The sequence below is a fragment of the Oncorhynchus kisutch genome, linkage group LG3 (genome assembly GCF_002021735.2).
Source record: "Oncorhynchus kisutch isolate 150728-3 linkage group LG3, Okis_V2, whole genome shotgun sequence".
NCBI classification, from domain to species: Eukaryota; Metazoa; Chordata; class Actinopteri; order Salmoniformes; family Salmonidae; genus Oncorhynchus; species Oncorhynchus kisutch.
In genome coordinates this window covers 39,297,113-39,368,489 of record NC_034176.2, presented here as the reverse complement: position 1 = coordinate 39,368,489, position 71,377 = coordinate 39,297,113, and the positions used below count along the sequence as shown (strand labels likewise).

Below are 71,377 nucleotides of genomic sequence, written 5' to 3'. Positions count from 1 at the left end.
TATAGGATTGAGGTCAGGGCTTTGTGATGGCCACGCCAATACCTGACTGATGTCTTGAGATGTTGCTTTAATATAACCACACAATTTCCCACCTCATGATGCCATGTATTTTGTGAAGTGCACCAGAGGACATTTCTCCAAAAAGTACGACCTTTGCCCCATGTGCAGTTGCAAACCGTAGTCTGTTTTTTTTATGGCGGTTTTGGAGCAGTGGCTTCTTCCTTGCTGAGCGGCCTTTCAGGTTTTGTCGATATATGACTCGTTTTTACTGTGGATATAGATACTTTTGTACCTGTTTCTTCCAGCATCTTCACAAGGTTGTTCTGGGATTGATTAGCACTTTTCGCACCTAAGTACGTTCATCTCTAGGAGACAGAACGTGTCTCCTTCCTGAGCGATATGACGGCTACGTGGTCCCATGGTGTTTATACTTGCATACTACTGTTTGTACAGTGGTACCTTCAGGCATTTGGAAATTTGTGGAGGTCTACAATTTATTTTCTGTGGTCTTGGCTGATTTCGTTTGATTTTCCCATAATGTCAAGCAAAGAGGCACTGAGTTTGAAGGTAGGCCTTGAAATACATCCACAGGTACACCTCCAATTGACTCAAATGATGTCAATTAGCCTATCAGAAGCTTTTAAAGCCATGACATAATTTTCTGGAATTTTCCAAGCTGTTTAAAGGCACAGTCAATTTAGTGTATGTAAACTTCTGACCCAAATTTGATACAGTGAATAATAAGTTAAATAATCTGTCTGTAAACACTTGTTGGATAAATTACTTGTTTCATGCACAAAGTAGATGTCCTATCCGACTTGCCAAAACTATAGTTTGTTAACAAGGAATTTGTGGAGTAGTTGGAAAACACGTTTTAATGACTCCAACCTAAGTGTATGTAAACATCCGACTTCAACTGTATGTACATATTCCATAAAGCAAATGCTCCAGCTACAATAGTCATTTACAACATTAACAATGTCTACACTGTATTTCTGATCAATTTGATGTTATTTTAATGAACAAAAAGGACATTTCTAAGTGACTAAAAACTTCTGAACGATAGTGTATCTATACTGAAAAAATATATAAACGCAACATGTAAAGTGTTGGTCCCATGTTTCATGAGCTGAAATAGAAGATCCCAGAAATGTTCCACACCCACAAAAAGCTTATTTCTCAAAATAAATTGTGCACAAATTTGTTTACATCCCTGTTAGTGAGCATTTCTCCTTTGCTAAGATAATGCATCCACCTGACAGGTGTGGCATATCAAGAAGCTGATTAAACAGCATGATAATTACACAGGTGCACCTTGTGCTTGGGGACAATAACATTTATGTACATTTCTCTACCATAAGTCGCCTCCAATGTCATTTTGGAGAATTTGGCAGTATGTCCAACCGGCCTCACAAACCGCATGCCACGTGTAACCACGCCAGCCCAGGACAGCCACATCCGCCTAATTCACCTGTGGGATCGTCTGAGGAGGACGGGGGTGCTGAGGAGTATTTCTGTCTTTAATAAAGATATTTTCTGGGGGAAAACGTATTCTGATTGGGTGGACCGGGCTCCCAAGTGGATGGCTGTGCCCCTGCCCCGTCATGTGAAATCCATAGATTAGGGCCTAATGAATTTATTTCAACTGACTGATTTCCTTCTATGAACTGTACCCTGTAAACTTTTTGACATTGTTGCATGTTGCATTTATTTTTTTGTTCAGTATATACACTACCAGTCAAAAGGTTTAGAACAACACGTTTTTTCTTTATTTTTACCATTTTCTACACTGTAGAATAATAGTGAAGACATCACAACTATGAAATAACACATATGGAATCATGTGTTAAACAAATCAAAATATATTTTATATTTGAGATTCTTAGAATAGCCAACCTTTGCCTTGATGACAACTTTGCACACTCTTGGCATTCTCTTAACCAGCTTCACCTGGAATGGTGGGCTTTTGCATAGATGGTGCTCCATCTATGGCGGGACAGAGGGCAGGCCTCTGGAGTTATGAATGTGTCTCCCTCTGCCAGATGGATGAATTGTACGATACACCGAGAGCAACTGGTGGCAAAAGAGCTGAGCACAGAACATGAAAATATACTGCAGCAGGTAACTTCGATTGTAAACTACATCAAACCACATCCACTGCATGCACGCCTGTTAGCAAAACTATGTGGAGATATGGGATCAGAGCATGACAATGTTCTATTTCATACCACAGCTAGTTGGTTATCGAGGGGCAGTGTTGTAAAAAATTGCAGGAGAAATACAAAAGCACTCTACAGATGAGTAGAATGCTTTCCCTCAGCTGTGCATGTTTCTAATAGCAAACAGCATCAGTCGGTAAGTTTCCCACATGAGTGATGGCTGCTCACCTCCAACGCTTGGAAGAGCACTTTGGGGCCTAGTTCCCAATCTGTTTGAATGAGGTCCTGCTCAGTTGACATGCCGGTAAGTGAAATCGAATAGCTGATCGAGCTGTCGTCTGACCGAATGCATTCACAGGTCACTAATGATTAATTTTGTCTTCTGACTCAATGGGAATAACCTACACTGCCTCTGAGCATTAATACCACGTTCAAAACAACTGTGGACGGCGTTCGACTTCAGTGCGTACAAGACAACTGGCAACTCAGGAAAAAAACGAGCTCAAAAATATTTTTGAATGGTAATCCAACTTGGGAACTCTGGGCCTTTTTCTAGAGATCAGAATTTCCGACATGAAGATCACTGACATTATGATTTGACCTCACCTTTTTCAGAGTTTCCAGTTGTTTTGAAAGCACGATTAAAGCTGGATTCAGCGCTTTTACCTGCAATAAATCCTAATAATTGCTCCCACAGTTGATTTCTTCAAACCAAGCTGCTTACCTATTGCAGATTCGGGTACAGGTAACGAGTGGAGGACAGAGGAGCCTCTTCAAGCCTCTTAAATAATAAGTTACAGGTCTGTGAGAGCCAGAAATCTTGCTTGTTTGTAGGTGACCAAATACTTATTTTCCACCATAATTTGCAAATAAATTCATAAGAAATCCAACCATGTGATTTTCTGGATTTTCTTTCCCTCATTTTGTCTGTCATAGTTGAAGTGTACCTATGATGAAAATTACAGGCCTCTCTCATCTTTTTAAGTGGGAGAACTTGCACAATTGGTGGCTGACTAAATACTTTTTTGCCCCACTGTATGGTTAAAAATATGTATTAAAGATTCTGCAATCAGAGGAGCAGAAAGCTGCAGCAACAAAGGATCAAGCAAATCAGTCCAAGTGGATTTTTGTTTTTACATCATTGCCCAAGGCGTTTAGCACATCACAAGCAGAAGGTTGTTGAAATGAAAATAAAGATTCACTATAAGTTGATGGAACTTCCATCGAGACAACTAGAGGTTGGGAGAGGGGCAGGCAGTCGACTGGCTGACCAGGATCAATTAAACCATAATTTATGAAAAATCCTACAGCGATAAAATGCTGATTAAAAGCATCCCTTACAGGTAACCATTTTTTCCTCAGTACATCAGAATGAATCAGCCTTATTGTGCCATTGGAACTGCAACGAAAGGTGTATATTTAGTGCCCTCTCCTGGCTATTTTGGCCATAGCAGTCTGTCATGAAACTCATAGAAGAAACAGAACCCCAAATGCTGCATCGTAATTCACTCGGAATGAAACAGAAGCAAATGGGGAGGGACTACCTGAACTTTTCCAGTAAGAAATACTTGTTTTTCTTTTCCATTGTGAAATGTTTTGCTACAGTGTGCACTGATGAATAGGACCCTGTTTCATTATGAATGATAGGAGGTCAGTTACAAATATGTGCTTCATCAGTAGATTCTATTCAGTCATTGCATTGTAACCATGGTTCTGGGATAAGTCCAAATTCTTATTAATGCTCAAGACAATTAAATCCCCCAAATCCATAGATTACTTATCAACAGGTTAGGGTAAGATTGAACCTTGGTGTGAACATAAAGCTACCCAGCTAACAATTTCTAGGGTGAGAAAACGTTTTTGTAATGTTAACCGTAATGTTCCCCCAATGTTTGAGTGTCCAGTTTTCCGTTAGTTATGGGAACATTCTATCCTTGTTAGCAAAAGTCTTTTGAGAAACTTTTATCATCTGTTTGTGTTAAAGTCGGGTATGTTAATGACAAGCAGAACTTATCTAGAACATGGTTACAATGTTCTCAGAATATACAACCTTAATGTTTTACAAGAACATTTCTGTGTCCAGTTTGAGGGTTATGAGAATATTATATCAACATCCCACCAAACATACACAGAACATGGTTGTTCTGTGTCTTCTCAGAATCTTCTCAGAATCTTCTCAGAATCTTCTCAGAATGTAAGATTATTTTTATTTCACCTTTATTTAACCAGGTAGGCTAGTTGAGAACAAGTTCTCATTTGCAACTGCGACCTGGCAAAGATAAAGCATAGCAGTGTGAACAGACAACACAGAGTTATACATGGAGTAAACAATTAACAAGTCAATAACACAGTAGAAAAAAAAGGGGGAGTCTATATACAATGTGTGCAAAAGGCATGAGGAGGTAGGCGAATGATTACAATTTTGCAGATTAACACTGGAGTGATAAATGATCAGATGGTCATGTACAGGTAGAGATATTGGTGTGCAAAAGAGCAGAAAAGTAAATAAATAAAAACAGTATGGGGATGAGCTAGGTAAAAATGGGTGGGCTATTTACCGATAGACTATGTACAGCTGCAGCGATCGGTTAGCTGCTCAGATAGCAGATGTTTGAAGTTGGTGAGGGAGATAAAAGTCTCCAACTGCAGCGATTTTTGCAGTTCGTTCCAATCACAGGCAGCAGAGAACTGGAACGAAAGGCAGCCAAATGAGGTGTTGGCTTTAGGGATGATCAGTGAGATACACCTGCTGGAGCGTGTGCTACGGATGGGTGTTGCCATCGTTTACCTAGCACGGACTTGTAGATGACCAGGAGCCAGTGGGTCTGGCGACGAATATGTAGCGAGGGCCAGACGACTAGAGCATACAAGTCGCAGTGGTGGGTGGTATAAGGTGCTTTAGTGACAAAACGGATGGCACTGTGATAAACTGCATCCAGTTTGCTGAGTAGAGTGTTGGAAGCAATTTTGTAGATGACATCGCCGAAGTCGAGGATCGGTAGGATAGTCAGTTTTACTAGGGTAAGTTTGGCGGCGTGAGTGAAGGAGGCTTTGTTGCGGAATAGAAAGCCGACTCTTGATTTGATTTTCGATTGGAGATGTTTGATATGAGTCTGGAAGGAGAGTTTACAGTCTAGCCAGACACCTAGGTACTTATAGATGTCCACATATTCAAGGTCGGAACCATCCAGGGTGGTGATGCTGGTCAGGCGTGCGGGTGCAGGCAGCGAACGGTTGAAAAGCATGCATTTGGTTTTACTAGCGTTTAAGAGCAGTTGGAGGCCACGGAAGGAGTGTTGTATGGCATTGAAGCTCGTTTGGAGGTTAGATAGCACAGTGTCCAAGGACGGGCCGGAAGTATATAGAATGGTGTTGTCTGCGTAGAGATGGATCAAGGAATCGCCCACAGCAAGAGCAACATCATTGATATATACAGAGAAAAGAGTCAGCCCGAGGATTGAACCCTGTGGCACCCTCATAGAGACTGCCAGAGGACCGGACAGCATGCCCTCCGATTTGACACACTGAACTCTGTCTGCAAAGTAATTGGTAAACCAGGCAAGGCAGTCATCCGGAAAACCGAGGCTACTGAGTCTGCCGATAAGGATATTAATGTTATAGACAAGTTTCATGGGAACGTTGCAGGAACATTTCTGTCAAACAGTTGTCAGGACGTGACCTGAAGCCACAAAGAAACGCTCAAATGTTTTCAAATAGAAATTACACATCACACCGTGTTGCTGTTGCCAAGCCAATCAAAGCCCTGAATGGTGAACCACTGATCCATTCACAGCTCTTTGTCTGTTGGCAAGGTTAGAGATACTCGCACTAGATGTCTTCACAGGTCCAACTTTCCCACCTCGACCCGATATGCATAATTATTTGTTTTAAATATTGAGACCCGTTCGGAACAGGCCCGAGGACAACTTGTCCCGTTCCATTTAGACCTGGTCGGATCCAGACCCGATCCAAAGTGAGGGAAGCAGCAGAAAATACATTTTTTAAGCTACTTTATTAAGCGGAGATGATAAAGTGCAGGAGGAGGTTGAGAGAGGTACCGCTCTAGCAGGCGGTGACACCGGGAGCAGGGAAGAGGCAGTAGGGAGCAGGGAAGAGGGACAGGGAAGAGGGAGGAGGAAGCAGGAAAGAGGGAGAGGGGAGCAGGGAAGAGGGAGAGATGAGAGATAGCCACCAACCAAGCAAACTCCTGCTATAGTAGATTAAGAGCTGCGATAGCTACGTTATTTATCATCAAATATGATGACGTCGTACCTGTCTTGACTGCATCAAACCGGGAGAAGCTAGTTAAGCTAGCTTAGCTAGCTAGGCTAATTGAGGCTGCAGTGCATGCGCTTTCGCTTCCTACAGTTACAATAACAACAACTCCATTCAGAATATTAAGTAGCAGCCTACCTATTGACTTTTGGTCGTTGTAGCCTATTCTTCTCTTTTAACATTTAATTCCGTCATTTTAATTCCATCTTCCATTGATTAGATATCTCTTAACTTTTGCCACACGTGGAGACTCTATGACTGTAGCCTATTGCCGCTTTGATGACTTACGATAGGCCAACAACAACAACAACAAGTTACACACGCCACGCTCCACTGTCATGAAAAGCAAGAGCAGCAGCTTAAATTATACAATGTGTCTCTCTCGCTCTATACTGCAGCAGTCGCGTTGGGATCTGTACGGGCACTTCCAGACAAGTCAGTTACAATCGCACATACCCGAGATAATCATATCAGAACCGGCCCAGACCACGGGACACAGGTGGATCCGTGAAGACCTATAGAGTAGGGTGACTCCTCTAGCAGGTCTACCAAGTCTAGGCCATCAGCACCAAGGGCAAACACCTTAACCACTGCCCCAATAAGGAATATCTCTAGGGCATTTTCTTATTGAGCTAGTATAGTTAGGTCCTGTCCAGAATAAACCCTAATCCCTTCTCCTTTGGCACTTGTGTAGATTTGAAATAAACTTGATAGGTGTAAGCAATAAGGCGAATGCACTTTAAAGTAAATCTCAGCTCTGTTAAAAGTACACTCAAGAAAATATTTTATTGATCATTGTGATTCAGTAGTATCATTGAAACAGGTTAATATGCCACACCAACATGAGGCAACTATACGGAAAGCCCTTAAATTGCTGAAATATGCAAATAAAATCAATGATGAGAGAATAGTCCGATTAAATACCTGATACAGGACATTGACATGATGGCATAGCAGGAAGATCAGAGTGCTGTAGAACCAGGAGATGTGAATTCGAATAAAATTAGATTTGTCACATGCTCCAAATACAACAGGTGTAGACCTTCCTGTGAAATGCTTACTTACAAGCCTTTAACCAACAATGCAGTTCAAGAAATAGAGAATAGAAAATATTTACTGAATAAACTAAAGTAAGAATGGTCAAATAAAAAGCAACACAATAAAATTAACGAGGCTATATACAGGGGGTACCGGTACCGAGTCAATGTGTGGGAATACAGGTTAGTCAAGTAATTTTGTACATGTAGGTAGGGGTAAAGTGACTATGCATAGATAATAAACAGCGAGTAGCAGCAGTGTAAAAACAATGGGCGGGGGGGGGGGGGTCAAATAGTCCGGGGGTCATTTGATAAATTGTTCAGCAGACGTATGGCTTGGGGGTAGAAGCTAAGGAGCCTTTTGATCCTAGACTTGGCGCTCCGGTACCGCTTGCCAAGTGAGAACATGTTGAATAATATATATTTTTTTATAAATGAACCTGCTCAATGTAATCATGTGTGTCAAATATGTAAGTTGAAAACACTGTATGTGAGTATCCCTTGCCAACAGACAAAACTGGCTTGGCTTGGCAAGAGTAATGTGATGTCTAATACATGTTTTTGGGGACACAAATGTTCTCGCAACGTCCCATGAAACGTGTCTAGAACATTAATATCTTATCTCAGCAACAACGTGCTGTGTATGTTTGGTGGGACGTTAATGGAATATTGTCCTAACCCACAGAAAACTGGACACATGAATATTCTTGCAACATCTCATAAAACTTGTCTATATGTGAAATTATGAGAAGTTCTAGAACATGAATATGTTAAATTATGAGACATTCTATTTGAAATTAAAGGAATTTCTCGGAAATATTCCAAGCACATTCCTATAAAAACGTTAGTTGACTTATGAGACGTAAGGGACTGTTCTCTAAAGTTATGGGAATGTTTGTTGTTAACTGGGAAGGGTTAGGGCTAGCTGAATTATGGCTGTAAATACAATGTATTACTATTTTACAGCTAGGGCTAAGTCTTTTATCCTGCTTTCTGTCCTACTCTTGTAAGGTGCAGAAGCCAGGTTCTGGGAAGCTCTGGCTCAATTTAACTACTGCTAATAAAAACAAATAACAGACTCCTAACTTCCTTTTTCTGCTTGTGATGACCATAAACTGCCACTAGATGGTGACATAGAATGAAAATATATTACATGTTGGCGTGCTACATTCTTTGTTACACGTTACATTCTCTGGATAAATGTCAGCCAACCTAATATGCTCCTTGACACTGGTTTATCAATGAGACGCACAAGACATGCTGGACAATGTTGGGGTCCATGAGTGTGTGTGTGTGTGTGTACGTGTGTCCTTGTCTGCCTTCTTTTGCCTGTGTGTGTTATTCTGTCTGCCAGTCTGTCTCCCCTATATCTTGCTGTGTGTTAATAATGAGAGTGACAGACTGTTTTTTTTCTTACCCTCGCTAAATCTCTCTGTTTCTCTGTCTTGGACAGACTCCAACGGTAATATGCAGGACAAAGAAAGACTTTGGTAGATGTAAATCTGGCCCCATTTTTTAACATCTATCTGTCTCTCCCTCTCCATCCCTCATTTCCACCTCTTTTCCTCTATCTACTGTATAATTGACCCTCTCCAAATCTATTCCCCCTTTTCTCCCTTACCATAGGAAGATAATTCATCATGACAGTCCATCACTCCAGTCATCCATTGGTTAGCCAGTCAACCTGCTCTGACAAGCTGGCACAACATCAGCTATGGTAAGTGGGATGAAATGTTATCAGAGCTTCTTATCATTTATTATATGTTGCCCTGTTTATCTACATACGCATATGCGCGCACACACACACACAGCACTGTCTCCCAATTGGAAAATGATCCCCTACAAATAAGTATTTGAAATACTATATTCAAATACCTGGGTGAATGCCGCATTCACATGCTAGTCGGAAATAGGAAACTCTGAAATGTTTGACTTGCTAACTGGTTGAACGTGTATAACTACAGCCAGTTAGCAAGTTGAACATTTCTGAGTTTCTTAGTTCTGACTAGAGTGAGTGAGTGTATGTTAGTGTTTTCAAATACATGCCAATACTTTCCAAGTTTATTTCAGAATACAGTAGAGACAGAATCTAAAAGCGCATGGTTGTTTTGCAGGTATTGAATGTCTTATTGCCATTTTGCTGGAATATTCTCACAGTAGTATACATTTCCTGCACTGTAAAACCGGATAAGTTCTGGCTACTTAAACATTTTTAGGAAACTGATTACCTCAAAACAATTTAGTTAAGAAACTTAAATAGCTGGTGTGGAGTACAACATCATATGAGTAATACAAATGTAAAAAATTTGAGTAAGGTATACTTACATTTTTCATGTAAGTCAACTTACAATAGTTATTTTGATTTCTCTATACATAAAAACACTAAATAAATGTAGTCAATATGGGGAAGTGAGCACTACATCATCTTTTAAAGTCAGTCACTTTTATTTTCTCCCCAATTGGTAGTTAGTCTTGTCCCAACGCTGCAACTCCTGTACGAACTCGCTCGAGACAAAGGTCGAGAGACATGTGTCCCCCGAAACACGAACCTGCCAAGCCGCACTGCTTCTTGACACACTGCTCATTTAACCCAGCCGCACCAAGGTGTCAGAGAAAACACAGTACAACCGGGCGACAAACTCTCCCCTAACCCGGACGACGCTGGACCAATTGTGTGCCACCTCATGAGTCTCCTGGTCGTGGCCAGCTGCATCACAGCCTGGGATCAAACCTCATTCTGTAGTGACGCCTGTAGCACAGCAATGCAGTACCTTAGACCACTGCATCGCTCGGGAGGCCTAAAGTCAAAGTCAATTAATATGTATAAGTTGCAATACTTGAAATGTTTGAGTTTAGCAAAGCCTGCCTTACTTAGAAACTATAATCACGTCCGGATGAAATGCGTGCCCAAAGTAAACTGCCTTGTTACTCATGCCCAGAAGCTAGGATATGCATATAATTGGTAAGTGTTTTGGATAAAGTGGTTTGGATAGACACTCTAAAGTTTCTAAAACTGTTAAAATAATGTCTGTGAGTATAACAGAACTTATTTGGCAGGCGAAACCCCGAGGACAAACATCCAGGATTTTTGTTTTTGAGGTCACTGTGTTTTCAATTGGTTTTCTATGGGAAACTATATTTATGAGGCATCTGGTTGCAGTTCCTATGGCTTCCACTACATGTCAACAGTCTTTAGAAATTGGTTGATGTTTTTCTTTTGAGAAATGAAGAAGTAGGGTGGTTCAGTGTGAGTGTCAAGCCAAGTGGACTCTATTGTTTGTTGCGCGGGACCTGGAGCTCGCTCCACGTGGATTTTATCCGCTATTGAACACAGTATATTCCGTCTTAAATTTAATCGATTATTTACGTTTTAGGATACCTAAGGTTGGATTAGGAAAGTTGTTTGAAATGTTTGGACCAAGTTTACAGGTAATTTATTAGAACATTTGTAGTCATGTTGGGCAAGTTGGAACCGGTGTATTTCTGAATCAAACATTTTGGGGACATAAAGAAGGAATTTATCAAACAAAGGGACCTTTTGTGATGTTTCTGGGACATTTTGGAGTGCCAACAGAAGAAGATCTTCAAAGGTAAGGCATGAATTATATCGTTATTTCTGACTTTCGTGTCGCACCTCCCTGGAGTAAATATGTTTGTCATGCATTTGTATGATGGGGCGCTGTCCTCAGATAATCACATGGTTTGCTTTCGCCATAAAGCCTTTTTGAAATCTGACACGGCGGCTGGATTAACAAGAAGTTAAGCTTTATTTTGGTGTATTGCACTTGTGATTTTATGACAGTTAAATATATCTAATAATTTAATTAGAATTTTGCGCTCTGCAATTTCACCGGATGTTATCGAGATGTTCCGCTAGCAGTAACAGGTCAAATATAAATCAGTAAATACAAAACAGTTTGTTAACTACACTCAAAAAGCAAAAGTTCAGAAGCGTTCTGCCTTCCTGTGTTGGCTTTAGCTTAGAGCTCCGAGAGCGGTTGAAACATGAGACACACGTTTACGTAGTTGATTGGCCCAGTAAGACAACAGTGCCACCGGCCCCCTCTTCTCTCACTGTAAAACTTTTGAGGAAACCTGTTGCACTAAATAAATCTGAGTACAGTTACATAAAGTGAATTTGTAGTAATTATTCAAACCGATAGTCACTGTGACCCTGTAGGGGGTCCATATTTGAGTTATATCAGCTTGAAAATGTTAAATATAATTTCCTAGTGTGCCTTGCCTTTTCAAATGAATTATAGAGTTACCACCCATGACTGTATTTGTTAGTGACAGAGATATGGTTGTTGAATTCATTCACTTTCAGTCTTGTGGTCTTCAACAACTGAGTTCCTAGGCAAATGTTATGATAATAATTAAACTTTTTTGGACAATACATTACATATCTTATAAGACCTTCTTTTATATACCCTTATACAGTGGCCTGAAACTCATGGTTTACAGGCCACATCAGTCCTTCAAGTAGGGTTGCAGAGTGCTGAAAACTTTCCCATAATTCCCAGATTTGTAAAAAATCCGGGTTGAAGGATTTCCAGGAATCTTCCAACGGGGGAAATTTAGCTGCATTTTGTCCTGTACCTGCAAGTCACATTATGCTGTAATTTCTATTGGATTCCAGCCTGTTATGCTATCCAACAGTTAACATTTGTATTCACCCGCAACCTGATAATGACTGCCAGGGTTAGGAACAATGGGAGGAGACCGCCTAAGCCATTTAAACCGGAACAACCATTTCAAAAATTCAAACAAAATTATTGGATTAGTTTATAAAAATGTTATTTATCTTTGTGTAGTATAAGATTAATCAATCACTCAATGTACATTAAAAAACACAGATTCCAAAATATCGACCCACAGCAGAGCATGCTGGGAAAGGTTGGTGTGACTTCTCATTTTCAGTCAGTATCACATAAACATTGATTTTGAGTTCAACTTACTAGAAGTATGAGTTAAAAATGCCTTTTACAGTCCTCTTGTTTTAGAAATACATACATGTGAAAAGGTTATTTAAAAGGCATCATATCTTATTTACAGACATGCATACAGTACATGATGATAACATAGTGCATGTGTTGATCTCCTATGACCTATGTCCCCACTCTTTTCTTCACATACTCCAGTAGACTGTCCTGCATGGTCTCACTGTGGAGGATCTGCTGAGGAACAGCCTGTACCATCCAACCCTGCAGAGACAACACACAGCACACACCTGTTTCAATGACTGAAAACAAGGTAAATACTCCACCTTTCCATATGTCTAAATGTTCTGATGCGTTTTACCAGTACTGTGTGACAGATGCTGCCGTAGGTCTTGTCCCCGGCTTGGAGGTACTCCAGGGATGTCCTGACAAAGTCTTCCGCTGTCAGGGTCACCATGTTGGACTTCTGGTAGCCCGTCATTGGGGTGGACACCCCAAATGGAGCCACTGCCTGGACACAGAGACACAGGAGAGAAACAGAGTAAAGCAGACATATAGAGTAGACAGTGTTGAGGCCAGTTCCATTTCAATTCACGCAAGTGGGGAAGTGAATTTACCTTAAAATTCAAGAATAGTAAAATGCCATTTATTTCCCTTACGATTTTTCAATTCTTGATTTAGCTCACCTCCTGAATTCACATTCACATTGCTGTACAAACCAATGAATACAATTAGCATGTATTTATTCTACCCTTATTTTACCAGGTAAGTTGACTGAGAGAACATTCTGATTTACAGCAATGACCTGGGGAATAGTTACAGGTGAGACAGGGGGATGAATAAGCCAACATGCACAGTCAATACATGTACAAACGATTTGAGGGCCCTCCCCCTTTTATATGAATGTAAAATAGATCCATGCACCCTGATGCATCACTGCACCTGTATCATGACTCTTTTAGCTTTATATTCAGCCTGCAGACCTTGAGAGAACCTCTCCACAAACACCTGTACAAAGACAGCAAGGCAGAAACATTGAGATCACTTTTATTATACAAACGACTTATTCCAGAAGCATCGCGTACAACCGACTGATCATCCGGTGCTTAGAAAGAGATAGCAGGTCTGTACTAGCCTTTGACGCACAGTACATGGTGTACATGGGGGAGGGAACACTGGCCACACCAGAGGAGATGTTCACGATCACTCCCTTCCCTCTGCAGAGGAATTAGACAGTCAGGATTACTCAGGTTCTCCTCTCCTGACATTCATCAACATATGTTCATCCAGTAATTAACAGGATTTTTTAGATTAGACTAATTATAGTTTCAGTATAAATAAACTGGACTTTTGATTTAATTGACAATGTGAAGTCTCAAATATTGGCTTGAGGAAAACCTCTCCAAAAACACCTCTTCTCCATCCCTGGCAGGACTATTTGGCACATCTGTGGAACAAAGACAATTCGGTTAAAAACAAAGATACTTAATTAAAGGGATACTTTGGGATTTTGGCAATGAGTCAGAAGCAGGGCCGGCGCCCTGGACGGGCATGTGATTTCCATAGAGGGGAACGCTTTCTTTCTCACAGGGCCTCCTGTTTGGATGTAGACTGTCATTTTTGATTTGTTTCTTATAATATTAAGTGTTCAATAAATTGTATTCATGGAGTGCCTTTGTTACAACTATTAACTGTAAGTGTTGGTGTTGGAACCCGGTATCAGCTTCTTTTTATAACCACAAAGTGCAAATAAATACCCCAACCACCAAGTGCAAGGTCAGCAAGATGCATGGTCAAACGACGAAAACATCAGTAGCCTAAACATCATTACAAGTGCCAAGTGTGCTTGATAATAGTGAAAATCATCACATAAGCAATAATGACAATATGAATATGGGTTGATATGCAAGCAGTCAAAAAGTCAATTGGCAATCAGTTGATGATTTTATTATTTTGCTTGAGATGTCGGGCCTGCTCCCTCAGTGATTTTGTGCTGATAAAAGCCTGTGAAATTGTCACCTGCTTGTTCTATTGGGAGAAACTCCACAAATACAGGTGTGCCAAGCTTGTAACGTCATACCCAAGGCTGTAATTGCTGACAAAGGTGCTTCAACAAAGTACTGAGTAAAGGGTCTGAAAACTTATGCAACTTATTCAGTTTATTTTTAATACATTTGCAAAAATGTATGGTCCAGTTTTTGCTTTGTCATTATGGGGTATTATGTGTAGATTGATAAAGGGGAAAAAGCTATTTAATCCATGTTGGAATACAGCTGTAACAAAATGTGAAAAAAGTAAAGGGGTCTGAATACTTTCCGAATGTACTGTATCTGATGCGGACTGGCAAAAATGAGAATGTCATGCCATACTCTTTTAGTTCCGACAGCATCACATTTCCTGGGCTACACATACTGAGACGCGCTGTTTCGCTTGCTTGGATGGGTCTTTCTGTTGGCGGGTGTCTCGGTCAAATAAGTTATCAATATTAAAATATTTTATTTGGACGAGGCATGTTAGGGCGGGCCAGGCCCCCTAAGGTCTGCCCATAACGCCGGTCTTATGAACTTGTGGATACCATTTTTATGTCTCTGTGTTTAGTATGAAGGAAGTAGTTTAGCCGAGATATTGCTAACTAGCGTTAGCACAATGACTGGAAGTCTATGGTATCTGCTAGCAGTTACCATAGACTTCCAGTCATTGGACTAGCGTGGGATGCAGGCTTGCTTCTGAAGCTAAGCAGGGTTGGTCCTGGTCAGTCCATGGATGGGAGACCAGGTGGTGTTGGAGGGCCAGTAGGAGGCAACCTTTCCTCTGGTTTCAAAAAAATTCTGTGTAGGGTGCTATCTTTCGGATGGGATGTTAAAAGGGTATCCTGACTCTCTGTGGTCACAAAAAGATCCCATGGCACTTATAAGAGTAGTGGTGTTAATCCTAGTGTCCTGGCTAAATTTCCAATCTGGCTCTCATACCATCATGGTCACATAATCATCCCCAGCTTACAAATGGCTCATTCATCCTCTCCCCTGTAATTATTCCCCAGGTTGTTGCTGTAAATGAGAATGTGTTAGTTAGTAATTGTGCTAGCACTAGTCAGCAACTTCCTTCAAAAGACATATCCATGAGTTCATCTGGGGAAGTAGATAACGGGCCTCATTGCCAAAATCCCAAAGTATCCCTTTAAGCATAAACTCCACTGATGGGCTTCAATATCTACCCACCTTGACCAAGGCTTTCACATTGCAGTTGATCACTTTTGTAATTCTCTGGAAAACAAAAAAAAACAAATGTGAAGTGTGTTCCTCCTTCCTTGTCATCAACAGGTAACATTTGTATTTTTATTTAACTAGGCAAGTCAGTTAAGAACAAATTCCTATTTACAATGACGGCCTACCAAAAAGCAAAAGGCCTCCCCCGGGGACAGAGGCTGGGATTCAAAGTAAATTAAATTAAATAAAAATATTGGGCAAAACACACATCACATGAGAGATAACACAGAACTACATAGAGACAACTAAGACAACAGCAGAGCAAGGCAGCAACACATGGCAACACAGCATGGTAGCAACACAACATGGTAGCAACACAAAACACGGTACAAACATTATTGGGCACAGACAACAGCACAAAGGGCAAGAAGGTAGAGATAACAATAGATGACGCAAAGCAGCCACAACTGTCAGTACGAGTGTCCATGATTGAGTCTATGAAGAGATTGAGATAAAACTGTCCAGCTTGAGTGTTTGTTGCAGCTCATTCCAGTCGCTAGCTGCAGCGAACTGAAAAGACGAGCGACCCAGGGACCTTTAACAGAATGTGACTGGCAGAACAGGTGTTGTATGTGGAGGATGAGGGCTGCAGTAGATATCTCAGATAGAGGGGAGTGAGGCCTAAGAGGGTTTTATAAATAAGCATCAACTAGTGGGTCGTGTGACGGGTATACGGAGATGACCAGTTTACAGAGGAGTATAGAGTGCAGTGATATGTCCTATAAGGAGCATTGGTGGCAAATCTCATGGCCGAATGATAAAGAACATCTAGCTGCTCAAGAGCACCCTTACCTGCCGATTTATAAATTACGTCTCCGTAATCTAGCATGGGTAGGATGGTCATCTGAATCAGGGTTAGTTTGTCAACTGGGGTGAAAGAGGAGCGATTACAATAGAGGAAACCAAGTCTAGATTTAACTTCAGTCTGCAGCTTTGATATGTGCTGACAATGTACCGTCTAGCCATACTCCCAAGAACTTGTATGAGTTAACTACCTCAAGCTCTAAGCCCTCAGAGGTAGTAATCACACCTGTAATCATGACCTTTGCTTTGGAGTTGTCCAGAACAAGGTTAAGGGCAGAGAAAGCTTGTTGGACACTAAGAAAGCGTTGTTGTAGAGCATTTAACACAACATCCAGGGAGGGGCCAGCTGAGTATAAGACTGTAGCTAAATGGATGAGAGCTTCCTACTGCCTGAGCTATGTTGTTGATGTAAATTGAGAAGAGCGTGGGGCCTAGGATCGAGCCTTGGGTTACTCCCTTGGTGACAGGCAGTGGCTGAGACAGAAGATTTTCTGACTTTATACACTGCACTCTTTGAGAAAGGTAGTTAGCAAACCAGGCCAAGGCCAGAAGAATGGAATGATCTACCATATCAAAAGCTTTGGCCGCACAACATTGCTTAGAATCAAGGGCAATGGTGACATCATTGAGGACCTTGAAGGTTGCAGTGACACATCCATAACCTGGGCGGAAACCAGATTTCATACCAGAGAGAATACTATAGATATCAAGAAAGCCAGTCAGTTGATTATTGACCAGTTTTTCCAACACTTTTGATAAACAGGGCAAAATAGAAATAGGCCTATAACAGTTAGGATCAGCTTGATCACCCCCATAAATAAAGCACAAACTGTGGCTGCCTTCCAAGCAATGGGAACCTCTCCAGAGAGGAGAGACAGGCTTGGCGGTGATAGAACGCGTCTTAACCATCTGACCCAGATGTTTTTTGGGGGTCAAGTTTAGGAGCTCCTTTAGCACCTCGGACTTACTGACCACCTACAGTGAGAAACTTTGTAGCAGGGCAGGGGAAAAAGAGGGAGGAGCGTCGGAGCTAGTCGCATTTGAAGGGGTGGGAGATGAGGAAATGTTGGACGGGCAAGGAGGCATGGCTGAGTCAATTAGGAATCCTGACTTAATGAAGTGGTGATTAATGAGCTCAGCCATGTGCTTCTTGTCAGTAACAACCACATCATCAACATTAAGGGACATGGTTTATTCTCCAGGTCTTTAACCATTTCCAGAACTTCTTGGGGTTAGACCCACAGAGAGAGAACTGATCCTTAAAGTAACTAACTTTGGCCTTCCTGACAGCCTGAGTTCACTTATTTCTCATTTGCCTGAACGAGAGCCAGTCAGCCTGAGTATGTGTCTTTCGCCAAATGCAAGTGCAATTCTTGAGGTGGATCAACATCAACGTAATAACTGGCATATTATGACATCACACCAGTGGAGTCTGGTGGGAGGAGCTATAGGAGGACGGGCTCATTGTAGAGGCTGGAATGAAATCAATGGAATGGAGTCAAACGTGGTTTCAATGTTTGATCTGTTGAATACAGTTCCATTTATTCCATTCCAGCAGTGGAAGCTGCTGAAAGGAGGACAGCTCATAATAATGTCTGGAATGGAGTTAATGGAATGGTATCAAACACGTGATCTCCATGTCATTGATACCATTCCATTGACTCCATTCCAGACATTATTATGAGCCATCCTCTCCTCAGCAGCCTCCACTCTGTCACGCAGCGTGTTGGATAAAGGTGAGGTGGGGCGAGAGGAAAGGGGAGTGTGAGGAACAGGTAAGAGGACAGGTGAGGTATGAGGACGAGATCTTAATTTGATCACTCTTTTGTTGAAAATAAAATTTGTGCATAGCAGGAATTGCAAACTTGTAGTGTATTCAAGGTTTAAAAGGCTTCTAAAGTTTGTCATTTCCAATTGAACATTTCAGAATTGATTTGCCCTAACGTCAAATGCATCAGCCCCTACAAAAATGTATATTAATTATAATCCACAAAATAATTCACAGTTCCTGTTGCTGCAGGATTCTTTTCCTGCTGTATCAAACTGGCTCAAATTAAGATCCTACATCTGTAGGTGAACCAATATTGTATGTCTCCTCTCACCTGTTCCAGGTCCTTAGTCTGCAGGAACTTGCAGGGAATATGACTAGGCAGAATCCCCACGTTGTTCACTGCATGAATTGGATAAGACCAGGTTAATGCCACTCGGCACCTGTCATTGGGATAGGTTATTGGGATAGGATAGGTTACTATTTTTAGAGATCAGTAAATATAAGGAGTAATAATGAAGGACAGCGCGCACCTAATACACTGATATTTAAGCCTTTCAGGTTCTCCTCAATGTGTTCATACATGTCATCCTCAGTGAAATCAGCTACGATCACTTTCACTTTCTGACCCGTGGTTTCTCCTGTGAAAGAGAAAGGTCACAAAATGAAGTTCAAGAGATACATTGACCTAACATCTAAACCAGGGGTGTCGAACTCATTATGCACTGGGGAGCGCATATGGTCTTCATCGAGGTCCGGAGGGCTGCACCAAATATGTGTTATATTTCCTTGCTGTCAAAGTGTGTAAAAATAGTCCTATATCCATAGTTTTTGGAAATTCGACCCTGACGGTGTAGCTTTAATTTCCGTGATTATTAGAGAGCTGGAAACAGTCAAAAAAACTCTATAAATGTAGGTCCATTATAATTTCTAAAACAATATATATATGTTTTTACACAAACCATCCTCGGGATGGATTGAACCCCTGCGAGCAGTATGTCTGACACTCCTGATCTTAACCCTCAAAGACAATCTTGCTCATCCCAGAAGAAGAAGGATGTTAATTCCTCCCACCTATCTCCAGTGCCACCCGGTCCAGTTTGTCCTTGGTTCTGCTCAGGATCACCACGTTCAGCCCACGTCCTGCCAGCTGCACAGGTAGGACAGAACCACATGGAGTTAGTGATGGACAGGTGGGACAGAACCACTGGAGTTAGTGATGGACAGGTGGGACAGAACCACTGGAGTTAGTGATGGACAGGTGGGACAGAACCACTGGAGTTAGTGATGGACAGGTAGGACAGAACCACATGGAGTTAGTGATGGACAGGTGGGACAGAACCACATGGAGTTAGTGATGGACAGGTGGGACAGAACCACATGGAGTTAGTGATGGACAGGTGGGACAGAATGACATGGAGTTAGTGATGGACAGGTGGGACAGAACCACTGGAGTTAGTGATGGACAGGTGGGACAGAACCACTGGAGTTAGTGATGGACAGGTAGGACAGAACCACATGGAGTTAGTGATGGACAGTTGGGACAGAACCACATGGAGTTAGTGATGGACAGGTGGGACAGAACCACTGGAGTTAGTGATGGACAGGTGGGACAGAACCACATGGAGTTAATGATGGACAGGTGGGACAGAACCACATGGAGTTGGTGATGGACAGGTGGGACAGAACCACATGGAGTTAGTGATGGACAGGTGGGACAGAACCACTGTAGTTAGTGATGGACAGGTGGACAGAACCACTGGAGTTAGTGATGGACAGGTGGGACAGAACCACTGGAGTTAGTGATGGACAGGTGGGACAGAACCACATGGAGTTAGTGATGGACAGGTAGGACAGAACCACATGGAGTTAGTGATGGACAGGTGGGACAGAATGACATGGAGTTAGTGATGGACAGGTGGGACAGAACCACATGGAGTTAGTGATGGACAGGTGGGACAGAACCACTGGAGTTAGTGATGGACAGGTAGGACAGAAGCACATGGAGTTAGTGATGGACAGGTGGGACAGAATGACATGGAGTTAGTGATGGACAGGTGGAACAGACCAACATGGAGTTAGTGATGGACAGGTGGGACAGAACCACTGGAGTTAGTGATGGACAGGTATGACAGAACCACATGGAGTTAGTGATGGACAGGTGGGACAGAACCACTGGAGTTAGTGATGGACAGGTGGACAGAACCACTGGAGTTAGTGATGGACAGGTGGGACAGAACCACTGGAGTTAGTGATGGACAGGTGGGACAGAACCACATGGAGTTAGTGATGGACAGGTAGGACAGAACCACATGGAGTTAGTGATGGACAGGTGGGACAGAACCACTGGAGTTAGTGATGGACAGGTGGGACAGAACCACTGGAGTTAGTGATGGACAGGTAGGACAGAACCACATGGAGTTAGTGATGGACAGGTGGGACAGAACCACATGGAGTTAGTGATGGACAGGTGGGACAGAACCACATGGAGTTAGTGATGGACAGGTGGGACAGAATGACATGGAGTTAGTGATGGACAGGTGGGACAGAACCACTGGAGTTAGTGATGGACAGGTGGGACAGAACCACTGGAGTTAGTGATGGACAGGTAGGACAGAACCACATGGAGTTAGTGATGGACAGTTGGGACAGAACCACATGGAGTTAGTGATGGACAGGTGGGACAGAACCACTGGAGTTAGTGATGGACAGGTGGGACAGAACCACATGGAGTTAATGATGGACAGGTGGGACAGAACCACATGGAGTTGGTGATGGACAGGTGGGACAGAACCACATGGAGTTAGTGATGGACAGGTGGGACAGAACCACTGTAGTTAGTGATGGACAGGTGGACAGAACCACTGGAGTTAGTGATGGACAGGTGGGACAGAACCACTGGAGTTAGTGATGGACAGGTGGGACAGAACCACATGGAGTTAGTGATGGACAGGTAGGACAGAACCACATGGAGTTAGTGATGGACAGGTGGGACAGAATGACATGGAGTTAGTGATGGACAGGTGGGACAGAACCACATGGAGTTAGTGATGGACAGGTGGGACAGAACCACTGGAGTTAGTGATGGACAGGTAGGACAGAAGCACATGGAGTTAGTGATGGACAGGTGGGACAGAATGACATGGAGTTAGTGATGGACAGGTGGAACAGACCAACATGGAGTTAGTGATGGACAGGTGGGACAGAACCACTGGAGTTAGTGATGGACAGGTATGACAGAACCACATGGAGTTAGTGATGGACAGGTGGGACAGAACCACTGGAGTTAGTGATGGACAGGTGGACAGAACCACTGGAGTTAGTGATGGACAGGTGGGACAGAACCACTGGAGTTAGTGATGGACAGGTGGGACAGAACCACATGGAGTTAGTGATGGACAGGTAGGACAGAACCACATGGAGTTAGTGATGGACAGGTGGGACAGAACCACATGGAGTTAGTGATGGACAGGTAGGACAGAACCACATGGAGTTAGTGATGGACAGGTGGGACAGAATGACATGGAGTTAGTGATGGACAGGTGGGACAGAACCACTGGAGTTAGTGATGGACAGGTGGGACAGAACCACTGGAGTTAGTGATGGACAGGTGGGACAGAACCACTGGAGTTAGTGATGGACAGGTAGGACAGAACCACATGGAGTTAGTGATGGACAGGTGGGACAGAATGACATGGAGTTAGTGATGGACAGGTGGGACAGAACCACATGGAGTTAGTGATGGACAGGTGGGATAGAACCACATGGAGTTGGTGCTGCACAGGGGGATAGAACCACATGGAGTTGGTGTTGCACGGGGGGGATAGAACCACATGGAGTTGGTGTTGCACGGGGGGGATAGAACCACATGGAGTTGGTGTTGCACAGGGGGATAGAACCACATGGAGTTGGTGTTACACGGGGGGATAGAACCACATGGAGTTGGTGTTGCACGGGGGGGATAGAACTATATGCAGTAAGGGATGGACAGGTGGTATGTCATGAACAGCCACAGTCACATTCAGAGACAGCAATGGTAACTTACCTCAAAGGCGTAAGCCTTCCCTATCCCATCTGACCCACCAGTGACCACTGCAAGAGAGCAAGATGGGATAGGATGTCACTGCAAAATATCTTTACACATTGCTACTGATAGAAGTATCCAGGCAGTACTATTTCCCACTACTAGAGGCTTCATGCACCACAGCATGGGTGGACTGCTCCACTTGGAAGTTTTGTTCCCATCGGGCCTGAAAGTTAGAGCCAAGTCTGATCCAAGCCCGGTAAACTGAAACCCGAGCCCAGGCCCGGTCCAATATCAGAGAAATTAAATTAGCTTTAACCCGAAAAGGAGCCATATTTCTAGAAAACAGTATATTGATTTAAACTGGTGCTGAGAACAATGCAGAAGAGGCGGGTGACAGAGACTGGAAAACCCACCTAAATTGTGATCAGCTGAATGATGAAACTATTGGAATAAAGTAGGCTAATGCAATTGAAGGCAGGTATCAAATTGCTGTTTTATACTGAAACTCCCAAAGTCATATCCAAATGTAATTTAAAGCAATAGTCATGTCACCTAGATGATCATTTCGCTCTGCTTTGAGACAAGCGTGGAGGAGTCGTCTTGATAAATCAATTCATAGGCAGGTTTCCAATGACCCAGTTGTATTCGACAAAAGCAATGTCGCAAAAAAAAGAATTGCAACATGTGTAATGGAAACGACAGATATAGAAGTCTTCTATATATGAGGTTGTATGTGTAGTTCTAAAGTACAACACACCACATCATCACTGACTCCAAGTGTACTTCAATATGTTTTTTTTTTTTCCATTTTTATTTCATTGAACCTTTATTTAACTAGGCAAGTCAGTTAAGAACAAATTCTTATTTACAATGATGGCCTAGTTAGATGTACAAGTAGGAACGCCTTAAGATAAATCATCCACTTGTTTAGAGAGAAACATTTAGATCATTTTTCAGTAAAGTTAGTAATATGTTGGATGAGTGTGTTGGTGGCAACTCGCCTCCACCTTGTCGGGGGTAACTGGCCCCTAGGGGCTAGTTACCCCTATATGGTTATGATGTGTTTCTACCTGTCATTTAGACAATGACTATCCCAGTTAGTGGTAGTTCATGCTAATTTTCTAGTTAGTAACCTTACTGGCAGTAAATGCTAGCCAGCTAGCTAGTTAGCATAAGCTAGCTAGTTAGCATCTGCTGCTAGCAGAGCTAAAGATAATAATTAATTGCAGTTGTAAATGTTTCCACCAGTGACTGATAGCTTTACAGTTAATGTTACTTTATAGTATTTTAGTTGCTTTACACAGCATTTTATGTCATACAACGTTCGTTAGTCATGTGGTTTGAAAGAAACGGGTTAGTCTTAAGGTACACAGTTCTGTGTGGGGTAGTTAGGGTTAAGGGCCATCTGTTAGATTAGGGGTTAGGTGTAAGGATTAGGGGCCATTTGTTAGATTAAGGGTCAGGTCTTAGGTTAAGGTTCAGTTCCTTACAGTTACTAATATAATTCAATGTTTTTATTTTCAGATGAGAACATACAAGAAGAAAACAGACTGAAGCAATGAGTCAACACAGCATGCACTGAAGTCAATGGAAAATGGGCATATCTTAAAGGGTGCTGCCAGGGTGCCCAACATTCCATCAAGAACACTACGGCAACGAGGAAAAGGAGGTGAAAAATCCATGCTTCAGCCAAATGGGTGGGTGCCAGTCTTCTCTTCCACATATGAAAGTGACCTCAACCACATTCAACAATTGGAAAGAACCCTATTTGGCTTAACATCATGGGACGTGAGAAGACTTGCCTTCGTTCTGGCAGAGGGGATGGGAATCAAGCAAAGGTTCAAGAAAGGACAGGGGCACGGAGGGGTGGATTGGTTCAGTGGCTTAAGTGCAACCCTCAACTTTCAGTTTGAGTACCGCATGCAACCAGTCTTACAAGGGCTGTGGGCTTTAATAAGCCTAAGGTTGACCAGTTTTTATGGCCTACAAAGATGTTTCAAACAGCTTCAGGCAATGTTCCCTCCAATTCTGTGTAATTTCCAGCAGGTGTTTACTGTGAACACCGAGGCTGTACCTGTTTTAAGTTACAGTTTCAGACAGTGTAGGATACTGTGGCTATTTGATCATAATATAGATGTTCACGAGTAGCCTACCACCAAAAACAATGGAGAAAATGTATCCCTTAACATTTTAACATGGAAATTGCTGTTCTATCATTCAGTCTACAGTAGCAGCCAATGTGTGGCGTTCAATGTAGGCCTACATAATAATACATTATTATTCACATACCATTATTATTCCCACAAATTATAATACTCTCTGCCTATTGGCTACTTACCTTATTCAAGCCTGTCTCAAAATACAACCAATACCTCTAGTACTACCGCCACCACCACTAGCACTACTGCCACCACCTCTACCACCACCACCTCTACTGTTGTGCTGATTAAAGAAGAAATAAAACTGGCCTTCTTTAGACTAGTTGCATCAGCATTTGTGGGTTCGATTACAGGCTCGAAATGGCCAGAAACAAAGAACTTTCTTCTGAAACTCGTCAGTCTATTCTTGTTCTGAGAAATTAAGGCTATTACATGTGAGAAATTGCCAAGAAACTGAAGATCTCGTACAACGTTGAGTAATACTCCCTTCACAGAACAGTGCAAACTGGCTTTAACCAGAGTAGAAAGAGGAGGGGTTGGCCCCAGTGCACAACTGAGAAACAGGACAAGTACATTAGTGTCTAGTTTAAGAAACGGGCGCCTCACAAGTCCTCAACTGGCAGCTTCATTAATTAGTACCCGCAAAACACCAGTCCCAACTTTATCCACATTTTTTTAAGTTACAGCCTTATTCTGAAATTGATTAAAAACTATTTTTTTAAATCAATCTACACACAATACCCCATTATAATTAGCCCTTGATCAAGGCAGTTAACCCACTGTTCCTACGCCGTCATTGAAAATAAGAATTTGTTCTTAATTGACTTGCCTAGTTAAATAAAGGTAAAATTAATTTTAAAATTACAAATCGGAAACAAGTTTTTAGAAATGATTGCAAATGTACTACAAATAAAACAGAAATAACTTATTTACATAAGTATTCAGACCCTTTGCTAGGAGACTTGAAATTGAGCTCAGGTGCGTCCTGTTTCCATTGATCATCCTTGATTGGAGTCCACCTGTGGTAAATTCAATTGATTGGACATGATTTGGAAAGGCACACACCTGTCTATATAAGGTCCCATAGTTGAAAGTGCATGTCAGAGCAATGAGGTCGAAGGAATTGTCTGTAGAGTGCCGAGACAGGATTGTGTTGAGGCACAGATCTTGGGAAGGGTACCAAAACATTTCTGCAGCATTGAACATCATGAACACAGTGGCCTCCATCATTCTTAAATGGAAGAAGTTTAGAAGCAACAAAACTCTTCCTAGAGCTGGCTGCCTGGCCCAACTGAGCAATTGGGGGAGAAGGGCCTTGGTCAGGGAGGTGACCAAGAACCTGATAGTCACTCTGACAGAGCTCTAGAGTTCTTCTGTGGAGATGGGAGAACCTTCCAGAAGGACAACGGTCTCTGCACACTCCACCAATCAGGTGTTTATGGTAGAGACGGAAGCCACTCCTTAGTAAAAGGCACATGACATCCGCTTGAAGTCAGACTGGGGCGAAAGTTCACTGTCCAAAAGGACAGCGACCCTATGCACACAACCAAGACATAGCAGGAGTGGCTTCAGGACAAGACTCTGTGTCACGCACTGATCTGTTTTCACTTGTCCTTGTGATTGGCTCCACCCCCTCCAGGTGTTGCTGATTTTCCCCAGTGTATTTATCCCTGTGTTTCCTGTCTCTCTGTGCCAGTTAGTCTTGTATGTTCCAAGTCAACTAGTGTTTTCCCGTTCTCCAGCTTTTTGCATTTCTCCTTTTTCTAGTCCTCACAGTTTTGACCCTTGCCTGTTCTGGCCTCTGTACCTGCCTGCCTTACCATTCTGCCTGCCCTGACCTCAAGCCTGTCTGCCACTCTGTACCTCCTGGACTCTGATCTGGTCTTTCCTGTCCACGACCATTCTCTTGCCTACTACTTTTGGATTAATAAACATTGTAAGACTCCAACCATCTGCCTCCTGTGTCAGCATCTGGGTCTCGCCTTGTTTCATGATACTCTGAATGTCCTTGAGTGACCCAGCCAGATCCCGGACTTGAACCCAATCAAATATCTCTGGAGACCTTACAATAGCTGTGCAGCGACACTCCCCATCCAACCTGACAGAGCTTTAGAGGATCTGCAGAGTAGAAACGGGAGAAACTCCCCAAATACAGGCGTGCCAAGCTTGTAGCGTCTTAACCAAGAAGACCCGAGGTTGTAATCGCTTCCAAAGGTGCTTCAACTAAGTACTGAGCAAAGGGTCTGAATATTTATGTAAATGTCATTTTCAGTTTAAATGTTTTAATAACATTTTTAAAAACCTGTTTTTGCTTTGTCATTATGTGGTAGTGTGCAGATTGATTATTTTTGTAATTCTGTATCCATTTTAGAATAAAGGCTGTAATGTAACAAAATGTGGAAACAGTCAAGGGGTCTGAATACTTTCCGAATGCAATTTAACCATACTAAACGTAACATATCATACTAATTTGAGTGTACCGGATTTACATTTACTATAATTTACTTTAAAATGATTCTGCCGCGAGAAAACAGAATCAATATAACATATGTTCTGGTACTGTCAATCAGTGGCTCGCTTTTGGAGTCAGGTCCAGGCATGGTTGTTATGTCATAATATCAGGGTTCAGATCAACCTGCAGACTGTATTGTTACGGGATCTGAAAAACCACGATCCGTCAATGGGAAATATTATTATACTCTTGGGTAAAGTATTTATTTTTAGAGCAATATTAGTAGAAATACTACAAATAGGGAGGTTCAGGACCCTCCTAAGACATCATAGTGAAATGGAGGGCTGTAATTGCAAATGGAAATAGCAAAATGACATTATACTGGGAAAGATGGGTGAATCTGTGAACATTAGAGGGTTGGAGTTAAGATCATAATGGTGGATTGGCCGCTGTGGGTGAAAATCCAGCACTTGAAGAAATAAGAAATTAGGAACATATGTATAATTTTTTAACTACAGGTACCGTAGATGTGAGAGAAAATAGCTGTAAGTAGCAGTAGAAGTATTGTTGTCCATTAGTTTATCCAATCAGGGTAGGTATGGTAGGGGGGAAAAAATGATTAAATTTATAGAATCCCCCCCCCCCGCCTCCTCTAAAGTTGTCAGTGATGAAATTCAAACACGCAACATTTTGGTTGCTAGACGTTCAAGTTATACGCCTGACCCTTCTTTCGTTTTTTCCTTAAGTAACCTTCTGTTTTATGTAACCATACCAAGCTTAACATATCATACTAATTTGAGTGCACTGAATTTATTTTTACTGTTACGTCTAGTAAATGAGACCAGGCCGGTGCCTGGTAAATGCATGGCCTGGTAAATGCATGGCCTGGTGCCATTCCATTGGTCACTCCACCCACTCGGGGCACTCGGGGCATGCCAAATGAACTGTCCCAATTCATCATGATGTCAATTGGCTTGTTCTCACTGGCTGATGAATGATGGGTCCCTATTTAAACCCTGTAATTTCCTTGTTTGAGAGACATGACCGGGAATGGGTTGGTATGCTGACAGGTTTTTCAGGCATGATTGAGCCTGGGTTTTCTTTTGAACCCATTTTTAAAATTCAGTTTATGTTCCTTGTTGCTCAGTCCAGTTTTTCTTTTGTAAGTAATTGTACAATTCGCCGGCTGTTTTAGCCTCACCCTGGTAAGAACAAACAATTCTGCATCGTTGCCTCCTCACTGTTAAAATCCAACTGCCACAGGAGGTTGGTTGTACCTAAATTGGGGAGAATGGGCTTGTGGTAATGACTGAATGGTATGAAATGGTTTCCAGGTGTTTGATGCCATTCCATTTGCTCAGTTCCAGCCATTATTATGAGCCGTTCTCCCCTCAGCAGCACCCACTGCCAACCGCATGGTAAACTTCACACACACAGACACACACTGTAGCTGTAGCTGTGGATAGTGAACAAAGAAGTTCAGAACAACAACCTTCGAGATGGAACCGAATGGAACACGAAAGCCCTGGAATGTTCTTCTCTGAGGGGAAGGGAGGGGTGTTGAAGGGAGCATTGGTTAGTGACCCTATTATAACAAAGGCAGCAGCATCTGAAAGCTGTGGTGTTTGGCTGGAGCTGAGTGGTCTCAGGGCTATCCAAGCTAGCCGGTGTCTCTTTCTCTCTCAATAGCAAGATGTGGTTATCTAGCCTCTGACTGTACAGTGTTAGGAATGTCTATTCTTCTCTTAACACTAGTCTTCTCCTGCATCGCTTCAGGGCAGAGAGTTGAAGTAAGAACACATGCAAAGCACACCAGCACACCTCCCACAGTCAAATTAGAAATCACACGGTATGGGACACTACACAACGAAATACACACACACACCCACACACATTGAAGGCTACACACACTCCAACCTAACACTGAAAAAGGCTTGATTGTGAAAGGAAAGAGAAACACACTCATGTTCCTTTGATTTCCAATGAGCTGGAAAGACTCCTCCAAGTTAAGGGGAAAGAAAGGAATAATTCACCCGGAACATGCTGTTCTAAAGGCTTTTTTCCCATGTACTTGATTGGAATGGAATGAAAGTGGAGCTTGGGAAAAAGGAGGCCGTCAGGCTGGGTATTGTTGGTCCTTCACGGTGAAAGAGAACACCACAGCATTAGCTAGCACTGTGGGAGGCGGAACAGCTCAGCTCAGAGGAGAAGACGGCCCAGTAACACCAGGAGACTGCTGCCTCAGGAACACAGGAAGTTGATGTGTGTTTGTTTAACCTTCAGTCTGTGTTTGTGTGTATGTTTGTGTAGCCTTCAGTGTGTGTTTGTGTCCGTGTCTGTGTTTTGTTTGCGTTGCCCAGAAGATGATCTGATAGGAAAGTGACTCCAAGATTTTCAGCAAAGACTTGTATAACTAAACCAAGATAGACCACAGCCTGTTGTATCCAATGGGAACAAATGAGTCATAGTGGGCAGAACAAGCAAGAAGGTGGGCAGATCCAAGCACGAGCTAGCGAGATCCTATTGGCACATTCTAGCATATGTCTGCAAATTTCCGTTAGGGAACGCCTACTCTGAAGTGCGCCATGTGCAATAACTAAATTCGCCTTAATTGATGAGAATATGTGCAAAATGTCAGCCAAAATCCATCTCGTTCCATCTTCTCCCAATGCCGGCCAGTGGGCTTCCTATCAATACCATATTTGTTAGTGAGTGGAAACGCTAAGCGGATGCTTCACATTTATCTGTGCTTTCAGCCTCCCATAGAGGGCTGGCCATCATTGATGACCTCGGTATAAATGTCATGCTGGTGTGTCAACATGCCTGGTATGGCAACTGTTCTCTCTGCTACTGTACGACAAGCGGTACCAGAACGCCAAGTCTAGGTCCAAGAGGCTTCTAAACAGCTTCTACCGCCAAGCCATAAGACTCCTGAACATCTAGTCAAATGGCTACCCAGACTATTTGCACCCCCCCCTTACACCACTACTACTCTCAGTTGTCATCTATGCATAGTCACTTTAATAACTCTACCTACATGTACATACCACCTCAACTCACCGGTGCCCCCGCACATTGGCTCTGTATCGGTACCCCTCTCTGTATATAGTCTCACTATTGTTATTTTACTGCTGCTCTTTAATTACTCTCTTATCCGTTTTTTTTAAAACTGCATTGTTGGTTAGGGGCTCATAAGTAAGCATTTCACTGTAAGGTCTACCTACACCTGTTGTATTCGGCACATGTGACTTATAAAATGTGATTTTATTTGATACAGCAGACTGTAGGCTACACGGGCAGGGGTATTAAAGGGGTTTTCTGTTCTACCTATAAATAACTGCACACACCTGGTGTTAGGGAGTGAACATGATTTATATTAAGGGTTACATGGAGAAAATCAGACCTCTCTGAAATGATAATGGATGGCCCTCCCTTCAGCAAAATATATTTGATCTAAACGCTCGCTAAATGCTCGGAGAGAAAAAGTAAATGACCCTCCCCTATACCCAAAATAATAATTAAAACATAGTGGATAGCAGAGAACATGCGTACCATTTACCCTCTCTTCTTGGACAGACCAGAGCCTTAGATATGCAGTTTTAGAAACTGTTCTTCGTCCTGTAAGCCTTACATGGCAACGCAGGAATTTTTAGAGCACAGGGCTACGAGTCATTAGGTTGCGGGTTCACAGACCACCATGGACAAGAGTAGGGGTGAAAATATATCCTTTATAGTTAAAGCATTGCATGAATCTATCATCGTGTTTGCAGGTCCGAGATAAAATAGCCTTTTAAAAACATTTCATGCAATTCTGCATAATTTCACATATTAGCAGAATTGTTTTTAATACCACACAAATTACAGAAATAACAGGCTAAGAATGGACAGAGAGATTGGCCTGTGTCTTCATCTTATCATATTTCTCTAATGCCAAATCAGTGTGTCTTGTTTGCAATGAAACTGTCCCTGTTGGCAAATAATTCATTCTGAGACATATTTAGGAATCGGAGCATGGTACTTTAAAAATGTAGGGCCACCTTTCCACCCCAGACAGAGTAGACCTACTTACTCAGGGAAATGTAAGCTTTAACTGCTGGCTACTCTTCTCCGTTGCTTAACCTAACGAGAAAATGTTTCCCCAAAAACTGTCTGGGTTTAAACATCTTCCATTGTACAGAAAATGAATAGCTTAAATCGATTGATAGGTGACAGAATTATTTTACTTCCAAGCTGAGTATGCTTTTAGTCTCCCGGCTATAGAAGTTTGTAGCTCATCCTCTGAATGTCAAAGAAGAAAACAATGATATCTCTATATGCATAAGTCACATCTTTCCCAGGTATTTTACCTTGGTTCTAGCATAAAGCATTGCGGACCAGAGCAATGTCATAGATCACTTTATATAATCAGATCGGTTTTATTTTCTTCAAAATCTTAAGCTAACAAGGGGTAGGCCTATGCTTTGTGTCCTTTTCTTTAATAAAATGGTAGGCCTATGGCATACCCTCTCAAGCCCCCTCAAGATTTGTCATGGGTCCCCAGATCCTCAAAAAGTTTGACAGCTGCACAATCAATAGCATCCTGACCGGTTGCATCACCGCCTGGTGTGGCGCTACAGAGGCTAGTGTGTATGGCCCAGTACATTACTTGGGCCAAGCTTCCTGACATCCAGGATCTACGTATTTTCTAGGCGGTGTCAGAGGAAGGCCCAAAAAATTGTCAAAGACTCCAGTCACCCAAGGCATAGACTCTCTGCTACCGCACAGCAAGCAGTACCGGAGCGCCAAGTCTAGGACCAAAGGGCTCCCAAGCCATAAGACTGCTGAACAATGAATCAAATTGCCACCTGGACTATTTACATTTACCCCCACCCCCCTTGTTTTAACACCGCTGCTACTCACTGTTTATTATGTATGCATAGTCACTTTACAAATGACCTGGACTAACCTATACCCCCGCACATTGACTCTGTACCGGTACCCCCTATATTTAGCCTCGTTGTTGTGTCATTTTGTTGTTACTTTTTTATTTTGTAAATGTTTTTTCTCAATTTAGTTTATTTAGTAAATATTTTCTTAAATCTATTTCTTGAACTGCATTGTTGGTTAAGGTCTTGTAAGTAAGCATTTCACGGCATTTCACAGCATTAGGGCTGTTAAGTTAAAACCAAGACTCGAATTCAAATAAAATGTTATTTGAATTCGAGTCTTGGTTTTAACTTAACAGCCCTAATTTCATCTGTCAAACACATAGGCCTACCTCATGTTTTTTTAAATAGGAAGAAATTGGCTCCAACATAAATGCCTGTTGTTGTTAGTAAGGTCTAATTAAAATGAAGATGGTTTAAATGAATTATGCATACTTGAATTTGCCTACTTTCATTCAGCACCATGAGCTGTCCATTTCCGATTGATTGTGCCGCGGCTGCTGCTTCAAGATTCAGCAGCACAATGTAAGTTACTTGAATCTGGTTTATTGTGAGGTCAATAACTCTGATAAATACATCATGGGCAAGAAACATTGTTTTTAATAAAATAAATTATAGTAGTAGCAAGCTATCAAAGTTGACCTCCGGTCCTCCTCCTCATCTTCGCGGACTAGCCTATATAGGCTAGTCCGCGCGCAAGACTATTTGGACTACAGTAGGCCTAATGCCAAATTATTTCCAGAAGAAACCGTTGCCTTTCCTCCAGAACGGCCACCGTAGGCCTACACAGCACAGACATTAGTTAGCCAGCACACAAAAAAGTTTGGGATCAGCAAGAGCAGAGCAGGCCGGGGCTCAGGGTTGGAATATCCAGCCTAGTTTTATTTACACTATTCCAGCAGCTATATTAGAAATATAACTGCTCTGTGCTTCTCCATGCATGCCCTACATAGCCTATAGGGTATGGGTCATTTGATTGAGACCTCCCTACATAGCCTATAGGCACAATTGATATTGCTCACCCAGTGGAGAATAAGAGATGAGGGGTGGCATCGGGCACACTTGATATGTAGCCTACTAACCCGCCCCCATTTTCCTCTAGGTAACCATTCTGTAAATTTCGATCCATCCCTTGGAGGGGAAGAATGACAAAAAGCAGTCGAACTGGTTTCGAGGTCCAGATTTGAATTGGAGGGATATAGGGTATACAGTATATAATTACATGTGATAGGAAAGGACAATACTAATACACCATGGGTATTCAACCGGGGGTCCTGCAGGGGGTGTTCGAAAATATACACTGAGTGTACAAAACATTAGGAACATGCTCTTCCCAAGACATAGACTGACCAGGTGAATCCAGGTGAAAGCTATGATCCCTTATTGATATCACCTGTTAAATCCACTTCAGCCAGTGTAGATGAAGGAGAGAAGACATGTTAACTTATTTGGGATAGGGGGCAGCATTTTCACTTTTGGATGAATAGCGTGCCCAGAGTAAACTGCCTCCTACTCAGTCCCAGATGCTAATATATGCATATTATTATTATATTGGATAGAAAACACTCTGAAGCTTCTAAAACTGTTTGAATGATGCCTGTGAGTATAGCAGAACTCATATGGCAGGCAAAAACCTGAGAAAAAATCCAAACAGGAAGTGGGAAATCTGAGGTTTGTAGTTTTTGAACTCAGCCCCTATCGAATTCACAGTGGGATATGGGTTATTTTGCACTTCCTAAGGCTTCCACTAGATGTCAACCGTCTTTAGAACGTTGTTTTAGGCTTCTACTGTGAGGTGGGAGCGAATGAGAGCTGTTTGACTAAGGGATCTGGCAGCAGCCTCGTTTTCAGTTGCTCGTTCACATGAGGTATCTCTCATTCCATTGCTTTTCTACAGACAATGGAATTCTACGGTTGGAACATTATTGAACATTTATAATAAAAACATCCTAAAGATTGATTCTATACTTAGTTTGACAAGTTTCTTTGACCTGTAATATAACTTTTTGAACTTTTCGTCCGACTGGACCTGAACGCGTTTGGATTTGTTTACCTAACGCCCTAACAAAATAAGCCATTTGGACATAAATGATGGACATTATCAAACAAATCAAACTTTTATTGTGGAACTGGGATTCCTGGGAGTGCATTCTGATGAAGCTCATCACAGGTAGGTGAATATTTAAGCTATTTATGACTAATGTTGACTGCGCAACATGGCGGATATTTATTTTGGCTGTTTTGGGCTCTGAGCACTGTACTCAGATTATGCTTTTTCCATAAAGTTGTTTTGAAATCTGACACAGCGGTTGCATTAAGGAGAAGTTTATCTATATTTCCATGTATAACAAATGTATTTTCATCAACATTTATAATGAGTATTTCTGTAAATTCATGTGGCCCTCTGCATGTTTTGGAACTACTGAACATAACATGCAAATGTAAAATAAGATTTTTGGATATAAATATGAACTTTACCGAACAAAACATACAAGTATTGTGTAACATGAAGTCCTATGAGTGTCATCTGATGAAGATCAAAGGTTAGTGATTCATTTTATCTCTATTTGTGCTTTTTGTGACTCCTCTCTTTGGCTGGAAAAATGGCTGTGTTTTTCTGTGAGTTGGTGGTGACCTAACATAATTGTTTGTGGAGCTTTCGCTGTAAAGCATTTTTTAAATCAGACACTGTGGCTGGATTAACGGGAATTTTATCTTTAAAATTGTGCCTAATACTTGTATGTTTGAGAAATTTGATTCATGAGATTTCTGTTGATTTGTATTTCCGCTAGTGGAATCCCAGTCCTAGACAGGTTAAATAAGACAATTAGATATTGTTTGTGTATGTGTACCATTCAGAGGGTGAATGGGCAAGACAAAAGATTTCACTGCCTTTGACTGGGATATGGCAGTACAGTGGGGCAAAAAAGTATTTAGTCAGCCACCAATTGTTCAAGTTCTCCAACTTAAAAAAGATGAGAGAGACCTGTAATTTTCATCATAGGTTCACTTCAACCATGACAGACAAAATGAGAAGGAAAAAAATACATTGTAGGATTTTTTATGAATTTATTTGCAAATTATGGTGGAAAATAAGTACTTGGTCAATAACAAAAGTTTATCTCAATACTGTGTTATATACCCTTTGTTGGCAATGACAGAGGTCAAACGTTTTCTGTAAAAGGTTTTCTGTCTTCACAAGGTTCACACACACTGTTGCTGGGATTTTGGCCAATTCCTCCATGCAGATCTCCTCTAGAGCAGTGATGTTTTGGGGCTGTTGCTGGGCAACACAGACTTTCAACTCCCTCCAAAGATTTTCTATGGGGTTGAGATCTGGAGACTGGCTAGGCCACTCCAGGACCTTGAAATGCTTCTTACGGAGCCACTCCTTCGTTGCCCGGGAGGTGTGTTTGGGATCATTGTCTTGCTGAAAGACCCAGCCATGTTTCATCTTCAATGCCCTTGCTGATGGAAGGAGGTTTTCACTCAAAATCTCACGATACATGGCCCCATTCATTCTTTCCTTTACACGGATCAGTCATCCTGGTCCCTTTGCAGAAAAACAGCCCCAAAGCATGTTTCCACCCCCATGCTTCACAGTAGGTATGGTGTTCTTTGGATGCAACTCAGCATTCTTTGTCCTCCAAACACGACGATTTGAGTTTTTACCAAAAAGGTATATTTTGGTTTCATCTGACCATCTGACATTCTCCCAATCTTCTTCTGGATCATCCAAATGCTCTCTAGCAAACTTCAGACGGGCCCGGACATGTACTGGCTTAAGCAGGGGGACACGTCTGGCACTGCAGGATTTGAGTCCCTGGCGGCGTAGTGTGTTACTGATGGTAGGCTTTGTTACTTTGGTCCCAGCTCTCTGCAGGTCATTCACTAGGTCCCCCCGTGTGGTTCTGGGATTTTTGCTCACCGTTCTTGTGATCATTTTGACCCCACGGGGTGAGATCTTGCGTGGAGCCCCAGATCGAGGGAGATTATCAGTGGTCTTGTATGTCTTCCATTTCCTAATAATTGCTCCCACAGTTGATTTCTTCAAACCAAGCTGCTTACCTATTGCAGATTCAGTCTTCCCAGCCTGGTGCAGGTCTACAATTTTGTTTGTGGACAGGTGTCTTTTATACTGATAACAAGTTCAAACAGGTGCCATTAATACAGGTAACGAGTGGAAGACAGAGGAGCCTCTTAAAGAATGTCTGTGAGAGCCAGAAATCTTGCTTGTTTGTAGGTGACCAAATACATATTTTCCGCCATAATTTGCAATAAATTCATTAAAAATCCTACAATGTGATTTTCTGTATTTTTTTCTCTAATTTTGTCTGTCATAGTTGAAGTGTACCTATGATGAAAATTACAGGCCTCATCTTTTTAAGTGGGAGAACTTGCACAATTGGTGGCTGACTAAATACTATTTTTTTTGGTTTGAGTGTGTCAAGAACGGCAACGCTGCTGGGTTTTCCACGTTCAACAGTTTCTTGTGCCAACTTGACTCAACTGTGGGAAGCATTGGGGTCAACATGGGCCAGCATCCCTGTGGAATGCTTTCGACACTTTGTAGTCCTTGCCCCAAATGAATTGAGGCTGTTTTGAGGGCAAAAGGAGGTGCAACTCAATAGTAGGAAGGTGATCCTAATGTTTTAGGACAATATCAACTGTTCAGAGACTGGGTGAATCAGGCCTTCATGGTCGAATTGCTGCAAAGAAACCACTACTAAAAAGGACACCAATAAAAAGAAGACTTGCTTGGTCCAAGAGACACGAGCAATGGACATTAGACTGGTGGAAATCTGTCATTTGTAAAAATATATTTGGATTTGTCTTACACTATTTTTTGGGCTACTACATGATTCCATGTGTTATTTCATAGTTTGTCTTCACTATTATTCTACAATGTAGAAAACCCCTTGAATGAGTAGGTGCCCAGACTTTTGACTGGTACTTTATACATAAAAAAAAAAGTATAATATAATGGCGAGATGCTTATGTCTCCGCCCTAACAATGAGAGTCGTTGTCCCAAAGGCGGAAAGGCAGACTACAAGATTAGTTCCAAAATAAGCCTATAAAAACACATTGGGTTTATTTTGAACAGATTTTGGCGAGAGTGAAACCTCTCCCTTTGCCTCTTCCTCTCTGCCAACAGTAGAAAAGAGGGGAATATCTTCTTTCTAATGATAACTTTGTTTCACCTCCTAATATTGAGCAAATTACACTCACTGGAGTATCTGACATAGGCTTTGAAAAAGTACCCGTGAGTACCAGTCATGGCAAATTACGCTGTCTGCTGGCACTCTTTCTTGACTTGGATTTACATTTTTGCCAACATATTGCTAACCTTTGTTGAAGCAGCTAAACAGCTGCAATTAGCGAACATGTTTGGAGTAGGCCTGGCACAATTATTGTATAAGCATCTTAATACATTCATTTTAGGAGAAGGGGGAGTCAACATTAAATTCAAGTAGATATGGTTTAACCAATAGCAGTTTTTAATTTGTATATAACATTGGTAAAGTTGAAGGGGAAGCTTCATTTCCAAGAGTTCTATAAACAGTCAAAACCATTATTTTTTTGAGACACTGGTGTCACCAAAGCTGTGTTGTATTCATTAGGTATGTCTTTCAAAGATGCATCACAAGCTCCATTTTTTTTTTTTTTTTTTTGTGCATTTACATGACAATTAAGAATGACCTAAAATTCCATAATCGTCACAACCCTAGTTTGGAGTTAGCCTATTAGCTAGAAAGGTATGTTAGAGTTTACACTTCTTTCAATGTTAATGTAGGCAGGTCAAAATAATGAAAAACTATTGACAAATTTCATTTTGAAATATTGATTACTTATCATCATTCACCGGATAATATGATGGGGGTCCCTGGGTCGCCGGTTTGCCTGGGTAGGAAAAGGTTGAAGACCCCTGCCATACACCGTTTACACTTAGTTTAAAGTATCTTAACGGTGTGTAGACATCATGCTTGCTTTTCCTGGGCTCTATGTCAGTCAGTTCGATAATCTCCCCAGGTGACCCTGTCAGATGACACACTTCATCCCCGCCAGATAATATAATGTGTCAACATAACATCAACGTGATATTAAAATGGCATTGATAGCTGTGGTGTAAAAAAAAAAAACGTCATTTACCCACCTATATTCTATAAAGCCTCCTTACTGATCCACCTAGCTGTGAGTGACCTTATCGAGTGTTTCCCAGACATTTAACGATCTGGAAAATGTTTTAATAATGGGCTTTAATCCCGTTCCAGATAGAACTCTTTGTTCTTCAGTATAATTTGCACAGTGGGGTCACAAGTTGCCACATTTCATTACATTCAGTACAATACCTTAGAAGCAAGTTGAGACCACAAAGTGGAACAGGGACTGAAGTAGGACTTTGTCCTGTAGTGCTCATACAAAGACTGAATTTACATCATTCGTTTTTTAAAACCTCATGAAACGTGTTTACAGATTCTTCTTCCTAATAAGTTACTTATAATCAGTAATGTAACTTCAGCGCATGTCAGTTATTTATTCTGGGTAAACACACACACACACACACACAACCACACACACACAGAGAGAGCTCACCTGCCCACTCTCCCATTGATGTAAAGAAGGAATCTGGCTGCGGAAAGCAAACTCTGGGATAAAGCATCTTAGCGAAGCGGACCATTTTCACTCCATAAAAGACTACGACTGCAGCACCAAGGCAGACAAAGAACAGCTCCATTAAATCCATGGCAGACCCACTGGCTCTTTAAGATTGTCTGGCTGCAACAACAAACTCGGCCTGTGTGTGAGAATGTGTACGTCTGCTCTGACCACAACACAATTCCTCAGCCCAGACATACACACTGGGGAGTGTCAGGGGGAACATAGCCACTCCCCCCACACGCACCTCTCCTGTAGGCTACACAAAGCAAACACACACACACACACATCAAATCAAGCTACACCTCCCCTTTCAGTTTAGTACCAAGCACTCAATTTGTCAGAAGTCGTCTCTGCCTCTCTGTATCAAATTCCGATGACTGAGTTAGAGTAGAAAGGCTCTTGTGCATTTCCTACCAGCTGCCTTCTTACTGAATCAAGACAACTTTCTGGAAAAAGCCTTAGTGCTACCCATATGGTATGGACTGTATGTAAGCTATTTTGACATGAGTTACATAGAAAAAAAACAGCCATGATTGCCAGGAATCACAACTGGAAATAGGACGAGTCTAAAAAAAAATATTTTTTATTTTTTAATCGGCACCCAAAAATACCGATTTCCGATTGTTATGAGAACTTGAAATTGGCCCCAATTAATCGGCCATTCCGATTAATCGGTCGACCTCTATCTTGGATACTCAGTTTCACCAGCACATTGAAGAAGACACAGCTGTGCACAGGCATGGACTTTAACTGCTTTATTTGTACTGTTTGAAAATGCATGTTGGCCTTCTTAAGAATGCATCAAGGAGACTATAGTAAATGGAAAAAACAGAGACAAACCCACGCATTTGCCCAATGCAAGTGCTTGTATGCAGCAGGCACAAACAAGAAAATAAGTGTAATTTACAGGTGACCTAAAATCTTGGGAATAATCTATTCTGATTCTCACACACTCTCCCCAACATTCCCACATAGATCACATCATATGACAGTTGATTCACTGATCTTTTGACATCTTTCCTTGTGGACCCATTTTATCCATGGATAACAGGGAATATTGTGCCATTTTATCACCCTGAACCACAGTTCATCAAAAGGCAGAGTGTGGTAGGTCAATGGCAGAACTTGAGTTGGGAAGTGCTTGATCAAGCCAGATGGCTGAGGTTTGTGTGCTTGTGTCTTATCAATTTAAGGGACAATTTTGACAATAGCCCATCTGTAATGTATTTTTGTAGGCAAAAAAACTAAACAATAAAACAATTACACTACTCTATACTGAAGATGGTAAGTACATGCAGTACTAATTACTGTAATTGCAAAATACATATCAGTATTTCTAAAATGGGAAATAGTTAATTATCTCAATCTTGTGGTTAAATACTATTGTCTTCATTCAAAAGGTAGCTGCTGGTGGCAACAAATATGCTCTTTCATCAAAACGCAACTTCCCTTACGAAAAAGCACTATGGGATTCCTATAGGAAACTATACACTGAGTGTACAAAACATTAAGAACACCTGCTCTTTCCATGACATAGAATGACCGGAAGAATCCAGGTGAAAGCTACAGTATGACTCCTTAATGATGTCACTTGTTAAATCCACTTCAATCAGTGTAGATGAAGGGGAGGAAACAGGTTAAAGAAGGATTTCTAAGCCTTGAGACATGGATTGGATATGTGTGCCGGTTTGTGCAACACTGCTGGGTATTTCCACACTCAACAGTTTCCCGTGTGTATAAAAATAAATGGTCCACCACCCAACGGACATCCAGTCATCTTGACACAACTGTGGGAAGCAATACAGTCAACATGGGCTAACTTGTGGAACTCTTGACACCTTGTAGACTCCATGGCACAACGAAATCAGGCTGTTCTGGTGGCGGGTTATGTTTTGAACACTCTTGTATCTGTATCTATGACAAGCAGGTGTTGCTGTGGGACGAGAGGAACACGTGCTAGCCTCTCAGTGAGAATGCCCTGGGTGGAGGAGTGTGGTGACTGAAGTGGCATCCTACCCATGAGCACTTGCGACTGCCACATCCTTCACTGCCAGGCAAGCAAGCCCTGGGGAGTCTGAACGGGGCTAGCCTGCACAGGCTTTCACCACACATTCGAGCGAAGCGTGAGAGCTGAGGCTAGACAGTGACATGATGCTCACATGAAAACTTAACCCTTTACAACTACCATGTCTGATTGTTTTTAAAGGGGCAATCCAACAGAAAAGGTTTATAGAACTAATTGTAGTTTAAGAGCTGGTAATGTTTTGTCATTGTGTCAAACATGGATTTTTCACTTGTTCCTCTAGAGGGCAGCGGAAGAGCATGTTCTGTCCTAAGCCTACTACACAACTACCTGTCCTACGGGGGCAGACTGGTCTCACTTGTCCCTGGAACAGCCTCCTTCCCTGCTCCCATCTGTAGACCACAGAGCAAAGACAGAGAGCCATGAGGATTAGGTATGATTCTCCAGCTAGCAGCTTCAACACCTCCTTGGAGGATGACGCAGGACATTACATACCTGGGCGCATATCCCTGCCACCTGCTAGCTCTGTGGGAGGCCCACCTCCTTATTCCAACCCTTCAGAAGACAGCACTGCAGTGTCCTGCCTAATAGCCAGCTGCTCATTATATGACCACATGCTTCATGTATGGCGCTGGTACTGGAGGTAGCCTGCACCAAAGGAGGTAGCCTGCACCATGAAGGCCCAGGGGATGAGAGAGGGAGAGGAGCTACGGACGAGGGCAACGATTGCCAGGCAGGAGCACCACCACCAGGTTTATTTTGAGACTTGTTTTGTGTCATTGGTCAAGCCCACAATATCAAAGGGGTATAATAACGCAGGATCAATGAGTTAGCCAGCTAACTTTAACAAACAACCAGAAAAAACTATCGATTTTCTGGTTCATTAAGTTAAACTTAGTGCCTTCAGAAAGTATTCATACTCCTTGACTTTTTCAACATTTTGTTGTGTTATAGCCTGAATTTAAAATGGATTAAAAATGTAGATGTTTTTGTCACTGGCCTACACAAACACAATATGGAATTATGTTTTTACAAAGTAAACAGTATTCAACCCCTTTGTTATGGCAAGCCCAAATAATGCTTGAAATTGTTAATGATAACAAAAGAAACGGAATGAAGTTTAAGCACAGGCAAAATCCTAGACGAACACACTGGGGGATGAATTCACCTTTCAGCAGGACAATAACCTAAAAACAAGGCCAAATCTACACTGGAGCAGTTTACCAAGAAATGAAAATGGTTGTCTAGCAATGATCAACAACCAATTTGAAAGCACTTGAAGAAATTTGAAAAGAAAAAAAATGGGCAAATGTTGCACAATCCAGGTGTGGAAAGCTCTTAGAGACTTACCCAGAAAGTAGTGGCTCAGGTGTGAATACTTATGTAAATTAGAGTTCTGTATTTACTTTTCTAGAAATTTGCTAACATTTCTAAAAACATATTTTCACTTTCTCATTATGGGTTATTGTGTGTAGATGGGTGATACAAAAATGCATTTAATGAATCTATAATTCATGCTGTAAGGCAACAAAATGTGGACTAAGTCAAGGGGTCTGAATACTTTGACGGCATTGTATGTGCTTTTGGATGGGTCACTTAGACCATGGCCATATCAAGTTAGTTTAAAAAAAATAAAAAGTGATTTCCGAATATTTATTCAAGTTAGCTGGCTAACTCATTGATCCCACTTTGTAGTACACCCCTCTGGAGGCAGAGGCAGAAGAATGCATATTATATTTCACACGACCCTACCTGCCTCGCTTATTTCAATGTTCAAAACAAAAAACACAGAACAACCAGCACCAATTCTTTTTTTTGTTGCTTTTTTGAAAATGGAATGGAACACTTTTGGTAAAATCCAAAAAGAGTGATGAAAATACATATTCACATGTAGATGTTTACTGAAAGTGCTATATCTTGGAGACATTACTTCCGACATGGCCCCATTGTTGGCAACCATATCAACAGTGGACAAATTAACAAAATACTAAAATATGTTTGAGTGAACTATCCCTTTAACTTAGGCTTCCCTGATGAGTGCATCATGGATTTGTTACAACTGTTGCGCTGAGAAATGATGTTCCAGGAAAAGCATTGGTATTCAGAAAGTATTCAGACCCCCTTACCTTTTTCCACATTTTGTTACATTACAGTCTTATTCTAAAATGGATTAAATACATTTTTCTCCTCATCACTCTACATACAATACCCCATAACGACAATGTTTGCAAATGTATCACAAAAAAAAAAAAACTGAAATACCTTATTTACATAAGTATTCAGACCGTTTGCTAGGAGACTCAAATTTGAGTTTAGGTGAATCCTGTTCCCATTGATCCTCATTGAGATGTTTCTACAACTTGGAGTCCACCTGTGGTGAATTCAATTGATTGGACATGATTTGGAAAGGCAGAAACACCTGTCTATATAAAAAGGTCCCACAGTTGCCAATGCATGTCAAGAGCAAAAATCAAGCCAAGAGGTTGAAGGAATTGTCGGTAGAGCTTTGAGACAGGATTGTGTCTAGGCACAGATCTAGGGAAGGGTACCAAAACATTTTTTGCAGCTGAAGGTCCCCAAGAACACAGTGGCCTCCATCATTCTTAAAATGGAAGAAGTTTGGAACTGGCCGCCCAGACAAACTGAGCAATCGGTGGAGAAGGGCCTTGGTCAGGGAGGTGACGAGGAGCCCGATGGTCACTCTGACTGAGCTCCAGAGTTCCTCTGTGGAGTGTTAGAGTGGCCAGACGGAAGCCACTCTTCAGTAAAAGGCACATGACTGCCCACTTGGAGTTTGCCAAAAGGCACCTAAAGGACTCTCAGACCATGAGAAACAAGATTCTCTGGTTTGATGAAAATAAGATTGAATTCTTTGGGCTGAATGCCAAGCATCACGCCTGGAGGAAACCTGGCACCACCCCTACTGTGAAGCATGGTGGTGGCAGCATCATGCTGTGAGGATGTTTTTCAGCGGCAGGGACTGGGAGACTAGTCAGGATCGAGGCAAAGATGAATGGAGCTAAGTACAGAGACATCCTTGACAAGTATCTGAATGTCCCTGAGCCTGGACTTGAACCTGATCGAACATCTCTGGAGAGACCTGAAAATAGCTGAGCAGCTAACCTGACAGCACTTGAGAGGATCTGCATAGAAGAATGGGAGAAACCCCACAAATACAGGCATGCCAAGCTTGTAGCGCCATACCCAAGAAGACCCAAAGCTGTAATCGCTGCCAAAGGTGCTTCAACAAAGTACTAAGTAAAGCAGGCCTGAGCTAATAATATCTTGCAGTTGAGGGAAATTCACATATTTTCCTTTCAATTGCAAAAACTCAGCAATCTCTGACTTCAGGTCCCCCACTCTTTTAAGCACCTTCCCCAAACTCAGCCACCTCACGTTTGTGTGGTAGGGGAGATCTGCATGAACGACTCAGTCTCTTCCAACAGTGAGACAAACTGCCTGTGATTTAAAGATTTTGCTAATGAAGTTTACAACTTTAGTGACTGTATCCACAACATGGCTAATTTTCAGCACACATTAACGGATCACTTCCTGATGAATAATGCAACGCAGGAAACAAATATTCTGATCTGGGTTCAGCTCAGCTACTTGATCTTGTATCTTTTTCAAAAGGCCAATGGCTTTTTCCTGTCAAGTTTGGGCACCTATCAGTGGTCACACTGCATAACTTTTCAAAACTCAGTCCCAGCTTTGCCACGCACTTATTCACCTCCAATAAATATTTCCCTGTTGTGCTCTTCATTGACTGCACTGAAGCAAGCTCCTCTGTAACTTCAAAGTCTGGGGTTATGCCTCGTAAGAATATCGACTACGCAGATGTGCATCACTGCTCTCATCCAGTGCCAAGGAGAAATATGTGAAATCCTTTACCATGTCTTTCAACGGTTGTTCCATATTCTCTGCGATGTCCTCAACACGCCGTGTCACCTCAACATGCTGTTTCATGTCGGGGCAAAGTATTGCTGCAGTCAATTAAACATTGTTTAATGAATTCGCCCTCAGCGAATGGTTTGCTATGTTTAGCAATTTTGTGGGACAGTACATAGCTAGCTCTCGCGATTCCGTTGTTTGCTGAATGCAGTTTTGTGAAAAGTCCTTGCTGCTTTTGTAACTGAGAAAGCAACTCTTTCGATGCACTTGCGCTCTGCTCAGAAGATATACTCCTATATTTCTCTGCATGCTTCGTCTGGAAGTGTCGGGACAAGTTGTAGTCTTTCAAGACCGATGCTCTCTTTGCATAGTAAGCACACAGCTTTCCCTGATTCCTCAATAAAGACATATTTCAATGTCTACTCTTGCTGGAACACCCTACGGTCATTGTCTACTTTCCTTTTCTTGCGCAATTTTTTGCGCAATTTGTAGCTAGCTATTTCTAACTGACGTGTCAGACCGTGAAGTCACCGTCCGTCCTTGTGCAGTTATTTTTACATGCCTTCAAAATAAATGTCCCACAAGCGGTGGGAGTTAAATCATTACACAAAGGCAAGTATTCATTGGCCTTTTAATTTGAATAACAAATACGTTTGTCAAAATCTGAGCATGATTCCGGGGGCCAGCCTTTGTCCAAGCCTGAAGTAAAGGGTATGAATACTTATGTAAACGTTTTTTTTCTGTTTTAAATGTTTTTATGAATTTGTAAAATTATCAAAACTGTTTTTGCTTTGCCATGATGGGGTATTGTGTTTAGATTGATGAGGAAAAAAACTATTTCATCCATTTTACAATCAGGCTGTAACTTGTAACTTTCCGAATGCACTGTATATCATTTTTGAACAAGACATTTACTGTATTTGGATCACCAGGCTTCTCTTTGTTCTGTTAACATTGTGAAAGCCTATTTGGCAAACATCTAAGCTTAGTTGGATATCATCATATATAGCTGTACTATGATCAATTGACCATAATGATTTTACTTAGTGCAAAACCCATCCTAATAACATGTATCCAACATGTGTATTGATGGTTTAAAAAATAAATATCTAATAAATAAAGTAGTAAAACGTCATATAATATATTTGTTTTTAATTAGAATACCACATACTAGTACTTTCAGCAAGCACATTCACAATACACCACGGTCCAGTAACATATGATCAGCTCAGCGGTCTCAAATGGTTAGCAACTACTTGACCTCCCAACACAAACAAAATTAGTTAACAATCCTTGATACTAAGTCAGAGTTCCAGATAGATCAGATTGGGTGGCCTTTTTATTATATAAAGTTCTTTGGGTATAGTTTGAATAACTTTCCCTCCTGCGTGGGCTCAAATCCGTATTTCTCCAGCTGTTCCTTATCAAATGAGCCTTCCTCAAAGTCTTTCTGGATCTGCTGGGCCACAGCCTCAGAGAACAGACCCTCAGGGGTGACAGCGGGCTCCGTTCCAACCGGGGTGCGGTACGACACGTAGGGCTTGAGTCTGAATCCCTCCAAGTCAGGCACCACAAACTGGGGGATCATTGCCTGTATTGGAACAAATTTTCTGCTGGAGGTTAGTACTCCTGTTGGCTGTGCCCCTCTGCCTTTGTAGTGAGTCCTTGAGCCACGTTTGCTGGTGAATTCAGCCATACGATCAGCTCCTCTCACAATGCCCCGGCGAAGAGCATTCAATACACCCATCGCATCGAAGAGTTTTGGACTCAAACTGTTGGGCAAATCTGTATGGAGTCAATGAAATGGGTGAGATTACAATGGGTACTTTGGTAGCTAACAACAGTAAACATAGCTAACTCACTATTTCCTCACAGCTAGGAATCTACCTCTCAGTTCTTTCACATTAGTTTCAATCAAGTAAAATGAGACTGGGATAAAGAAACAGATTAAAATAGGCATTTGAACTATTGACCATTTGAAACCCCCGTGTGAAAATGTGAGTCGAACTGTTGCAAGATATAACACATTTTTATTTACAATGATGGTTACCAAAAGGCAAAAACGAATCCTGCGGGGACGGGATGAAAATATTTTTGATAAAAAATATTGGACAACACACACCACAACACTACATAAACTAGTATAGTGTAGATAATCATTGTACCAGTTAAACCGCTGTGAAATATAGTTTCCATAACCAAAAACATTGTTGTTTTAGCTGTTTGAAGCTGGTGTACAAAGGTAAAAGAGCAAAAACAAAACTTAACGGTAGCATAGAAATACTGAACATAGAACAGCTTTACCGTTTCTTAGACTTGCTTTCAAGTAGAATGATTTATCTAAAACTAAAATGTCTATGCAGATTTGACCAGGTCGACCGAAAAGTTACATATTGCCACTAATTGAAATAGTGTAGAATTACATTAATTCCTATGAAGGGTGCATTGGAGTCAACATGGGCTTCTTCTGGAGAGTGCCAATACGGTAGTTTCAAAGCCTATCACTGGCCAATATATAGCATTAACAAACCAGGGTTTATACACAATATTATTGTAAACATGACACATATTAAACACGTTCCATATTGTAATTGTTGCTACCTGAAGACATATTCATTGCGAAAAACGTATTGAGCATTGTTGTCTACGCATAGCTTTGTTGGTAGCTGTTGTTAGCTAGCTAAGGTTATTTAGCTTGATTTTGGACCAATGTGTTTTGCTAGCACTACAGTAGTTCGCTAGCTAGCAAAACACATGGGTCAACGACACTTTGACTCTCCGTTTCTAAATAGCTGTACGGTCATTGTGGAAGTAGAAAGCAAGATAAGCACTACATGGCGATTAATATAACTTTAGCGATAATATGTGTCAAATCTATAGCTACACTCACCTTGAACAGCGCCAACAGCAAGATAGACACATTCGAAGAGCCCGACGTCAGAATAAAACGTTTTGCGATTGGTTTGATTCAGTCAGTGGTAGCCAATTGTAATTCCAGATACTGGCAGCGAGTCATCGGGGATAGAAAGACATGCATGTGTACATAAAACTTTGACAGTGGAGATAGTGGAACGTTAGGTAATACGAGCCAGTAAGTATATTATTGTAGCTAATATTTTCATTTAACGTTGTAGTGCAGTGTAAATAATTTATGTTTATTTGACTGCATGGCCGCAGCCGGGGGTGTCAATTGGCATTGGGCAAGTCAGAATAACGGGACTTTGTCTGTTTGCCTGTCAGCCCATTTAGCTCTATGTGACAGTGATACAAATCTGGCCATATAACCGTCGACTGCCTGAACCTATGAGCACCAATTTAATAACTGTGATTAAACGTAACTAATTGGAAATGTGTTCGTATTCTTCCATATGTATGTCGTAGATACATTATAGCTATTTAAGGCAAGGGCGACGTTAGTAGAATGTCAAACCTGTGCGAATTGGCTGTGTCTCTCCGTGATGGGTTTGTTTATCAATATAAGGGCACAGTTAGAGGAAAATACCATACATCCAGATCTTGAAATCAAGCCGGCCATGCACCTGCTCAGTATTTAATGATCTAGGCTAGATCAGGCAAATTTGATATACTCAGGATACTAGGCCCTATGAACAATCTGTTTACTGGGGTGTGTATGAACTTATATCTGTGCGAGATGTCTCTAACGCACACATACAGGTTCAGGGTGTGTAGTGTAGTAGCCTAGACTTTCTACTTGCTTGTGGGTGAGTCTATTCAAGTATGCATGTGCAGTGGCCAGTGGGTGTCTCTGGTTACAGAGTGCAGACCAGGTGCAGACAGACACACTGGCAGTACACTCTGTGACTACAGTCTGTGAGTGATCCAGTGTTCTCATTTGTAATATTAATTTCTTCTCATTTGTGTCTGTTTTGTTAGGGGATGTTTTGGCATATTGGTTTTAGGGTTTCAAGAATTCACATAGTGCTCCTTTTGATGAGGCCTATCAGTGTGTGGAATGATTAGGACATTGCCCTCTGGTTCCATTTCTCAAACAGTGTGAAGAATACTTTATTTAATTTTTTACAGTCTCTTCCACTGTGACTTGGAAAATGCATGTATACTGTTTGCCTTTTTTTGGCTAGGAATGGATGACAAGGTGGATGACAAAGATGAGGACAGCTGCAGTATATACCCGGTAATAAAACCAGTTCTAAATCTCCCACCAATTCAATAGGTCTACTACCCTGTCTATTACACAGTATCCGATTCCATTTCTCCATCTAGGCTTAACCTTCTTGATGCCTGGTCATGAATAGTCATCTGTTGAATGTTGGTTTCCTGCTTGTTTTGTAGAGCCTGGTGCCACTTGGCAGTGAAATTAAGGCCAGGATGCAACATTGGATGGAGGACAGAACAGAGACTGCTATGCCATTGCCATTGGTAGGTAGCTACCCAGCACTCTCCTCTCCAGCACTGACTCTGTGAACAGTGCTGTTGTGACTGTTCTTAGATCACCATGCCAGCAGCCCACTGAGGCTGCATCCAAAATGGCACTCTATTCCCTATAAAGTGTAGGTCTACTAAGGTTCTGGTCCAAAGCAGTGCATTATATAGGGAATAGGGTGCCATTTGGGATGAACTCCTAGCCAATATATTAGATGTCATTGTGGCTGTGGTTTGGTCCACGTCTAATAATCATCTTCTTTTGCCCTCCCAGTGGACTGGTGTGCTGGTCGTAGCTGTACTGACTGTGTTGGCAGTGTCTCTCATCGGCATGGTTGTTTTTTTATTCTACAGAAGATACAAACAGTACAGTCAGTACTTCCTGCCTCCATTCTCTCATAAATGAAGAACTGTTTGATTTATTTGTTTGTATTTATTTAGAATCAGTTGGTGTACCGACCTACCTTTATCTATAAAAGACTAATAATAATAATATATACAGGCAAATATTTCAAACCAATAAAATAGTGAACATTGTTCAAGTTCGTCAAGTTGTAATAAAACAAAGAAAGTAATTTAGCTTTAATAGCCATATAGGCCTATGTGTCATGACAGTATGTGCTGGATGGTTTTTTTTCAGAGGAGCAGCAGCCTCACTATCGCTTCAGGAAAAGAGACAAAGTTATGTTTTATGGCAGAAAGATCATGAGAAAGGTCAGTCCCACACCATCAGGCAATCCCTCGCACATTTTGTCTAGCGTGTCTCCCATAATTGTTTTGTGTCATTTTCAATATAAATAGCACATAGAGATACAGTAAATTACCTGTATGTTAGGCTCTACTGTAGCCTCGTCAAGCAGACCGACCACTGGTTAAGCAGACCGACCACTGTTCAAGCAGACCAACCACTGGTTAAGCAGACCGACCACTGTTCAAGCAGACCGACCACTGGTTAAGCAGACCGACCACTGTTCAAGCAGACCAACCACTGGTTAAGCAGACCGACCACTGTTCAAGCAGACCGACCACTGGTTAAGCAGACCGACCACTGTTCAAGCAGACCGACCACTGGTTAAGCAGACCGACCACTGTTCAAGCAGACCGACCACTGGTTAAGCAGACTGACCACTATTCAAGCAGACCGACCAGGTTTCACTGACCACTGGTTAAGCAGACTGACCAGGTTTCACTGACCACTGGTTAAGCAGACTGACCAGGTTTCACTGACCACTGGTTAAGCAGACTGACCAGGTTTCACTGACCACTGGTTAAGCAGACTGACCAGGTTTCACTGACCACTGGTTAAGCAGACTGACCAGGTTTCATTTCACTTCACTCGTTAGAATGTGAGTTATCACGAGATCAGGCTGGTTTCACAAGGCTAGCTATACTGAATTGATTTAAATTAAAACATCTCTCCCTGTTTTTTACCGTACCAGGTCCAGACCTTGTCCTCTACCTCAACCCCTACCTCTACCTCCGAGTCACAGAAGCAGCGAATCAGGAAGAGAACTAAAGTCCTGTCTATAGCGCGAAAGTGAGTCATGACTACACTGTATTCCGATGATACCTGTAGTGATAACCTCTCTTTTTTCTGATGGTGAACAGTTTGTACGAGTTTTGTATGTTTTAAGGGTACATTTAAACACCACCCTAACACTTTGTGTCCCAGAATACTGCGCATTAGGAGGGAGCCCCCCACCCTGGTGGCTAAGGAGCCCCCTCCCTCTTTGCTGGAGGCTGACCTCACAGAGTTTGACGTGCAGAACTCTCACCTGCCCTCTGAGGTGCTCTACATGCTTAAGAACGTCAGGTAAGGGAACCGTAAACACCCAGACTAGGGACACTCAAATATGGACCTCCAGTCTAGTTCCACTGATGATTTTTAATTCTTACCCTTTAGTCAGGGACTGATTTAGACCCAGGATACCTGGTGAGTGCAATTAACTACCAGGTAAAAACTAAAACCAGAAGTGTAACTGGACCCGAGGTTCAGATTTGAGTGTCCCTCACCTAGACTGAGTAAATGATGGGTTGTCATGTTGTAAGGCGCTGCATTACCAACAGTTGTTTTAGCAAGCCCTATAAATGATAACCCCTGTGTAATCCATCCCACTATGGTCTGTGTGCTGTGTCCAGGGTCCTGGGCCACTTTGAGAAGCCTCTGTTCCTGGAGCTGTGCCGTCACATGGTGTTTGTGCAGCTCCACGAGATGGAGACACTCTTTCGTCCCGGGGACATCGACGACAGCATCTACGTGGTGCAAGACGGCCGTCTGGAGCTCTGCATACGTGAGAGTGTAAGATCCCTACATGCTATATCTATCTGTTGCTGAAGCAACCTCATCATGAATAGGAAAAGGAAGAAGGCCCGCACTCAGATAGAAAGGAAATTGTTTTCCATCTTTGACAAAGGTTTTGCCCAAAAGATCATGAGGGGACGTGGTCTCACCCGTTACGCTGCATTTACAACTACTTGTATTATGTACTTGAAGTTTGATAGTCAAATGCAAGTAACATGTATTTTGTTGTTATAGGATGGGACAGATGTGGTGGTAAAGGAGGTGTTTCCAGGAGACAGTGTCCACAGTCTGCTCAGTATCCTGGATGTCATCACTGTACGTTACGCTTTCCACTCTCATTTACCCTCTGATTCAGCTAGTGCATGTTTATTTATCCACTGCACTCTGATAAGTACCTAAGACACAGGAGGCTGGTGAGGGGCGGACGATTCGTAGTAATGGCTGGAATGGAAAACCATTTGTTTGAGACCATTCCATTCCATCCATTACAATGAGTCTGTACTCCGATTTAAAGTGAGACCAGCCACCAATTCTCGTCCTCTACCCCCCTATGCATCCTAGGGTCACTCAGCCCCCTACAAGACTGTATCTGCCAGAGCTGCAACCCCTTCTACCATACTGCGTCTTCCAGCTGCTGCCTTCCACTCTGTGTTTGAGAAATACCCAGAGACCCTGGTCCGTGTTATCCAGGTACTGTTACTATCAGTGACAGACTGACCTAGGATACATCCCAAATGGCGCACTATTCCCTGTACAGTGCCTATAGAAAGTCTAGACCTCCTTGAACTTCTTCTCTTCACATTTTGCTGCCTTAAAATCTTATCTAAAAATTTATTAAATTAGATTTTTTTCTTACAGATCTACACAACTTACTCCACATTTTCAAAGTGTTTTCAAATGAATAAACAAATAAAAAAACTGAAATAGCGTAATTGGATAAATCTCCGCCCCCCTGAGTTAATACTTGGTGGGAAAACCTTAAGCAGCCATTACAGCTGTGAATCATTCGGAATAAGATTTGACCAACTTTTAGGGAAACATATATCCATTGTTTTTGTCGAAATTGCTAAAGCTCATAATATTTGGTTGGGAATCACTGATGGACAGTAATATTCAAACCTTGTCTCTGATTTGTCATTAAGCAGATTTAATTCAGGACTGAGACTAAATCACTCAACACCTCTTGGAAAGCCATTCTGGTGTGTATTTTTTGCATTCAAATTTGTGTTATTGTGTCACTGAAAAAAACAAAGTTAGGTTTTCAGAAGACTGAGGCAGGTTTTCTCCTTTAATATTTATTTTCATCCTGATAAACTCCCCAGTCCCTGCCCATGACATGCATACCCATAACATGTTGCCGCCACCACCACAATATTGGATTTGACCCAACCCTGTAGTTAATTTATTTGCCATGTTGTCTTGTAGTAGGTTGTGTAGATCTGTAGGAAAGAAATCTGTTTTAATCCCTTTTTAGATTGAATTCTAAGGCAGCAAAATGTGCAAAAAGTTCAAGGGGGTGTAGACTTTCTATAAGCACTGTAAAGTGCACAACTTTTGACTAGGGCCCATATAGTTCTGGTCAAAAGTAATGGACTAAAAAGGGAATAGAGTGCCATTTGGGATGTGGTCTGTACCCAGGGAAATCAGCCATTATATAATATCACTCAAATACTGGAGATCACACCTCCTGCCTGGTTTGTAGGCAACTATGACATTATTCTGTAGTTACACAGCTAAACTCAAAAAACTAAATCACTGAGGATTTTGTATTTTCAGACATTTTCAGGGTTCTGCTCTCTTTACTAAAACAGTGGAGTCATTTGTTGCTTTTTTGTTATTGTCCTTTCTAGATCATCATGGTACGCCTGCAGAGAGTCACCTTCCTAGCCCTTCACAACTACCTAGGCCTTACCACCGAGCTCTTCAATGCAGTATGACACACATACACACACGACTGGGTATTTAATCTTTGAAGGGGATGTATACTCCTGATGGTTCTGTGTGTGTGTTCCATGTGTGTCTTTCAGGAGAGACAGGCGATCCCCCTTGTGGCAGTGCACAGTGTGATAGGTGAAGCCAACCCGAACAGGGGTCGAGACAGACATCAATCTCGATCTGATGAGTCTGGCCATGAGAAGGGGCCCAGCGACACAGGTCAGTTATTATGGGATGGTCATCTCACTGGTAAATGCCAGCATAGAAACCAATGTTAATTCTAGCTTTGGTTTTGCATACGGTTCCAAACATTCCGGTAACTTTCCCCCCCAAAAAAACAAATCCCATTTGGAAGATTCCTGGAATCAGGAGGGAATTAACAGGATGTCTGGGAATCCTCCAAGTGGGGTTTCTGGAAAACCTGGCAATTTGTGGAAAGTTACTGGAAATGTGCAACCCTAGTCTGCATTATGTCTGGATTACATTTGGATTACCATATCATGAAAATATGAATCCAGATGGATAAGTGTGGAGGTTGTTATGTTATGTCACTATGAAGAATGGTGGCTTGCTGGAAAGCAGGACATACTCATGGCATAGCTGTATGGTGTTGTTTCAGAAATTGGAGAGAGGAAGTCCTGTCTTTCAAATAGCAGCCCAACCACTAAAGGAAAAAGTTCTCGCTCCCAGTCCACTCCTCTGGCAGTGTCAAGTAAGCATACATTACCACACACACACACACACACACACACACACACACACACACACACACACACACACACACACACACACACACACACACACACACACACACACTGGTCAGACCACATAGTAGTGACCTGTACTGTAAATCTTAAGATATTGTTGAGGAATTGCACTTACAAACAAACAAAGTTTTTGCGTAAGTAGTGTTTTGTGAATCCGGCCCTGTACTGTACAAGCCCTGCTCCGTGTGTCTGAATGCTTTTTGTCTCTCTCCTCACACTCTTTGAGGTGCCACATCGGCTGACCTCAACATGGCATATCAGCGAGCCAGAATATCAGAAGAAGCAGCTAAAGCAGACACACCACCACCAAGTCCCCAGGTCCCACACAAGGTCTGTGATGCACTGCAGATTTACTAGACACATTGTGTAACAACGTCCATAAGATACATAGTCAGAGACATTCCTAGTTATGTCTCTGACTCTCTCTCTGACTCTTCCTCTCTCAATTCAGTACAATTCAAAGGGCTTTATTGGTATGGGAAAATATGTTTATTTCCCCATACATTACATTACATCTGAGGGAAATATGTGTGCCTAATCTGGTCATACATTTGACAGGAGGTTAGGAAGTGCAGCTCAGTTTCCACGTCATTTTGTGGGCAGTGGGCACATTGGCAGACTTGGCTCTCAAGAGAAGATAGGCTATGGCAGCCTCTCTCAATAGCAAGGCCATACTCACCCCCTCCCCTTTCTCCCTTTCATTCATCAGTCCATTCTGAAGAAGAGTGTGACCATGGTGCACACTCCCTCTGCTGTGTTTCACTACTCTGAGGCTGGAGGAGGTCAGTCAGGTCACATCCACCACAGCAAGGTCAACGCCATCTTCCAGGCTGCCAAGAAGGACCTGCAGCGCGTCATACAACTACAGGTACTGGATGGCTCTCTCTGGGTCTCCGTATAAACTAGAACACATCCAACGGGCTGGCCCTGGAGAGCCAATGTATGTGCAGGCTTTTGTTCCAGTCCAGAACTAACACCTGATTCAACTAATCACAGTCCAAATGGAAGACAATTTATTCTTCATCAAAGAGCTGGGCTGGAACAGAAGCTGCACACACACTGCAGGAGTTTGGACATTCCTGACATATTTTCTGACCCTCTTCTTACCTCCCTATCTCTCTCCTGCTCTCTGTCAGGACCCCAGTCTGCTGGAGGGCAGGGTGACTCTGCGTCAGGTCAAAGCTGGCTGTGTGTTGAACAGCCAGGGGGACCAGGTCTGTCAGTCTGTCTGCATGCTGCCTGGTAGTGGTAGACATAGCCTTTAGCCCTGAGGCTAGAGCTCACCTCAGTAAAACATCTGCTTCTTCTCTGTCAGCAGCACGGCCAGAAACGGTCAACGTCATTTGTCATTTTGCGTCATTTTATAAGTGGTTCATTTATGTGTGTCAAAAGGCACTATTCCCTATAGGGTGGACTACTTCTGACCAGGGCTCTAGTCAAAAGTAGTGCACTATTTGGAGAATAGGGTGCCATTTGGGACTCGTCCATTGACATTATGTATAGCTGTATCTCCCTGTGCCGTCTGTTCCCTATGGTAGGATGCAAGTGTGCAGTTTGTGATCTCGGGGGCGCTCCATGTGTACCAGCGGACGATCGACCGCGAGGAGGACACCCTGCTGTTTCTGACTCACCCAGGGGAGATGGTGGGTCATCTGGCCGTGCTGACTGGTGAACCCCTCATCTTCAGCGTCCGAGCACACAGGGACTGCACCTTCCTGTCTATCTCTAAAGCTGCCTTCTATGAGTATGCCATTTTCCTTGTGTATAGACACACACACGCACACACACTCGACGTCTGATGACAGTATTGTTACTGTAATTCTCATATTTGTCCCAGACCCTGTTGTCCCACACCCTGTTGGTGTGCATGTTTTTGTGCACAGTAGTTGCTGTCTGAATATGTGAATGTGGGTCTATGTAGGATCATGCGCGAAGAGCCAAGGGTGGTGCTGAATGTGGCTCACACCGTGGTGAAGAGGGTGTCAGGCTTCGTCAGGCAGATAGACTTTGCTCTGGACTGGATGGCTGTGGAGGCTGGCCGCACTGTCTACAGGTACCTGCTGAATAGCATAGAAGTACATATAGAACACTAGAATGGACATAGGCATCCTAGCAACATGGCAAAAAAACATCCATCTTGGTCAGGGGATTATAGGATCTCTATGCTGAATGGTCTCATATCCTCTATCTCCCTCAAATTCAAACCTGGACCTCGAAACCAGTTCCAATGCGTTAAAAAAAATATATATTCCCCTCTAAATAGGGACTGATTTAGACCTGGGACATCAGGTGGATGCAATGAATTATCAGGTAGAACAGAAAACCAGCAGGCTCTGGACCTCGTAGGGTCAGAGTTGAATAGTCTGGTCTATCTGTTTCTCTGTCTAACTGCTGCATCCAACCGTTCCTAGGCAGGGAGACAAGTCGGACAGCACCTTCATCGTCCTCAGTGGCCGCCTGCGCTCTGTCATCGCAAAGGATGATGGGAAGAAGGAGTTGGCCGGAGAGTATGGTCGCGGTGACCTCATAGGGGTGGTGAGTGCTCTATAATCCCATATTCTTTATGGTTGATGTATTTAACTCTAGCCTGGTCCCAGACCTGTTTGTGCTATCATGTCAATTATTTGTCACCCATTGTCGTGGCTTGACAAAGAGTGACAATGAGTTGGGAAGAGCACAAACAAATCTGGGACCAGGCTAATTTAACTTCAAGAGATGGAACCCTTGATTAACTGTTATTCATAGAACTTGTGTGGTGTCCTCAGGTGGAGGCCCTGACCCACATGAACCGAGCCACTACAGTGCACGCCATCAGGGACTCTGAGCTAGCCAAGCTGCCTGAGGGGGCCCTCAGCTCCATCAAGAGGAGGTATCCGCAGGTAGTGACCAGACTCATCCATCTGCTGGGACAGAAGATCCTTGGAAATATGCAGCAGGTTCACGGACCCTTGGCAGGTTAGTGTACACTACCGTTCAAAAGATTGGGGTCACTTGGAAATGTCCTTGTTTTGGAAAGAAAATCACATTTTTTTGTCCAGTTTGCACTGTTCTATGATCGGAGTAGTACACAGCGCTTTACAAGATCTTCAGTTTCTTGGCAATTTCTCGCATGGAATAGCCTTTATTTCTCAGAACAAAAATAGACTGACGAGTTTCAGAAGAAAGGTCTTTGTTTCTGGCCATTTTGAGCCTCTAATCGAACCCACAAACACTGATGCTCCAGATACTTAATTAGTCTACAGAAGGACAATTTTATCACTTCTTTAATCAGAACAACAGTTTTCAGCTATGCTAACATAATTGAAAAAGGGTTTTCTAATAATCAATTAGCCTTTAAAAATTATAAACTTGGATTAGCTAACACAACGTGCCATTGGAACACAGGAGTGATGGTTGCTGATAATGGGCCTCTGTACGCCTATGTAGATATTCCATAAAAAATCAGCCATTTCCAGCTACAATAGTCATTTACAACATCAACAATGTCTACACTGTATTTCGGATCAATTTTAATGGACTTTAATGGACTTTTCTTGTTTCAAAAACAAGGACATTTCGAAGTGACCCAAATCTTTTGAACGGTGGTGTATATTTAAAATGTATGTGTCAGGGGGATAGTGTGTGTGTTCTTGTATTCTGTCTGTGTCAACCACCCATGGTGTTTCAGCGATGCCTCTGTCTTCCTGCCTCTGTTGTAGCCCGTGGTCTGACGCTACAACCCCCCAGCAGTAAGTGGGATTCAGGGAGCCCGGCCTCTAACCTGTCCACTGTGACCATCCTGCCTGTGTCAGAGGAGGTGCCTCTTACAGCCTTCACACTGGAGCTGCAGCATGCACTCAGTGCCATTGGTACATATCATTACTACTAGTCCTGCTTCACCACTCCCGGTGACACAAACAGATGTCGTTGGACTAAAAAGTGAACTACGACTACTAATTATATAGCTTGCTGGTCTACATTCAGCATGTACTATTTGATTTATGTTGGACTTTTAGGTCCCACCTTACTCTTGACCAGTGACATCATCAAACAGCGACTGGGTGCTGCCGCACTGGACAGGTAGGAATGACGTAATCATTTCAGGCACGCACGCTGTTGTCTGCGTTAGCATATTTGTGTCAAGATCAGCTGGTTGTCATAGTTGAAGGAAACATTTGAAAGGATACACACATCTCAACCCTCTCCTCTGTAGTGTGCATGAGTACCGCCTGTCCAGCTGGCTGGGGCAGCAGGAGGACATCCACCGCATCGTTCTCTACCAATCAGACGATACCTTGACCCCCTGGACCCAGCGCTGCATCCGCCAGGCCGACTGCATCATCATAGTGGGACTGGGAGAGGCCGAGCCGACCGTGGGCGAGGTATAACATTTTTAAAATGCACAACAGGGGCAGCTCAATAAGAAACAACATATAGCTGTGGAACCCTATCTGCCTAATGGGTTTTAGGAAAGTCGAGGGCTTACTTTGTTTTATGCAGTCTCTATGAAGTGGGATAACTGGCCTACTGAGTGTATGTGGGGATTAAGCTTCTTAATTAGCTTCGCTAGGATTAACCCCTTTTAGTAAGACAGTTTATTAGGGGTTAAATGATTGTAGCTTAATGAGGAAGAAGAGAAACAAGGCTTGTCTCTTTCAGACTCTGCTGTCTGATTGACATGAAGGACAAATCTCAAATGACACCAAATCCCTCTTGTACAGTGCATTACTTATAGTGTGCCATTTGGGACTCACCCTTAATTTAGGCCTCCTCCACTGTGGGTGTGACGCTGTTGTCCCTGTGCTGTGGCCTCTGTCCCCTAGTTGGAGCGGATGCTGGAGGGCAGTGCAGTGCGGGCCCAGAAGCAGCTGATCCTGCTGCACAGGGAGGACGGTCCCCCGCCTCAGGGCACTGTGGAGTGGCTCAACATGAGGAGCTGGATCTCCAGACACCTGCACCTCTCCTGTCCACACAGGGTCTTCTCCAAGAGGAGTCTGCCTAAACTGGTACCCTATATACACACACATACACAGGCATGCACACACGCGCAGGCAGGAACAGAGACAGGAAGGCACACATACATACACCCCCGTCCTGCCCAAATGTGGTATTTTCCAGTAGTAGCCTGTCCATGCTAGTACACACACACCTCAGCCAGAATAGTCATAGCTCCTCTCACTGACTAGACAGTATTCAACCTACTTTTTCAATCTTGGCTTTTGAACTGCAGCTTGGTTCACTCTGCCTCACAGCTCATATGATGCACGTCTCAGAAGGAAGCTTTTAGATAACATTACTGAGCTTTCCGAAAACAATCTTGACCTAGGCTGCTTCCCAAATGGCACCCTATTTCTTATATAATGTATAGCTCTCTGGTCAAAAGTAGTGCACTAGGGAATAGGGTGCCAATTGAGACGAATCACACATTTGCTGACTCTTCCCCTCTACCTCTGCTCCTGTGGTGCTGTGCTCCTGTGGTCCTGCTGTGGTTGTCCTCAGAGAGAGATGTACCAGCGTGTGTTCCAGAAGCCTCCAGACCGCCACTCTGACTTCAGCCGTCTGGCCAGAGTCCTGACAGGCAACACCATCGCCCTGGTGCTGGGGGGAGGGGGTGCAAGGTGCTGCTAATCTCTTTCCAGACCTCACACCCCAATGTAACATGCTGCACTATCAGTAGTACCTTTTTAGTGGATTAGATCTGGCATCTGCAGTCGTCACATTACGATTTTTACGCCGCAGATTTTTACAACTGCAATTATTCAAACATTCTTTTAGGATTATAGTCCCTGGTTATGGTTTTCCTGGTTTTTGCCCAACTTTAAATCATTTTCATATTTCTAGTATAGAGAGTGTGTGGCTGTTTTGTGTCCTTGTTCTCTCTGGATGCCTCTTTCCTCTGTCTACCTTGCTGTGAGGCCTCTGTCTACCTTGCTATGAGGCCTCTGTCTTTCGATAATGGCTTTTCTGTCTTTCTTTTCTGCTCTCTGTTCTTGTTCCCTTTTGCTCTGGCATGTCCAGGAGCTGGGTCACGGTGGGTATATTCTCTAGTCCCGTCAACACTGCTCCCTCTGACTGTCCACTAAAACGCTTCCTTAGGCTAAACGTCCCCCCTCTTATACTCACACACCGACTGTGCTTTATTGTCCAATTTCATGTTTTGGACTCTGTGTAACCTACCTGTGGTCCGTCTCCCTCCTAGGGGTTGCTGTCAGGTTGGTATCCTGCGGGCGCTCAATGAGGCGGGTATCCCTGTGGACATGGTGGGCGGCACCTCCATCGGCTCCCTGATGGGGGCGCTGTACGCTGAGGAGAAGAGCAACAGCCGAATGAGGGTCCGCGCTCGCGAGTGGGCCATGGTGAGAAGATACAGGACGGCCGAAGCTGGGCTCACTGCATAAGAGGATGTTGTCCTAATCCCAAATGGTACCCTATTCCCCATGTAGTGCACTACTTTTGACCAGGGCACTAGTCAGAAGTAACGCACTAAATAGGGAATAGGGTTTAAGACGTAGCCGTTGTCTTTGGCTCCAGAGAAGTTGATCGTAAGGTATCTCTCCACCTCTCTCCAACACCAGGACATGAGGTCCATCTTCAAGAAGGTGTTCGACCTGACGTACCCGGTGACCTCCATGTTCTCTGGGGCCTCCTTTAATAACAGCGTCAGCGCTGTATTTAAGGGCAAACAGATCGAGGTGAGAGGACAGGGGGTTGTAGTCCACACTCCACTTGACAGGATCCCAATGCGAATAGTGATGGTTTTAATTAGGCCTCAGTGATCAGTTTAAAAATCCGGATTATTTATTCATCCCTAGATTTGACCCATACTTATAACTGCTGGCTTATGACATCCATTCAACATGACAATACCGGGTCAGCTCATAGTTTATTTTCATCAGCTAAACATTTCTTCTCCTCTCTCTCTTTCCCCCGCATGCTACTCTCCTAGGACCTGTGGATCCCCTACTTCAACATCACCACAGATATCACTGCTTCATCCATGAGGGTTCACACTGACGGTCTGTCTGGCTTTATTCTCAATGTCGAAAATGGCACCCTATTCCCTATATATATAGTGTACTACTTTTGACCAGGGTTCCGTAGGGCTCAGGTTTAAAACTACTGTACTATATAGGGAAAAGGAGGCAATTTGATACGGGTCAAAAGTAGTGCACTATGTAGTGCACTATGTCATTTGGGACCTTTGACTCTGTTGAGGTATTGAACCTCAGCATGCCCTCCTCTTGTAGGTTCCCTATGGAGGTATGTGCGTGCCAGCATGTCACTGTCTGGGTACCTGCCACCCCTCTGTGACCCCAAAGATGGACACTTACTCATGGACGGTGGCTACATAAATAACCTACCTGGTCAGTATGTATATGCCATGTCTCAAACAACTATAAAACATGATGTTAAAAGTCAGCATACATGAATAGTTATACTGTACAAGTTAGAGACATTACCTTGCATGTGATGTACACAGTAGATGCCATGGCTATTGGTCAGTGTTTGTCACTATCTCTCTCTCTCACCTTCACGTTATATATATGTATATATATGTATTTATATTATATAGCTGATGTAGCTCGCTCCATGGGAGCCAAAGTAGTAATAGCCATCGATGTGGGCAGCCAGGACGAGACTAACCTCACCAACTACGGTGACTCACTGTCTGGCTGGTGGCTGCTATGGAAACGCTTCAACCCCCTGGCAAAGAAAGTCCAGGTGAGTCAGGAGGATGTAAAAAAAATCATGCTCACAACCTAGAATACCTTGTGGTCATTTAGTTCACGATGATTCATATCTGCTGATCACAACGGATCTATCTAGCCTGTTTTAGAGTGCTCCAACTCCTGTTGACCATATTAGTACTTTTTGGATGCTTTTCCTGGGTAAGCCCTATTGTTGTTGAGGACAACCTGCTACTCTCCTTTGTTTGCTGAGGCACGGAGGCCTACCTGAACTCAGGTCTATTTCTGTATTCTTCTACTCCTCTATAAGGTCCTGAACATGGCTGAGATCCAGACCAGGCTTGCGTATGTGTGCTGCGTTCGTCAGCTGGAGTTAGTTAAAGACAGCGAGTACTGCGAGTACATCCGGCCGCCCATTGATCACTACGGCACCTTAGAGTTTGGCAAGTTCGATGAGATCGCCGTGAGTGGCCCTCTTTTTCTCACTGGGTGCGTCCCAAATGATACCCTATATGGTGCACTGCTTTTGACCACAGCCCGTAAAGTAGTGCACTATATAGAGAAAAGGGTGACATTGGGGACCCAGACACTGTCTCCATGGCTCTCCATCTGTCTCGTCTCATCATAATCTCACCTAATCCCCCCCCCCCCCCCTTCTCCCTCTGTCTCTCGCTCTCTCTGTCTCAGGAAGTGGGCTACCAGCACTGTAAGACAGTGTTTGACATGTGGAGTCGTAGTGGGGTTGTGGACAAGATGATGAAAGACAGACATCAAGAGGAATTTCATAACACGAAGAGTGGCAATGTGCGTTAGCTAGTTACACAGACCGGTTCTCAACTGCACCACACCTTGTTTCTATTTCAGATGTTGCAGCAGCTATTCCAATCCCACTTCAGCCTTGGTTGCACATCTCATTGGTTCAGAATTGTTTTTTACATGTTTTTTTTGTGTGTCGTTTTTGACTGATTGCTTCCAATACTAGCAGTTATGAAATGGACTGTGGCAATTTCCTAATTTACAGTTGCCAATAAATGTTCCTTTAGACTGTTGACTGGTGTGTGTGTGTGTGTGTGTGTGTGTGTGTGTGTGTGTGTGTGTGTGTGTGTGTGTGTGTGTGTGTGTGTGTGTGTGTGTGTGTGTGTGTGCGTTTTAGGTGGTCACGTGTCCCAATGCCTCCTTCACTGACCTGGCAGAGATTGTCTCTCGAATTGAGCCTGTCAAACCAGTCCTGGTGGAAGGTGAGAGGGACACACACACACACTTCCTGTACCTATTTGGTTCCTGTGTTATTCTCTACACCTTCTCTGTCTTGCTCTCTCCCTCAGAGTTATCAGATGAATACCAAACAGACTATGATGAGGAGGCTATAGAGAGTGCTCTCTCTGACTTTGACATGTCCAACCCCAACAGTGGAGCGGAACACACAGAGGGGGAGGAGACTGCAGACACAGTATGTACAAGGTTGAAGTCCAAATGGCCCCCTATTCCCAATTGGGACGCACACATATACCCACTGAAGCAGGATCCAGGATTACCTTTAGGGAAATTATGCTAACTAGTAAATAAACAATATACCAAGGAATCTTCCAGAGATGAAAAAAATGAAAAAAGTCAAGAGATCAGTTTTACACAACCGATGTTGTGTTGTTTGATCTTCTACAGTAGACAGAGACCAGGCTGCTTTAACTACTCACCTCTTTTTCACTCTCTCTCTCTCTCTCTCTCTCTCTTTCTACCTCTCTCTCTCTCTCTCTCTCTTTATACCTCTCTCTCTCTCTTTCTACCTCTCTCTCTCTCTCTCTCTCTTTATACCTCTCTCTCTCTCTTTCTACCTCTCTCTCTCTCTCTCTCTCTCTTTATACCTCTCTCTCTCTCTTTCTACCTCTCTCTCTCTCTCTCTCTTTCTACCTCTCTCTCTCTCTTTCTACCTCTCTCTCTCTCTCTCTCTCTCTTTATACCTCTCTCTCTCTCTTTCTACCTCTCTCTCTCTCTCTTTCTACCTCTCTCTCTCTCTTTCTACCTCTCTCTCTCTCTTTCTACCTCTCTCTCTCTCTCTCTCTCTCTCTTTCTACCTCTCTCTCTCTTTCTACCTCTCTCTCTCTTTCTACCTCTCCCTCTCTCTACCTCTCTCTCTCTTTCTACCTCTCCCTCTCTCTCTCTCTTTCTACCTCTCCCCCCCTCTCTCTCTCTCTCTTTCTACCTCTCTCTCTCTCTCTCTTTCTAACTCTCTCTCTCTTTCTACCTCTCTCTCTCTTTCTACCTCTCTCTCTCTCTTTCTACCTCTCTCTCTCTCTCTTTCTACCTCTCTCTCTCTCTTTCTACCTCTCTCTCTCTCTCTCTCTCTTTCTACCTCTCTCTCTCTCTCTCTCTCTCTCTCTCTCTCTCTCTCTCTCTCTCTCTCTCTCTCTCTCTCTCTCTCTCTCTCCTCTCTCTCTCTCTCTCAGGATGAAGAGATTCAGATCAAGGTCCGATGTCACCAAACCGCATGACCACCAAACCGTCAGACTGTGCTGATGATGCATACATCCAGTTAGCAGTGGTCCTCAATGCCAGTCTAGACTTTTCAAAATGCACTATTTAAAAAATATATTTTAGCAGATGCTCTGCAGTATGTCCAAACATGAATGAAGGACAAATGTACACTTTGTCCTCTTTGACATCAAAAAGGATTTTCCCAATCAGGGAGCAGAGATTTATATTATATCACTAATATCGTATCATATACACACCTAGAGGGGAGGTGTGGAATGTACAATGTGAATTGTGAGTTCATTTAGGGGAGCCAAAATAAGCGCAAGTCATACAGTTGAAGTCGGAAGTTTACATACACTTAGGTTGGAGTCATTTAAAACTTGTTTTTCAACCACTCCACAAATTTATTGTAAACAAACTATAGTTTTGGCAAGTCAGTTAGGGCATCTACTTTGTGCTTGAAACAATACATTTTTCCAACAATCGTGTACAGACAGATTATTTCACTTATAATTCAAGTATCACAATTCCAGTGGATCAGAAACTGGTGTAACTGAGTCAGGAATGTAGGCCTCCTTGTTCGCACACGCTTTTTCAGTTCTGCCCACAAATGTTCTATGGGATTGGGGTCAGGGCTTTGTGATGGCCACTCCAATAACTTGACTTTGTTGTCCTTAAGCCATTTTGGAAGTATACTTGGGGTCATTGTCCATTTGGAAAACCCATTTGCGACCAAGCTTTAACTTCCTGACTGATGTCTTGAGATGTTGCTTCAATATATCCACATAATTTTCCATTCTCATGATGCCATCTATATTGTGAAGTGCACCAGTCCCTCCTGCAGCAAAGCTCCCCCACAACATGATGCTGCCACCCACGTGCTGCTTTACGGTTGGGATGGTGTTCTTCGGCTTGCAAGCCTCCCCCTTTTTCCTCCAAACATAACGAAACTGTAGTCTGGCTTTTTTATTTTTGATGGTGGTTTTGGAGCAGTGGCTTCTTCCTTGCTGAGCGGCCTTTCAGGTTATGTCGATATAGGACTCGTTTCACTGTGGATATAGATACTTTTGTACGTTCATCTCTAGGAAACAGAATGTGTCTCCTTCCTGAGCGGTATGATGGCTACGTGGTCCCAATAATAATTGTGTACTATTGTTTGTACAGATGAACGTGGTACCTTCAGGCGTTTGGAAATTGCTCCAAAGGATGAACCAGACTTGTAGAGGTCGACAATTTTTTTCTGAGATCTTGGCTGATTTCTTTTTATGTCCTAACCACCTTGCCAAAACTATAGTTTGTTAACAAGAAATGTGTGTTGTGGTTGAAAAACAAGTTTTAATGACTCCAACCTAAGTGTATGCAAACTTCCGACTGCAACTCTATTATACCATAATAAACTGGGTCCCATCCTTACAAACTCACCTTCACTTACACAGTGAGAGCACTTCTCTAAATGTGCTGCTGTTTGCACAGATCCAACATGCTGTTGATCAAAACCCTATTGTAGCGAATTCGGGGGTAGCCTCTTGGTGTCGGGTTAAGGTCGCTACACTATTTATCATTTCTCAGCCGTTACGTTTAGGTTAGGTTGTATTATGATCAAGGTCATTGCATTTACATTTCATTCAGTATACTGTGGTTACATCGTGAAACGATATGAACTAAATCCAGATGATCATGGTCACGCAAGCATATCCGTGCTTCTTTATACTCCCTTTTTTCAGTTGCCATATGTGCCTTTCACATTTCTGTTTTTTACAGAACAGCTCCTTTTTTTTGACTGACTGATTGATAGTGATTTGATTTGATTGCATATTTCCTTATTACAATCAATCTCATTAGATTGGGTTGCAAAACAATCATATTGTATAGTATTGTGACGTTATTGTTGTTCAGAGTGTATGTATGTCCTCATCACTTTATGTACTGGATTAGTAAATGTTATCAGTTATAACTGGTTAACTCTGACAGCCCTAGTTATCACTAAGGAATGTAGCAGAAGTATTGTTATTTGCAGTGTTAGGAGGAAACGTGAGCGCCGTATTAGCAGGGATGTGTCAGTGATACCATACTTGTATGTGTTTATTCTAGTCAGGGTTATGGAATATCTGTGGTACACTACTAAGAAGAAAAGGTGGAGGAGTATCAGAAAATAGATCGTACTTTGATAGTATTTTATTGACACGCTTCCCACTGAGCTCACCCTGGTTGAATCAACAATATGTCCACGTAATTTCAATGAACTTGTATTGAAACGACTTGGAATAGAGGTTAAATTGACGTCTGTGACCAGTGGGTTTAGTCTTTTATGATTTGAAAACCGATTTACAATAATAATGACTTGATGATGAATTCATTACATTATGAATTAATTACTGGTTGACTGAATGGGCGACCTAATATTCTTCTTCAAATAACTGTTAACTCTTTTTTTGTCTACTGCAATTCAGCTTTTAGCTGCGATTGTGTACAAGGCAGACTAACTAATAATAAAACCTTGATATATTAGTGACAAAAACGAGTTAACAATCAATGTCGACCGATAGGCTGTTACTCTGTTTAAAGCCTTTCACTATGTTATGCTGTCGGTACCTCGTCCTCATGCTATTGCGCATTTGGGAAAAGGTGTCTGGGAACGAGATTATGCTGTCAGTAGCCTATTTAGTATTCATGTGTGAGATATGTAATGACTAATAAATTGCACTGACTTCTACTTATCCTTATTCCTATTAGTGCTCAAGTTTTAGTCACATGCTGATAAATAATACCATTTAAAGATAGGCTACTGTTTCCTTTACATTACTACCTCACGTGCCGGAAGTAATAACAATTAGGTAAAGTCATAGCTAGTTATGTCCACCGGTATTTCGAATAGTTCTATAAAGGACACGTTTAGTGTACATATAATATAATTAATAATTAGTGATGTAATATTCCACAGTGAAAATATAAAAGGCCTACTCTACTAGTCGTGAAGTCCTATCACAAACCATTATACTGTGTATATATACAGTACCCGTCAAAAGAATGGACACACCTACTCATTTAATGGTTTTTCTTTATTTTACTATTTTCTACATTGTAGAATAGTAATGAAGACATCAAAAATATGAAATAACACATATGGAATCATGTAGTAACCTAATAAAGTGTTAAACAAATCTAAATATATTTTATATTTAAGATTCTTCAAAGTAGCACCCTTTGCCTTGATGATAGCTTTGCACACTCTTGGTATTCTCTCAACCAGCTTCATGAGGTAGTAACCAGGAATGCATTTCTTAAAAGTTAATTTGTGGAATTTCTTTCCTTCTTAATGCATTTGATCCGATCAGTTGAACCAATACTTTAACTATAATTTTGCCAAGTCGGTTAGGACATCTACTTTGTGCATGACACAAGTAATTTTGTGGAGTGGTTGAAAAACGATTTTAAATGACTCCAACCTAAGTGTATGTAAAGTTCCGACTTCAACTGTAATATATATATCCACCTGGGTTCAGAGCTGCAGACCCAGGCAGAGTACTATGCTGCAAAGGAGATCTTAGAGAATGATCAGAAAGCTCCACAAGGTAGATGCACCCTGGGCAGGTCACTGCCCAAGCCTGGACCATCAATGGAGGTAGGCCTACATAACTTGAGCTCAGGCAGAGAGAGAGGTGGCAAGCTTGTAGTAACCCGTGCATAGACAATATTAGCTTTGTGAAGGCATCTAATTTTTGTAATAGCCCAGTTGTACATGCCAACTTCTATATAATATGCCAGCGTGTGTGCATGTGTGTGTGTGTGTGTGTGTGTGTGTGTGTGTAGAGTGTTGTGGAGCGGGAGAAGTGTCGACAGTGTCGACAGAAGTGTCGCAGCACAACAGGCTGAGGTTTGCTGTCAGGGCCAAGGAGTCACAGCTGCTGGAGATGGAGCTGGACATGAAGGTCCTGGAACTGGACTCCATATTGGATGATGACGAGCAGCACTACGACCAGGTGACACTATATAGGGGACAGGGTGCCATTTGTGACATCCCCTTTAAAGAGCTAGCATCTCACAGACTCAATTGTTCCCAAAACCCTACTGTGGAAGAAAGCAGTGTGAACTTTCAGAACCATGGACAGCACCACACACAGTTTTGACTGCTTAGTGGAGTTAGTGTGAGAATGGCCTTGTCCATGGTGCTTAAAGTTGACATTGAGTGACCTTGACTTATTACAAGACTCAAGTGAATGATGTCTAGGATCTAGGATCCAAGCTTTTAAATTGCTCAGTCTCAGACTGAGCAGTTGAAAAGCTTGGATACTAGATCCTAGACATCATGTTTAAGATGTTTCTTGTGTGTTGACGTTTCTGTTCTATTGTCCCCTGGTAGCGTGTGAGACAGCTGGAGAACAGCCTAGAAAAGATGACCATCAAAATCACAGAGGCTGAGAGGATCCAAAAAACCTATCTGCGAGTCTGCGACCACCTACATCGGGTGTGCAACACTTACACATTCACAGATATCAGCCCTTCTTTGTGGACATTACATCTAATTAAATTGTCAACATTCAATTCAAGTCTCCCTTGGGAGATATGCTGCAGTTAGTGTGACTATGTAGGACTGGCAGAGTTGTGTCTCAAATGGGACCCCACTACTTTTGACAAGAGCCATATGAGCCCTGGTCAAAAGTAGTGCACTATATAGGAAATATAATCCATTTGGGAAGCAGACAAATCTAGTTCCACTATGACCCGTGTTTGGGTCATTTGTTCCTGGTTCAGGAGGTGTGTGAGATGCCCATGGCTCTGGATCAGCTGCAGAACTCAGTGGTCAGCGGGCATTCAGAGCTAGGAAAGGTGGCGCACATGTCTTACACCGCAGTGGCTGCAGTGGACTGCACTAAGGTAAGGCAAATCTGGGGGACCGTTAACTTTTAGCTCCCACTTGCCCATTGTGTGCTGTTTACTTGTAAGTGCTATCAATTTTATTACACACATTGGCTACATGTCTTTGTATGATTGGGAAGAAAATAAGAGAAAAAAGGTCAGGCTCATCTGAATACCAGCCATGACTCGTCATGAATTCCAGTATGTATTTTCCCACTACAATTGTATGACGTGTCTGTCTGTCTGTCTTTCGCCACCAGAGTCAGCTGGTTCACGTGGAGAGGCAGCTAATGGTGGAACGCAGAATGATGGAGAAAGAGTTGACTGAAAGGAGGGGAGCGAAAGAGAAGGAGGTGGAGGGTCGGCTGGAGAGAGAGAGGGAGGGAGAGCGACGGAACAGCAGAGTAGCTCAGAAGTTGAAAGAGCAGGTGAGAGAGGAAGAGACGGAGGGAGAGACGGAGGGTGAGATGGAGGAAGAGAGAAATAGGGAGGGTAAGGGAAGGAGAGGGATGGGCCTGTGTGGAACAGAGAAAGAAAGAGAGAGAGACAAATAAAGAGTAAGAGGGATGGACCTGTGGGAAACAGCGAGAGAACAGGAGAATGTAAGAAAAGATTGAAAGTGAACATGTTAGTCAAGAGGGACACTTAAATGCCTATTGCAGTCAGTGAGTGTTGTTGTTTTATAGGGTTGGAGAGGGTCGTCTACCAGAGAGGGACTGGCTGAAGATACAGCCACTATCAGAGGTATTACATCAGATGATCTTACACCACAGACACTTATGTATTAAAATAAATACAGTAAATATCATTTCACCAATGTCCAAATAGTACTCTATCTTGAAGACAGTAGTATTCTGAATCATATATAACTTTGCATGAGCAAAGGCAATATGTAATGATATCCATATTCATCGTGTTGCCTGTTTTCAGGTGCTCACATTGTATTTCCCCATGTTCTGCATTGGGATTGATGCTGAAATTATGTGTGCCTGTGTTGTGTTCTCCCCCTGCAGCCCAGCAGACCGTCGCGGCCCCCATTACGACACAGTCCGTCTTCAAACTGGTGGAGGATATTGATGCTCTGAGAGAAGCCCTCAGCTGCACTGATCTGCAGGTATGGTGGCCAACGTGGATAATTTAGCCCTACTATATACACAACTTCTAATAAGCAACGTGTTGCCTATCATTAATCTAACGGTTTAATATAAGCCACTGTTGCAAACAGCCCTTTGTTATTTCCCATGACACATTGATGTAGTTGTTTCATTTTGTTGAGTTATGTTGCAGTAATGTCTAACCACACTGGGGTGTTGTAGTTTTGATTAAATGTAATATATTGGAGCACTTACGGTAGGTTTGACATGACAGAAAATACAAAGGTATTCAAACACACCCTAGGCCTGGTACCTGACCTGACAGTCTCGCTGAACAAAAAGGTCATCCACACGTTGCCAGTGGTGGAAGAAGTACCCAACTGTCATACTTGAGTAAAAGTAAAGATACCTTAATAGAAAATGACTCAAGTGAAAGTGAGTCACCGAGCAAAACACTACTTGAGTGAAAGTCTAAAAGTATTTGGATTCAAATATACTGAAGTATCAAAGTAAAAGTATAAACAATTTCACATTCCTTGTATTAAGCAAACCAGATTTTTCTCGTTTTTATTTATTTACCGGCAGCCAACACTCAGACATAATTTACAAACTAAGCATTTGTGTTTAGTGAGTCCTCCAGATCAGAGGCAGTAGGGATGACCAGGGATATTCTCTTGCTAGGTGTGTGAATTGGACCATTTTCCTGTCTTGCTAAGCATTCAAAATGTAACGAGTACTTTTGGGTGTCGGGGAAAATGTTTGGAGTAAAAAGTAATTTTCTTTAACTGCATATATACACTGTGTACATAACATTAGGAGCACGTGCTCTATCCACGGCATAGACTGACTCAAATCAGATTTATTTACAAAGCCCTTTTTACATCAGCAGATGTCACAAAGTGCTTATACAGAAACCCATCTTAAAACCCCAAACAGGAAGCAATGCAGATGTAGAAGCATACTGGCTAGGAAAAACTCCCTAGGAAGGCAGGAACCTGGGAAGAAAGCTAGAGAGGCACCAGGCTCTAAAAGGTGGCCAGTCCTCTTCTGGCTGTGCCGGGTGGAGATTATAAGAGTACATGGCCAAGATGTTCAAGTGTTCATAGATAATCAAGGTGGTTATAGAGGGTGCAACAGGTCAGTACCTCAGGAGTAAATGTCAGTTGGGTTTTCATTGATGTCACATGTTAAATTCACTTCAATCAGTGTAGATGAAAGGGAGGGGACAGGTTAAATAAGGATTTTTAAGCCTTGAGACAATTGAGACATGGATTGTGTATTTGTGCCATTCAGTGGGGGAAAGTGCAAGACAAAAGATTTAAGTGCCTTTGAACTGGGTATGGTAGTAGATGCCAGGCACACCGGGTTGTGTGCGTCAAGAACTGCAACGCTGTTGGGTTTTACACGCTCAACAGTTTCCCGAGTGTATCAAGAATGATCCACCACCGACAGCACATCCAGCCAACTTGACACAACCGTGGGAAGCATTGGAGTC

The 71,377-nt window shown here is 42.6% G+C and overlaps 4 protein-coding genes across 8 annotated transcripts in view; 2 read left to right on the top strand and 2 right to left on the bottom strand.

The window, feature by feature from the left end:
- Window positions 1-12,243: 12,243 nt before the first annotated feature.
- On the bottom strand, window positions 12,244-44,926 carry hsd17b3 (hydroxysteroid (17-beta) dehydrogenase 3). 4 transcript variants are annotated; one of them, XM_020474703.2, is made up of 11 exons: window positions 38,408-38,679; window positions 22,295-22,341; window positions 19,324-19,399; window positions 18,783-18,890; window positions 18,584-18,651; window positions 15,630-15,674; window positions 13,824-13,858; window positions 13,547-13,628; window positions 13,354-13,419; window positions 12,773-12,922; window positions 12,244-12,675 (listed from the first exon to the last, which is right to left on the bottom strand). In XM_020474703.2, the coding sequence occupies exons 1-11, from the start codon at window positions 38,556-38,558 to the stop codon at window positions 12,580-12,582; spliced, it is 924 nt and encodes a 307-aa protein (XP_020330292.1). In that variant the 5' UTR covers window positions 38,559-38,679; the 3' UTR covers window positions 12,244-12,579. The 4 variants fall into 4 exon arrangements, 3 of the variants coding, with proteins under 3 accessions (XP_020330292.1, XP_020330306.1, XP_020330310.1); XR_004205647.1 differs by lacking the exon at window positions 38,408-38,679 and adding an exon at window positions 44,388-44,926 and having other exon boundaries at window positions 12,773-13,628; XM_020474717.2 differs by lacking the exons at window positions 18,584-18,651; window positions 18,783-18,890 and having other exon boundaries at window positions 13,810-13,858; window positions 38,408-38,680.
- Window positions 44,927-45,522: 596 nt separating this feature from the next.
- On the bottom strand, window positions 45,523-47,407 carry LOC109882597 (39S ribosomal protein L41, mitochondrial-like). The gene is made up of 2 exons (XM_020474697.2): window positions 47,278-47,407; window positions 45,523-46,172 (listed from the first exon to the last, which is right to left on the bottom strand). Exon 2 carries the CDS (start codon window positions 46,132-46,134, stop codon window positions 45,730-45,732), a length of 405 nt encoding a protein of 134 aa, XP_020330286.1. The 5' UTR covers window positions 46,135-46,172; window positions 47,278-47,407; the 3' UTR covers window positions 45,523-45,729.
- LOC109882574 (patatin-like phospholipase domain-containing protein 7) lies at window positions 47,399-64,332 on the top strand. Of its 2 annotated transcripts, none has more exons than XM_031805838.1 (35): window positions 47,399-47,478; window positions 48,488-48,540; window positions 48,699-48,785; window positions 49,063-49,159; window positions 49,429-49,502; window positions 50,228-50,325; window positions 50,461-50,601; window positions 50,928-51,087; window positions 51,325-51,405; window positions 51,652-51,780; window positions 52,941-52,949; window positions 53,118-53,244; window positions 53,645-53,737; window positions 54,019-54,122; window positions 54,502-54,660; window positions 54,929-55,006; window positions 55,331-55,536; window positions 55,714-55,845; window positions 56,204-56,327; window positions 56,558-56,747; window positions 57,491-57,640; window positions 57,788-57,851; window positions 57,985-58,153; window positions 58,595-58,777; window positions 59,271-59,389; window positions 59,971-60,127; window positions 60,347-60,463; window positions 60,718-60,787; window positions 61,019-61,135; window positions 61,345-61,493; window positions 61,770-61,922; window positions 62,147-62,263; window positions 62,613-62,697; window positions 62,785-62,909; window positions 63,904-64,332. In XM_031805838.1, the coding sequence occupies exons 2-35, from the start codon at window positions 48,490-48,492 to the stop codon at window positions 63,946-63,948; spliced, it is 3,960 nt and encodes a 1,319-aa protein (XP_031661698.1). In that variant the 5' UTR covers window positions 47,399-47,478; window positions 48,488-48,489; the 3' UTR covers window positions 63,949-64,332. The 2 variants fall into 2 exon arrangements, with proteins under 2 accessions (XP_031661698.1, XP_031661694.1); XM_031805834.1 differs by having other exon boundaries at window positions 52,941-53,021; window positions 63,904-64,331.
- A 2,871-nt stretch (window positions 64,333-67,203) lies between these two features.
- Window positions 67,204-71,377, top strand: part of LOC109872348 (M protein, serotype 2.1-like) — a 6,195-nt gene continuing 2,021 nt past the window's right edge. The window contains exons 1-6 of the mRNA XM_020463554.2: window positions 67,204-67,911; window positions 68,292-68,396; window positions 68,684-68,806; window positions 69,049-69,216; window positions 69,475-69,532; window positions 69,802-69,902. Coding sequence (XP_020319143.1) covers window positions 67,690-67,911; window positions 68,292-68,396; window positions 68,684-68,806; window positions 69,049-69,216; window positions 69,475-69,532; window positions 69,802-69,902 — 777 coding nt within the window. The 5' untranslated portion in view covers window positions 67,204-67,689. The remainder of the gene's footprint in view (window positions 67,912-68,291; window positions 68,397-68,683; window positions 68,807-69,048; window positions 69,217-69,474; window positions 69,533-69,801; window positions 69,903-71,377) is intronic.

Excerpts from the sequence above, each read along its gene's own strand:
- hsd17b3 (XM_020474703.2), bottom strand. The coding sequence starts at position 38,558 with ATGGATTTAATGGAGCTGTTCTTTGTCTGCCTTGGTGCTGCAGTCGTA. Across the intron at positions 22,342-38,407 it reads ATCAATGGGAGAGTGGGCAG|TGGTCACTGGTGGGTCAGAT; the intron begins GTGAGCTCTCTC and ends GCTCTCTTGCAG. Across the intron at positions 18,652-18,782 it reads CTTAAATATCAGTGTATTAG|TGAACAACGTGGGGATTCTG; the intron begins GTGCGCGCTGTC and ends CAATTCATGCAG.
- LOC109882597 (XM_020474697.2), bottom strand. The coding sequence starts at position 46,134 with ATGGGTGTATTGAATGCTCTTCGCCGGGGCATTGTGAGAGGAGCTGAT.
- LOC109882574 (XM_031805834.1), top strand. The coding sequence starts at position 48,490 with ATGGATGACAAGGTGGATGACAAAGATGAGGACAGCTGCAGTATATAC. Across the intron at positions 50,602-50,927 it reads TACATGCTTAAGAACGTCAG|GGTCCTGGGCCACTTTGAGA; the intron begins GTAAGGGAACCG and ends TGCTGTGTCCAG. Across the intron at positions 51,406-51,651 it reads GTATCCTGGATGTCATCACT|GGTCACTCAGCCCCCTACAA; the intron begins GTACGTTACGCT and ends TATGCATCCTAG.